Source organism: Leucoraja erinacea, chromosome 34 (genome assembly GCF_028641065.1).
Source record: "Leucoraja erinacea ecotype New England chromosome 34, Leri_hhj_1, whole genome shotgun sequence".
Classification (NCBI taxonomy): domain Eukaryota; kingdom Metazoa; phylum Chordata; class Chondrichthyes; order Rajiformes; family Rajidae; genus Leucoraja; species Leucoraja erinaceus.
This window is the reverse complement of record NC_073410.1, coordinates 621,984-694,072: the sequence shown is the minus strand read 5'-3', so window position 1 is coordinate 694,072 and position 72,089 is coordinate 621,984. Positions and strand designations below refer to the sequence as shown.

General features: G+C 47.0%; 2 protein-coding genes across 4 annotated transcripts; both read left to right on the top strand.

Annotated features, from left to right (window-relative positions):
- Window positions 1–28,205: 28,205 nt before the first annotated feature.
- On the top strand, window positions 28,206–43,125 carry caly (calcyon neuron-specific vesicular protein). The gene is made up of 5 exons (XM_055661599.1): window positions 28,206–28,422; window positions 34,448–34,600; window positions 35,545–35,664; window positions 36,534–36,647; window positions 39,947–43,125. The coding sequence occupies exons 2-5, from the start codon at window positions 34,472–34,474 to the stop codon at window positions 40,148–40,150; spliced, it is 567 nt and encodes a 188-aa protein (XP_055517574.1). The 5' UTR covers window positions 28,206–28,422; window positions 34,448–34,471; the 3' UTR covers window positions 40,151–43,125.
- Window positions 43,126–53,023: 9,898 nt separating this feature from the next.
- On the top strand, window positions 53,024–71,444 carry LOC129712869 (uncharacterized). 3 transcript variants are annotated; one of them, XM_055661597.1, is made up of 3 exons: window positions 53,024–53,414; window positions 70,525–70,613; window positions 70,879–71,444. In XM_055661597.1, exons 1-3 carry the CDS (start codon window positions 53,232–53,234, stop codon window positions 71,225–71,227), a joined length of 621 nt encoding a protein of 206 aa, XP_055517572.1. In that variant the 5' UTR covers window positions 53,024–53,231; the 3' UTR covers window positions 71,228–71,444. The 3 variants fall into 3 exon arrangements, 1 of the variants encoding a protein (XP_055517572.1); XR_008726149.1 differs by lacking the exon at window positions 53,024–53,414 and adding an exon at window positions 67,320–69,785; XR_008726148.1 differs by lacking the exon at window positions 53,024–53,414 and adding an exon at window positions 67,330–69,925 and having other exon boundaries at window positions 70,220–70,613.
- The last annotated feature ends 645 nt before the right edge of the window (window positions 71,445–72,089 follow it).

The following is a 72,089-nucleotide window of genomic DNA, read 5'->3' as shown; positions in this document are numbered from 1 at the left end:
CGTATATTAGCATTATTCTGCACACTGGAGATAATTTACAATTTACAGAAGCCAACTAACCTACCAACCTGTCTGTATTTGGAGTGTGGGGGGAAACTGGATCTCTGGAGAAGACCCACGCAGTCACAGAGAGAAGGTACAGATAAGCACATTGTCAGGAACAAGCCTGGGTCTCTGGAGCTGTCAGGCAGCAACACTGCCGCTGTGCCACCATGCTGCCCCATGGCTCTAGATTTCTCTGAGTAAAAGCTGTGTATTCCCACTCATGGTCTTATACATGTCTATAAGATCACCCCTCTGCCTAACCTATTCACCCTCACCTTACAGCTCAGACCCTCAAGATCTGGCAACTTCCTCCTTCCAGCTTAATGGCATCTTTCATAGCAGGTTGAGCAGAACTGAACACAATACTCTGTGCAACCTCACTAATGTTTTGCACAGCCATAACATCACGTTCCAACTTCTGTACTCAATTCCCTGACTGATGAAGGCCTTCATTTCATCTTCACAAATTTGCAGAACAAACTGATGTAAATCTGCGGCTTGATTTAACCGCAAGAGAAATTCATTTCTATTCGAAGCAAATTTAAAATCCTACTTGTTGTGAAAAGAGTTGCGGTTTCTCCATGGGGCAGATGAAGCATAATTCTACACCATCAACCTTTGTCGGTGTCCGCTCAGCAGCCATCAGGTGGTTCAGCGCTGTTCACAGTTTGAATTGGCTTTGTTTGATATGTATTGTGTTAATCAGATCACGTTGTAATTACATCCCGACATCACGCTGCCATTTGAGCCAATGCTCCGTGCGATCCGAGAAAGAATGGGAGTGGAGGATCCAGGTCGCTCCTCTGCCCAAGGCACGACATGGTACAATGATGAACAGCAAGGTGGAGATGACTCATGCAACAACACATTTGTATTTCACCAGAGACCTGGAATCACAAGATGCTGGTTTACAAAAAATGGCATAAAGTTAGAAAGGGTACAGGGAAGATTTACGAGGATGTTGCCAGGACTAGAAGGTCTGAGCTACAGGGAGAGGTTGATTAGGCTGGGTCTCTATTCCTTGGAGCACTGGAGGATGAAAGGTGATCTTATAGAAGTGTATAAGATTGTGAGAGGAATAGATCGGGTAGATGCACAAAGTCTCTTGCCCTGAGTAGGCGATTCGAGGACCAGAGGACATAGGTTTAAGGTGAAGTGGAAAAAGATTTAATGGGAATCGAAGGGATATGACCAAACGCAGGCAGGTGGGACTAGTGTAGCTGCAACATGTTGGCTGGTGTAGGCAAGTTGGGCCGAAGGGCCTGTTTCCACTCTGTATCACTGTGTGACTCTAAGTACTGGAGTAACTCAGTGGATCAGGGCAGCATCTGTGGAGAACATGGATAGGTGACGTTTCACAGAGTGCTGGAGTAACTCAGCGGGTCAGGCAGCATCTGTGGAGAACATGGATAGGTGACGTTTCACAGAGTGCTGGAGTAACTCAGTGGATCAGGCAGCATCTGTGGAGAACATGGATAGGTGACGTTTCACAGAGTGCTGGAGTAACTCAGTGGATCAGGCAGCATCTGTGGAGAACATGGATAGGTGACGTTTCACAGAGTGCTGGAGTAACTCAGTGGATCAGGCAGCATCTGTGGAGAACATGGATAGGTGACGTTTCACAGAGTGCTGGAGTAACTCAGCGGGTCAGGCAGCATCTCTGGAGAACATGGATAGGTGACGTTTCAGACATTTTATATTGTGAAATGGGCAGAAAGAGCTGAATATTGTTCATCTATTTTATTATTTTGGTAAAGGAAATTTCTCAGGATCATTGTTTAGAAATTGTATTGTTTTCATAGTCGCTCAGCGTGGAAACAGGCCCTTCGGCCCAACTTGCCCGCACTAACCATGGACTAGATTTTCTTGTCCTAATGGACAATGATGGTAAAATGTGTAATGGGCAAATCCAGATCAATATTAATAATCTGTAGTTCATGGCGACTGCAATGTAGCGAGAGGAAGCATCCTTGCAAGTAACTCGGTGCAGTCTATGCATTGAGAACCAAAAGCTTTCCAATCCCCGTACCATTGTTGGTCTATTGTGTTGGGGTGTGACGGGCTGTGTATTGTGTAGACATTGTGTTGTTCGCAGAGAGAGGATGCTTTGTCATGAGTCACACAGTTGGTGATGTAGCAGCCTTCCTGTGTTGGAGCTTCACTTACTGCCGTGCAGAGCCAATGTTGGGCTCTCCTCCAGTGTTTTCCAGGGATGAAGAGACTGCCAATTTGTTTCATATCGGAAGCTCTTTTCGGCAAGAGATAGAGGAAATGTTTGTTCCATCACTCTGGGTTGGATTTATTCCCAGATCGCAGGGCCTTTTACAATTTCGTTATTTGAATGGGGGGAAAAAAATGCAAGTTGTATATTATCAGCAGTTTCTTGTTTCTGCATCTCCAGAGATAATCGGCAATGAGAGGTGCTGGCCTTCTGAGCCTCATTTTGTCATTTCCAGCAGAAAATATAAGGTGGAGATAGGATGAAATAGTTTAAGGTAGATAAAAACTCAGCGGGTGAGGCAGCATCTATGGAGCGAAGGAATAGGCGACGTTTCGGGTCGAGACCCTTCATCAGACAGAAATACAGTCTAATCATTATTCTGATGGAGGCAAAATATAGAAGAACTGTTTGCTTGTCTAAATCTCTAATTACAGAAAGGACAACTTGCTCAGTAAATCTAAAACGACACAAGACTGTTCTCTATGGGGTTTCCGACGCAGACTGAATCTATAATTCAAGACACCGCATTAAACGAGAAAATGAATTAGGCATGGAACATGATAAACAAATTAGGATGATTTAAAAACCATATTGCTTCAGTTATAAGAATTAAATTTGGAAACTTATCGCGTGTGCTTATTTTGCTAAACAGTTATAAGGGACGGCAAATGGCCCTTCGGCCCAACTTAGTTTGTGAGTCATACTACAAGCTGCGGTTTCTCAGAATGAGCTCAGGAATTTAGAATCTTCTCCCGGTTGGGATTTGGCACAATGTTTCCCAGGTTGGTGGTGCACTAGTATCATGCATATGTGAAGGTACACAAAAAAGCTTGAGAAACTCAGCAGGTGCAGCAGCATCTATGGAGCGAAGGAAATAGGCAACATTTCGGGCCGAAACCCTTCTTCAGACACATGCATATGTGAGCTGACTGACATCACTGTATCCTATGTGGTTGTGGGTGATAACGGAGTCCATTTGTTCTCATTGGGTCCATTCATTGCATTGCTCCCACTATCTGGAAAGTGAAAGGGCATTTGTGCAAGATAGTTATGTAAGTGTACCTTACATACTGTAACCTAGTCTGCTTCCATCAGTGAGTTGTCCAAGGTGGAATATGTCACTCTGCGGGCCAGTTCCCATACTCTATCTCTAAACTGATAAATTAAAATCTGTGAAACAGAAGAATTTTGATTTTAACAACTAAACGAAGGTGATGCAGTTTTAGAAAATATGCAGTCTATTTTGTCACAAGGAAACTGGTTCCAGTAGAGTCATAGAGTGATCGAGTCTTACAGCATGGAAACTGGCCCTTCAGCCCATCTTGCCCACTCCAGCCAACGTGTCCCACATGCCTGCGTTTGGCCCATATCCCTCTAAGCCTGTGCTATACATGGACCTGTCTAAATATTTCTTAAACGTTGCGATTGTACCTGCCTCAACTACCTCCTCTGGCAGCTCGTTCCACACACCCACCGCCCTTTGTGTGAAAAAGTCACCCCTCGGGTTCCTATTAAATCTTTTCCCGTTCACCTTAAACCTGGGTCCTGTAATTCTCAATTCCCCTACTCTGGGCAAGAGACTCTGTGTGTCTACTCGATCTATTCCTCTCATGATTTTGCACAGTAGTGGAGTAGTACCAGTGGTAAGCTGCTGACAGGATGCGGTTCTTACTGAAGATAGACCAGCACATAATTCCACATACAGACTATGTCTATGAGGGATGGAAGAGTTGAAACCAACACCAATGGGTCTGTGTTTCTTAAACCTTCCATCATTTCAATGTAACAAATATAAAGAGTTAGTCTGCAGTCAGCTTTGGTTATCCACTTCTTGTCAAAACGAGTCATATTAGAGTTTGTGATATTCGTCCTTTCAAACTGATTCCCTTGTTACCCTGGATGTGCTGATTCAGTGTGAGCGTCATTGCCCCTTCAGGTAAATAATTCACTCTCTATAACACGTTAGAATCACACATTACCCCTGGCTGTATGGAGCAGTGATGCTTGGGATCTAGCTGCTAAACATGAGATAGGAATTAAAACAAGACACAACATGCTGGAATAACTCAGGGACATGGAGGCAAACAGTGTGGAAACAGGCTCTTCAATGCAACTTGTCCACTATGAATGTGCCTCTCCTCCCACGGCCCTCCTGCAGGTTCACCGTGTAAATCAGCCTTTGCATTATCGATCCAACTCCCTCGTCACTTATTATTCAATCATCCCTTCCCCAGCAGGATTGGTTGCCTCAAGGCCTGTCACACATTCCCTTTGACCATTGACCCTTGTCTAATGGTGACCAAGGCAGTCTGAAGAAGGATCTCGACCCAAAACATCACCCAGTCCTTCTCTCCAGAGCTGCTGCCTGTCCTGCTGAGTTACTCCAGCTTTTTCTGTCTCTCTTCAGTTCCTTCCTACACATTCCTGCCTCCGGAAGTTGCCCCCCCCTCCCCTCCCCTTGTTACTTTGTTAAACACCATCCTGGTTTAAGTGCCAATTCCAAACCTTTGGTATCTCGATTCTCCACCCTGGACCATCTTGGTCAATTCCATTGGTGGAAGCTGGGATATTCCCCCTAAAAAGTGGTGCTCAGATTTGTACAGTGTACCTGTATACCCAAACTGTCGTCTATATAAGTTTATCTTCTCAATTCAAGGGATATCATTAACCTTGGTTATATTTGAAACACACCTGTACAGGTACACGGACAGGAAAGGTATGGAGGGATACGGGCCAAATATAGGTAACTGGGACTAGATTAGTCATCTAGGCATCTAGGTTGTCATTGAATAGTTGGGCCGAAGGGCCTGTCTCCCTGCTGTATAACTACTTTATAACAATATTCTTTGGTTCACAAAAAAGCTGGAGATCTGCCTCTGGTTGCGAAACAATGTTCTTTGGTTGTTTGTTTTGACAGATTTAGATTGTTTTCTCACTTTATGAATTGTGAGTGTTGCTCCCTGCTTTAACAGTGATATCATTCACTTCCTGCTGCCCAAGTCAACCACTCACTCACTCACTGCCAGGCATGTTCCCAGCTCACAGCTCGTGCCCACCTCTGTACTGCTTCCTGCATCGCTGAATGTTGAAACCATGCACTACATATCCACATCATTAGTGGGGAATGTAGGGAAGTCGCTGTGGTGGATGTTCATATTAAACATTTATTTGGGTGTCTTGTTATTGGTATGACTGTACGGTAAATCAAATCCCTCGTATGTTGCAAAACATACTTGGCTAATAAAGTCTGATTCTGATTCTGATTCTGATTCTGATTCTGATTCTGATTCTGATTTCAGACAAGGAGCACTCCAAATACCAACAGCCAAGACACCCCACGGTCAATTTCTCATTTAGTTTAGTTTAGTTTAGAGATACAGCGCGGAAACAGGCCCTTCGGCCCACCGAGTCCGCACCGACCAGCGATCCCCGCACATTAACACTATCCTACACACACACCAGGGAAAATTTACACATACACTAAGCCAATTCTCCTACAAACCTGAAAGTCTTTACAGTGTGGGAGAAAACCGAAGATCTCTGAGAAAACCCACGCAGATCACGGTGAGAACGCACAAACTCCGCACAGACAGCACCTGTAGTCAGGATCGAACCCAGGTCTCTGGCGCTGTGAGGCAAAATTCTACCGCTGCACCACCGTGCTTTCAAGACCCTGTACCCGACTCACATTTGCTACATTTCCATAGCCAGTACTTCACGGACAGACAAGAACTTTGGGACTCCTGAAACTCTGAACGTCACTGCACAAATGTAAGTCTCATTTTTCTTCTTTTAAAAGCCAACAGCACAAAGAAGGCTTACTTCTGGAAACCCCATCAAACTGTGATGCTATTGAAATTAATTCCAAAGGCTCTGTTGGAAATTCCAGTCATGTTCATTTTATACAATCACTGCCTGGCTTTTGGAGAAAGGGTAGCACAGAACTTCCTGACCTCTGGAACATGCTAAATGGCCCACCGCACAAACCAGTGCTATAATCATCAGAGTTGGGTGAAAATATGCAGATGCTGAACAGAACGGACTATTTATTTGCTTTAACAGGAACAGTTGTGATTCTGTTTGACAGACAATGCAACAAATGAAATGTCAAAGTCTTACAGTGTGGAAACAGGCCCTTCGGCCCAATTTGTCCATGCTGACCAAGATGTGACATCTAAGTTTGTCCCATTTGTCTGTGTTTGCTCATATCCCTCTACACCATTCCTATCCATGTATCTGTTCAATTGTCTATTAAATACTGTTATAGTTTCTGCCTCAACGACCTCCTCTAGCAGCACGTTCCATAGGCCCACCATGTTATCCCACTTTCTCTGATAGACCATAGAACAGTACAGCAAAGGTACAGGCCCTTCAGCCCACAAGGTCCATGCTAACTAAACACGATGCCAAGATTAACTAATCTCCTCCACTTGTGATTCATATCTTTGCACATCCATGTGTGTATCTGAAACACCGTCAATGTTTTCACCTGAGAGAAAGGTTCTGACTGTCCACTCTATATACATCTCTCATCGTTTTATATACTTCTCCCAAGTCTCCTCTCAGCCTCCGGCATTCCAGAAAAAACCCAATCCAAGTTTGTCCAACCTCTCCATGTAATTACCACCCTCATATCTAGGGAGTTTTCTAGTAAACCTTTTCTGCATTGTCTCCAAAGCCCCCACAACCTTCCTGTAACGCAGTGACCAGGTGACCACAGGTGCACACAATACTCTTATAAAACTGCACCAAAGTCCTGTAACGATGTTTGATTATTTCTCCCAGGAAATCCAACCAACGTGGCTGCCCAGTTGCTGACTGACCCCTTCACTGCTGGTAATTAAAGGGAACTATGCATTGAACATGTTCTGGAATGTTCAGTGGGTGATTGCAACAGTACAGCAGCATCAATGAATTATAACAAGCTGATTCTCAATTTAACCACTAGAAAGATGACTCTGGAATTCTTGTAAAATTCTTGGTGTTAAACCATCACCTTGTGATTGAACCATCCTATAACCAACTAGAGAGCAGTCCTGACCTCCCATCTACCTCATTGGAGACCCTCGGACTATCTTTAATCTGAATATTACTGGACTATCTTGCATTAACCATTATTTCCATTATCCTGTCTCTGAATTCTGTGGATGGCTCGATTGTAATCATGTATGGATGGACTGACTGGTTAGCATGCTACAAAAGCTTTTCACTGTACCTCGGTACACGTGACAATAAACTAAACTAAACCTCCACTAGGTATCCGACTCATGTTAAAGAGCTGGATACTCTTTAACATGTGGGTCTTTTAAAGAAGATGTTAGGCTGAAATAAAATACCGAGTCAGGAAATGGCAGAGAAGTGAAAAGCATTTTCCATGTCAGTCCCCATAACTCAAACCTTGGAAATGTTCTGGACTTAGTCATCCGCAGTCTGTGGAGGTCAGTAAATCACAGGGTTATGAAAACGTTCAAGTGTGAAATGTTAAAACGACACCTGTTTAAAATATTATGCACCCTGATGGTTGACAAAAAGCCAAGGAGTTCTGGTGAAACTTGGTTTTATTACTCCTATAAATAAAGATTCGCTGAGATCTGCAAGTGTCATCACAGGTGAACAGAGCTGTGGATGTTACCCTGTGATCATGCACTCTCCACTAGTTTAGAGATACAGCGCGGAAACAGGCCCTTACGTCCACCAAGAACGTGCCAATCAGCAATCCCCGCACATTAACACTACCCTACATACACTAGGGACAATTTACAAATATACCAAGCCCAGTTAACCTACAAACCTGCACGTCTTTGGAGTGTGGGAGGAAACCCAGGCTCCCGGGCAAAACCCACGCTGTCACGGGGAGAACGTACAAACTTTGTCTGGATCGCTGGTTGGCACGGACTCGGTGGGCCAAAGGGCCTGTTTCCATGCTGTACCTCTAAACAACTAAACTAAACTATCTGGGAAAGAAGTATATTTTGAAAAAATAGAAAGAATATAGTCGTAAGTAGGCAAAAGTGGTAGAAATTAAAATTACAAATAATATTAGTGTGTACGGGAAGGGTGTGTGTAGTGAGTGAGATTGTAATTGTCTGAGATTGAAATTATGGTGTGATATAGAACATAAAACATTGGAGATTAGTACAGGACAGGACATGACCTTCGGCCCACATGCTTGTGCTGGACAAAATGTAAAGTGATCTCCTCTCCCTGTATGTGACCCACTTCCCCACTTCCCTCCAGCATATTCATGTACCTATGCAAGAGCCTGTTAAACCTCTGTTATATCTGCTTCCACCACCACCCCTGGCAATGCGTTCCAAACACCCACCATCCTCTGTGTAAAAGTACTTGCCCCACAAGTCTGTAAATGTTGCTCCTCTCACCTTAAAGCTGTGCCCTCTAGTCTTTGATATGGAGACTGATTGGGAATTATGGTTTGGGGAAGTGAAAGGGAATCCCAATAGTAGATGTGGTGGAATGGGATTAATGAAGGAAGAGGTTCTTATTAAAGACAAAACCAATGCCCCCCAGTCTATGTAGTTCAGTACATTGGAGGTTTAGTTTGTTTTAATACAACAACAGAAAGGAAGCTTACTACTGTGAAGTTTACAACATTTCCATTTGCTTTAGATTGTCTGGCTGCTGCAAACATTATACCAAGCCCATGGCTGGAGACCTACGTTTGAGAGAGTTAAAAGCTTCACAAACTAAGATCCATCACGAGGTCTTGTTTAAAAATATGCGTCTCATTTCACTTCCCCGTGCCATTGTGTGACTTTAGATCCCTCCCATCGCTCCCGGAATCAAACAGATTGCAATCAGCTATCTCTAAGCTCACTTGATCCATCTCTGAAATCATGGAACATACTAGATATTATAACCAACCAATACCAAGTGCCAGATTACACACAGGTCATTTATGAAAGGGAAATGCTGGCAAATAGCATGAGATACAGACCCATGTTGAGACCAATGCTGCCATACCCACACCCGCTTCTCATCGACATTGCAATGAAATGAGAGAGATACGGCTGGGTTTCAGACTGGTAATTAGTGTTGAGCATATAATTAAGGCCAGGGAAAGCAAGACTGCGGCCATGAATTACATCTTTGTTCACTCATTTCCCCTCTTTCTCCTTTGAGGAATGGCATAGCTTTGTTGTGGGTGTTGGCTATTTGCTCAATCTGGTTTTAATCATTCAATTTTGAGAACAACATTCACCCCCTATTAATTTCCCTCAGCACACAACCGGATAACAGAGATGCAATGGCAAGGTCATATTTCAAAGCTAGGTTACACAACACACACGTTTAATTCAGCAAAACATTGTTGCCCAGGGTAGCATCACCTAGATGGTGCAGGCCACCAAACCCAGGTGGGTATAAAGTGGAACCACAGGTCCAGCTGGATTTTAGACTAATACCTGGCTTTTATTTTACTGGATGCTCTTATAACATTCCCCTCAACATTAAAATGTATATTGCCCAAGGCTGGCTGGAAGGGCCGAATGGCCTACTCCTGCACCTATTGTCTATTGCCTATTGGCTTGTGGGGAATAACAGGAAACATTCCCCGCCCGGGCTATGAGCTTGGTCACTGTTTCCCAACATTATGTGGCTTTTACTGTTCAAAGTCACCATGAAAAGTTGGCCCAACTTCACCAGCCAAATTCCAGTGGATAATAGTCAGTCTCCACACTGCAGCCTCTTCAACCAAAGTCACACCCACACTGTAAAGCCCAAATTTGTCACATAAAATGGGGCGGGAGATTGCAACCTTCACGTGGTCCACCCTGTTTCGACGAATGCAATCAACCTGGCGTGCACAATCAAATAAGATCAAATAGAACGAGTTGTCCTACAACTTTAGGCTGTGCACGCCTTACACAAGAAGGAGAGTCACACAAAACTCTGCAGACACCAGAATCTTGATTAAACAAACACACACATCTCCTTGGTGGGTCAAGGTGGTGGGAGCGGTGGAGGAGCGCTGCTGCTGCTTTCAGAGACTTGGACCGCTTTTCAGCTCCTTTGGCGTTGGAATGTCGCCAGCCGGGGAGACTCTCTACATGGGCTGTATGGCTCCGTTTGGACCTCTAGTCCAAATGAAGAGGATCTACTTTTCAGAGACTTGGAAGTTTGGCGTTGGAATGTGGAGACTCTCTACATGCTGTTCCAGAAGAGGATTTATTGTACTCATGTACAGTGGGATTGGACTGGACAGCACACAGAACAAGCTGCTCACTGTATCTCTGTACACGTGACAACAAATAAACTAGACTAACTCATTAAATCCATTGCTTGTATTTGTTATTAAATAGTAATACAGTTTGACGCATTGTATTTTAACAAATGATAATGTACTGAATGCAAAAATGTCCCCACAGGCAACTGATGCTTTTAAGGAAACATTGGATGTTATTCTTCCTAATTGTGACAACCATGTCCTATTATTACTGTGGTATTAATTGCCGCAATAAGAAATAAGAGAAAATTCAAGAAACAAATTGTAGACTTTGGAATAATTGAAAGGGTTTCATTAAACAGAATGTTTTTGTGAAAGAAGGGACACGTGTACATTACATTCAAGCACAAAGGTTGTAGTTCAACATAATCATTGTCATTTTGTCACTTGGAAAGAGGAATGTAGCAATAATTTCAGGTGCTATCACACAGATCATTTTATATATATTTACTGTATCTTTTAAACTCATAACAGTTGTTTCAACCATGAAGTCTACAAGAAATCTAGTCATTTTTTATCTTTTAATTGGCTAAAGATGCTGGTAATAACAGAAATTGTCATCAATCATTCTACAGTAATATGATGCTAAGGACAGAACAACTGAATATTCTACTAGTAATCCCCCATCAGGGAATGTAATGAGCCATGTTGAACCTGCTTAACAAAGGAAGAGAGAGAGAGCTCAGCGGGAGGGAATGAACAGCTGATGTTTCGGGTATTGATAGAGTAGGGTGAGAGAAAGGGGTGGACAAAGCCTGGCAAGTGATAGGTGTATAGGTGTATACAGGTGAGAGACAGGGGTGACAAAGCCTGGCAGGTGTATGCAGGTGTATGCAGGTGTATGCAGGAGTATACTGGTGTATGCAGGTGTATGCAGGTGTATGCAGGTGTATGCAGGTGTATACTGGTGTATGCAGGTGCATACTGGTGTATACATGTGTATGCAGGTGTATGCATTTGTATACTGGTGTATACATGTGTACAGGTGAGGCGGGGGGGTGGCAGATGGATGCAGTAAGTGGCATGAGGTGGAAAGGATGCAGTAAGTGACAAAAGCATGAGGTGGAAAGGAATCAAAGGGTTGTCAGATAAGGAGGAAGAGGAGTGAAATGTAATGCTGGAGGAGAGATATGGATGGACTAGCCTTCAGAAAGATGACAGGAGATGTCAATGAAATACAGAATATTTTGACGGACCTTGGCAGCCGGCTGTGGAAGATGGGAAATTGCCGTTCTCACCCCACAGCATCGTTCCAAGCCCAATACATTGTCATGCAAAGGCCGTCACTGTGACCTGGTTGATAATATCTGCAAGTTCGATTGTGACATGGCTGTAATAAATCAGAATTAACTCCAATACCAAAGCAGTGATATTTTCACAGACTATTTCCTCCTGCTCTGTAATTAAGCTTCAGAGTAACGAATTATCAAATAATTGTCACTTCTTTCTCTACAGATCATACCGCTCACTGTTGAGCTCATTTAACATTTAGACTAAAGGTTTCGAACCTTCTACATTCGCCGGCCGAAACTGATCAAACGAGGACTTACAGCCCTTGTTTAAAGACAGCATGAAGATGGGTCTCGACCTGAAACGTCACCTATTCCTTCTCTCCATAGATGCTGCCTCACCCCTTGAGTTTCTCCGGCATTTTTATCTACCAATGATAAATTAATTAATAATCTGTCAACATTATTTGCGTTTTCAGAAGATTTTATTGTGGCCTTGTAATTTATCATTCAAAAAAATCAGAGCATTTTATAAAAATCAAATTACATAATTGAAAACAAAATTAAGGCAAGAAATAAAAATGTTTGACGGTCTCACAGCCCTTTGTTGCTGTAGGTTGGGGCTCAGCGATTTAGACGGTTTTCTCCATGTGTGCTGCCCAGGTGTAACGAACCTTCAGCTTGGCTTGTTGTGGCCGGTTGGACCATTACATCCCGTGATGGATCATATCCCGATCTTCCTCAGGCTCGTTCATTACCTCCTCCACTAAAACGACTCTGCCTGCCCTGGCTTGATGGCGGGGAAAGCTTGGAATGCCGTGATGGATCATATCCCGGTCTTCCTCTGGCTCATTCAGTGGCTCAGGAGGTACGACCATCTTCAAGCCACGTCCCTGCTGTGCTCTAATGACACGGTCAAGACTTGAGTCTTCATCTGGCGAGCTCATCCTCGGCAGGTGAGGAATATTGGAAGAACCATGATGGATCATATCCCGGTCTTCCTCCAGCTCATTCACCAGCTCATCCTGAACTGGCACCTGCTCTGAGTGGAATGTCTGGAGGTTTAGATCAAAATAACCTGCATTAGTACGGGTATCATAGGTTACAGGGAGTATGCTGCACTGGTGTATGCTGCACTGGTGTATGCTGCACTGGTGTATGCTGCACTGGTGTATGCTGCACTGGTGTATGCTGCACTGGTGTATGCTGCACTGGTGTATGCTGCACTGGTGTATGCTGCACTGGTGTATGCTGCACTGGTGTATGCTGCACTGGTGTATGCTGCACTGGTGTATGCTGCACTGGTGTATGCTGCACTGGTGTATGCTGCACTGGTGTATGCTGCACTGGTGTTTGCACTGGTGTATGCTGCACTGGTGTATGCTGCACTGGTGTATGCACTGGTGTATGCTGCACTGGTGTATGCTGCACTGGTGTATGCTGCACTGGTGTATAATGCACTGGTGTATGCTGCACTGGTGTATGCTGCACTGGTGTATGCTGCACTGGTGTATGCTGCACTGGTGTATGCTGCACTGGTGTATGCTGCACTGGTGTATGCTGCACTGGTGTATGCTGCACTGGTGTATGCTGCACTGGTGTATAATGCACTGGTGTATACTGTTGTATGCACTGTTCTATGCTGCACTGGTGTATGCTGCACTGTTCTATGTTCTATCATTCAACATCGATCTGGTTCTCCAACCATCTGACACATGACATGTTAAACTTGTGTTAGTATTCGAAGGACCACAAGGCAATGTGAATTACACTGATATTTTATAGAACAGGTTGCTCTATAGACAATAGTTGCAGGAGTAGATCATTCAGCCCTTCGAGCCAGCACCGCCATTCAATGTGATCATGGCTGATCATGGCTCTATTCTGAGCGAGTGTTTACAAATCACTATTGTGGTTGGTTGGAGGTTCCTTCATTCATGAAAGGCATGGGATCAACTGTCATTAATATTTAGTGCAAATAAAATCCCTTGGGGTTTGCACATGACTGCTATCATCTTCATGGATTCAAACAGGGAAACATTGACTATAGAAGCATGAATACCTTGCCATTTGTTATAAAATATTTATCTTTATTAGCTGAGTAATGCTGGTAGACTGTTGCTGGGTCACACTAGCTACACTTTGGACTTGAAGATTCTGCCAGGAGATAACATAAAGTTCACAGTCTAAGTTTCACTGTTGAGAAACTGATTTTCATGATGGCATTACTGTACACGGATCTCAGCTGGATATCAGAATCAGGAATGATACTTGTGAGGGCTTTATAACAGGATGAAGTAGAATATGAAGTTCATATTTTTGGTTTGATGTTTAATTTATATTGGATATTGACTTTGGTCATAATTCATGGTCAGACATTCCTGGACTGGTTGATCTGACTCTGACTTCACCCACTGCTGCTGTCAGGAGGCTGATTCATGTACAAGCCATCAATTAAATACAAAGATCCCAGGACTAAACAACCCTTGTGGCCGTGACCAGAGTCAGTGATGAAGCTCAGCTTCACCGACAATACAACTGCACCAGTGGTCAGTTAACAAGGAACAGTGAGGAACATGGGGTGTTGTTGGCTGTTGTGTGTATTGGGGGGGGCTTTGATCACCCCGACTGTGGATGGCTTGACTGCCCCGACCACGGGAGAACAAGAGGAAGAAGATGGTACTTTATTGCCTTCCATCACAGTGAGGAATGTGGAATCCACTGTGATAGATGGTCATGTGGTTGTGTGTCTTGTTGCTTTTCACTTAGTATGGCTGTATGGTAACTCAACTTTCATTGTACCTTAACTGGTACATGCAACAATAAACTGGCCTTGAAACCATGAAACTTCAGCAGTCCTCAATAACACACATTTATCCGACGTCACTCACTATCCACTCATCCAGCCCCTTGCCCCTCCTTCGTACATTCATTTCCCAATGCTTCCCTACGCTCCTTGTCCCCACCCTTTCTAACCGCCCCATGTCCCCTTCAACCCATTTACCTTCCTCCAGCTTCAGATTCCACTCCTTTTTTCTCCACATCTGACACCTTCCTCTCTCCTTTTCATCTCTAGCCTTTGCCACCTAATCCACCGTTCTGCAATCACAGCACCCCCCCCCCCCCCCCCCCCTTACCTGTATCCACCAGTCACTTGCTCCATCCCTCTTCTTTCTTCCAGCTTTCTCCCCACTACTTCATCAGTCTGAAGATGGGTCCCGACCTGAAATGTCATCTGTCTATTCCATTCACAGATGCTGCCTGACCCGTTAGATTCTTTCAGCACTTTGTGTTTTGCTAGTGACAATTCATCTCTTGACATGTAACTATGGTCATGGTCTTTACATTTATTTGGCATGTTCCAGAACTGAATTTCATTTCTTGGAAATAAATAACTATTGCAATCCCACAACCATGACCATTCCTGGATTTATTGTGATGTAATGGGTACATCTCACCTTCATTGCTAATGCAGGAAGAAGGATGCCACCAATCTCCAGGCTTGGTCTATGTGGTCTATGTGGGCACTGCCCCTGTATGGCCTGGAGCAGATAGGCATTTCCTATTGTATTTTTGCCAGGATTTATGTCACTAAACCTTGGTCATCCATGCCCCATCCACATCAGTGTCACACCAACATTTTGTATGTGGCTTCCATTTGAGGGGATTCCATTATCAGGGAAATTCTCTTCAGGAATCTGCTTCCCCCGTTTCCTCAACATAATGTTGCTCACCTGTGGACAGGAGCCGGCAGCTTGGAGAAGAAACATCAGCCCAACCACAGGAATAAATATCCTAAAATACAACAGGAGCAGAAATTAAATTGATCAATTGTTGAACTTTTCCCTTGTCACAGTAGTGATAGACATGGTAACACAAGATGGAAAGAGGCCCTTCAGTCCAGCTCATTCATGCTGACCAAGATGCTTCATCTAAGCTCGTCACATTTGCCTGCATTTGGCCCATATCCCTCTAAACCTTCCCTATCCCCTTACATGTCAACATTTATTTTGAGTTTTGCTATAGTACCTTCCTCAACATCCTCCTCTGGCAGCTCGTTCCATATACCACCCTCTGGTGAAAAAGTTGCCCCTCAGGTTCCTAATAAATCTTAACCTTCTCACCTTAAACTTATGCCCACTAGTTCTACATTCCTCAATCCTAGGAAAAAGACTGCATTCACCCCATCCATTTCCTTCATGATTTTTACACCTCTATAAATTCATCCCTCAGCCTCCTGTGGTCCATGGAATAATGTTTGAGCCCATCCAACCTCTCCCTATAGCTCAGGCCCTCGAGTCCTGGCAATATCCTCATGTATATTCTCTGCACTCTTTCAACATTAATTGCATCTTTCCTACAGCAGGGGACAAAAACTGAACAGAATACTCCAAGATAGAGCCAAAAAGCTGGAGTAACTCAGCGGGTCAGAGATGGTCTCTGGAGAGAAGGAATAGGTGACATTTGGGGTCGAGACTTCTTCAGTCTCCAAGTGCAGCCTCGCCAATGCTGAGTACAACTGTAACATGGTGGCACGGGGCAGGTTTCATACACAGAGGGTAGTGGGTGCCTGGAACATGCTGCCAGGGGTGGTGGTGGAGGCAGATATGATAGTGGCATTTCAGAGGCTTTTCAGACACGCTCATGCGCAATCAACACGCCACCTCTGCTTTTTTCTTGCAAAAATAAACCTGCAAGTGCTTCTGCCACTGAGCCAGCCTGCAGCTGTATCTCCTGCTGCGGTGAATCAGTGCAACACACGGCAGGAAATTTTAGTCAAATTCATATCGAGTTAGAAAGTTTCCGTCCCTGAGTGGAGCGGAGGGTAAGACGGAGAGATCTCGATGCCCAGCTACACAGTTGTACTGTAATGGAATGTTCTGTTGCCTCCAGTCTGCGTGGGCAGTTTAAAGCTGGGTGTAAAACATTCAACACAAGCATCAACTGCATTCACAAGTTTAGCAATTTTCACAATATTCCAACACAGCGCAAGGGAACCAGTGACTTCATTTTGCCCGGAGTGACTGCGGAGAGACTGAGTCACCGTGCTTTGTGCTGCTTAGTGCTGGCCACTTGTATATCATGGGCTGTCAGCTACCTGCTGGGAGACAGACACAGCAGAGAGGGAATATCGGGCTTGCTGCCAAGATGCAACCTCCTCTGTCTCAGCTGCTCTGCAATCCGTCCACCTCCCTCGCTCCCAGGGAAACCACTCTGTAAATGTGGCAGAGAATTGTGTGTCAGTCTCCCGGTGATGTGACTGTGTTACTGTCAGGATTAAAGGTCATTATGTCTTGCCTTAATGTCAGCACCACTTCTGGGGCAGGAGCTTGTACTGAACATGTGGGATCACATTGACATCCGCAGCATAGTCCTTAAACAAGCTGCATCAGGGCAACAATGTCAAATATTGTTCCTGTCCTCAGACGAATGATGGATTGTTGCTGACTAACCAACGCTGGATGAAACTGGCCTGTAATTACAAGCTGAATGGAGCTGTGAGACACAGAGAGACTCTGTGCCAGCATGGTGTGTGATCTGCAATGCGAATTACAGCCATAGCTCGGTGCAGACTGAAGACTCAAAGGTAATTCAAACACCTTCTTCACCAGCTTCGAGCTGGAGATCAGCTTCAGTACCAGGAATGAAGGGAACCATTTATAGATCAGTTTCAGTTTAGATTATTGTCACAGCAGGGGTACCGAAATACAGTGAAAAGCTTTTGTTGCATGCTAACCAGTCAGCAGAAAGACAATACATGATTACAATCGAGCCATTCACAGTGTACAGATACATGATAAGGGAATAACGTTTAGTGCAATGTAAAGCCAGTAAAGTCCGATCAAAGATAGTCTGAGGGTCGCCAATGAGGTAGATAGTAGTTCTGGAGAAAAGGAATAGGTGATGTTTCGGGTTGAGATTCTTCTTCAGACGTGGCTGACCGATGGTGGGTGTGGATTCGGACCATGCCCTCTCAATAGTCATCTAACAAAGTTATTGTGGACCATGAAACACTCATAGATTGGCGACTGATTGGCAGGTTGCCACGTCATGTGTGATCATACACAGTATTAATATTGATGTAAAAATGGGAATGGGTGGAAAGGCCATTTACTGTGTGTGTGTGTGTGTGTGTGTGTGTGTGTGTGTGTGTGTGTGTGTGTGTGTGTGTGTGTGTGTGTGTGTGTGTGTGTGTGTGTGTGTGTGTGGTGTGTGTGTGTGTGTGTGTGTGTGTGTGTGTGTGTGTGTGTGTGTGTGTGTGTGTGTGTGTGTGTGTGTGTGTGTGTGTGTGTGTGTGTGTGTGTGTGTGTGTGAGGTGTGTGTGTGTGTGTGTGTGTGTGTGTGTGTGGGCAGCAGGTGTTGCTGGCTCATTGTTTCGGTGTTAGGGGTCATGTTCCCCCTGAGGGTCAGTAGGGAGTGAGTGAGGGGAGCCTCGGGCACACACAGGAGAGGTCAGGAATGACATCTAGTGTGGAGCGGACCGACCTGATCAGAGCTCAGTCATAGGACAAGCATGTTCTCCAGAGATGCTGCCTGACTCACTGAGTTATTCCAGTACTTTGTGTCATTTTATAGTCCAGCATCTGCAGTTCCTTGTGTCTACATTCACAGTTATAGATCACTGATGGAGCCTGGGACCCACTCCCACCCCCCCCCCCCCCCCCCCCCCCCCCCCCCCCTCCCCCCCCCCCCCCCCCACTTCCTGAAATGGTCGTCCAGTTAAATCCATTTATTTCTGTCTGAAGAAGGGTTTCGGCCCGAAACGTTGCCTATTTCCTTCGCTCCATAGATGCTGCTGCACCCGCTGAGTTTCTCCAGCTTTTTTGCCTACCTTCGATTCTCCAGCATCTGCAGTTCCTTCTTAAATCCATTTCTTTGTTCTGCTCGCCTGAATATGCCTCCTCTGGTTTTCTACTCGTTGCATTTAAAACACATCTCCTGAACTCACTCTTGGCCTCGTGCCTGGTGTTTTCGTTCTATGTGCCCTGCTTACTGAGCTGACACCCAGACACTGCTGCCTGCATCTTCCACACACTCTTCACAAGACTGGAATTGGGAAAGGAGACACAATGTCTAACCAGTGATTTATGAAGAGTTGCCACAACCTGGCTGCCTTTGTGCTTTATTTAGCCTGACCAGTCCTTGAACAGCTTCATCAACCCGAAACGTCACCTACATCATCGACCCGAAACGTCACCTATCCATGTTCTCCACAGATGCTGCCTGACCCACTGAGTTACTCCAGCACTCTGTGAAACGTCACCTATCCATGTTCTCCACAGATGCACAACACTGCTCCACCTCTGCTACATTACTGCAACAGTCCCTCTGTAATCTGTGTGTTGCTTTAGGACATATCTTTCCTACACCGGCAAGCGTTATGACTTCTGTCAGTTTTTGTTTAGCAGTGTCAGTGCTGGCACAAAGTGAGCAAAATATTACAGACAAGAAGCATATTTGACACTGACAGCCATTAGTGCCGGAGGGATCAGGCGCAGAAACTCCTACAACATGACTGCAGTCCAGAGATGAACTCATCCTTGGCTATTTGTCACCATGTGAGACACACAGCAAGAACTCAGGCATCTGTGCCTTCGGTGGCCAACATACAGAGCTAGTAATTGGTGTTATGGGAGGGGGTGAGCATCCAGAGTTGGGGAGCTTGGGGAATGTGTCTCTGACCTTCACAAACCCTCTCCCTTCAACATGTAACTCCTGGCACTGCTGTGTCCACAGCTGGAACAGTGGCCATCTACCACGGGACGGTGATGAACAGCTCACTGCAACATTATTAATGCAAACACAGGCTGCAATGCCACCCCGGACATCTTGCGGTGAACAGTCGCTCTGTAGACTTGTGACTTGGTCCACTACACCAAACCCAGCCAAACCTTCAAATCAAAAGCTCTCTAAATAATCTGACAATGAAACACCCTTGACACCAGCCAGGTTTATGTTGAACAGTGAAGAAGGGTCTCGATCCAAAACATAGAAACATAGAAACATAGAAATTAGGTGCAGGAGTAGGCCATTCGGCCCTTCGAGCCTGCACCGCCATTCAATATGATCATGGCTGATCATCCAACTCAGTATACCGTACCTGCCTTCTCTCTATACCCCCTGATCCCCTTGGCCACAAGGGCCACATCTAACTCCCTCTTAAATATAGCCAATGAACTGGCCTCAACTACCCTCTGTGGCAGAGAGTTCCAGAGATTCACCACTCTCTGTGTGAAAAAAAGTTCTTCTCATCTCAGTTTTAAAGGATGTCCCCTTTATCCACACCCAGCTGTGAACCCTGGCATCTGGACTTCCCCGGTGGGAACAATCTTCCTGCATCTAGCCTGTCCAAATTAAGAATTTTGTAAGTTTCTATAAGATCCCCTCTCAATCTTCTAAATTGGGGAGAGTATAAAACCAAGTCTATCCAGTCTTTCTCCCTTAAGACAGTCCTGACATCCCAGGAATCAGTCTGGTGAACCGTCTCTGCATTCCCTCTATGGCAAGAATGTCCTTCCTCAGATTTGGAGAACCAAAACTGTACGCAATAGTCCAGCTGTGGTCTCACCAAGACCCTGTACAACTGCAGTAGAACCTCTCTGCTCCTATACTCAAATCCTTTTGCAATGAAAGCTAACATACCATTCGCTTTCTTTACTGCCTGCTGCACCTGCATGCCTACCTTCAATGAATGGTGTACCATGACACCCAGGTCTCGCTGCATCTCCCCCTTTCCAAATCGGCCACCATTTAGATAATAGTCTGCTTTCCTGTTTTTGCCACCAAAATGGAAAACCTCACATTTATCCACATTATACTGCAATTTCAAACGTCACCCATATCTTTGTGCGTAAGTCTGTCACTGTGTGTGTGTGTCCCTGTGTGCCCCATCATGTCTGTGCTACCACCCCCCTATCCTAAATGGTGACTCCTTATCTGAATCAATGTCCCTCCATTCTACATTTCAAAACTAGGAGATAAAATGAACACCAACTTTAAGCTGCCTGTCCGGCTGAGTTACTCCAGCATTTTGTGTCCACCTTCAGTGTAAACCAGTATCTGCTGTTCCTTCCTACACATTTTGGTTGTAACCGCATTACATGTAACTTATGCCCAACACAGTATAAAATGGAGCAAGATAATAAGAATGTAATTCTCACTTTACCTCTGCATTGTCGAACAGGTGGGTTCCCTTGGATCTCAAATGGCTGTACCTGAGCACGCACCTGAGCATGCACCTGAGGACGCACCTGAGCACGCACCTGAGCACGCACCTGAGGACTTTTATTGCATTAGACCTTTCGAACAATGGCCAAAGTACAAAGATATACATGTTCATGGAACAACAGTGAACGTGTGGAAACTGCTGTGTGTCACTACCATGTCAGGGGTACAGAGTACAAGCCCCAAGAGGCAATGATTCATTTGTGTGGGCTAATGCTGGCCTTAGTCATAAAACAACCAGGTTACGTGGGCAAAGGCTGGACTTTAGCCATAAGTAGGATAGATTCACCAGGGTGTAAACTAGGACGATGAACTATTGAACTATAAGATGAAGAAGGGTTTCGGCCCGAAACGTTGCCTATCTCCTTCGCTCCATAGATGCTGCTGCACCTGTAAGTTTCTCCAGCATTTGTGTGTACCTTCGATTTTCCAGCATCTGCAGTTCCTTCTTAAACAAGATGAACTATTGTATTGGAAACCCTTCAAGTTTAAATGTGAAAGGAAAGATACAGGTAGTGTGTAGGAAGGAATTGCAGATGCTGGTTTAAACCGAAGATGACACACTGGACAACCTGAGGAGCACCTTCAGCAACAGACTGGTTCCACCAAGATGCAGCACAGAACGCCACGGGAGATCCTTCTTCCCTGTGGCTATCAAACTGTACAACTCCCCCCCTTCTGCACGGGGGAGACTTTAATTTCATGTTTCATGCATTTTGTGTTTTTATGACAGTTGGCCAATCAATTTCCATCCTCTAACAAATAAAGTTGTATCGTATTGAATCGTAAAATGCTGGAATGGGTGATGTTTAGGGTCGATACCCTTCTTTAGACAGTCTGAAGAAGGGTCTCAACCCTAAATGTTACCCATTCCTATCCAGAGGTGCTGCCTGTCCCGCTGAGTTACTCCAGCATTTTGTGTCCATCTTCAAAGAACAAAACAAGGTGATTTAATGAGAGCATTAAAATGTTGAGGAGTTATTGATCACACATGTCACTGAGGCTGAGGAGAGAGACTGAGAGAGACACAGGGAACTACAAACGTAAGTCAGTTCATTGCAAGGGACTTCATTGGTAAAGTCAGTTTGATGTCAGGGATGATTGTGGGTTTGGAGAATTTATTTCCACTCAGTTGTCGTGGCAACAGAAGCAACGCAGGTACTGCTCACCAAAGGCCACGCACAGCGTTTAGAGGATGTGAGCGGATAGAATCAAGCAGGTACCTGTTTATTTATTGTCACGTGTACCGAGGTATGGTGAAAAGCTTCTGCTGCGTGCTATCCAGTCAACCGAAAGACTACAGATGATTACAATCGAGCCGTCCACATTGTACATGATAAAGGGAATAACATAAGTAACATCTAATGAACTGAGATCCCAAGGTTACATGTTCCTGATAGACACATGGGCCTGCAGATGGTGATCTGTATCTAGCAGCCAGGACCACCGAGGTGTCCATGTCCACAACCTTAAGGGCCTGTCCCACTTGGCGATTTTTTTGGCGACTGTCAGCATCATCGACGGACGTATCAGGTCACCGTTAAAGTTGCGGCGTGACGAGGCGTGACGAGGCGTGACGAGGCGTGACGAGGCGTGATGAGGCGTGATGAGGCGTGGTGAAGTATCGACGCACGGTGTGTCCTCAAGTATCGCAACATTTTTTTGTCGCCGCTCAATTTTGAAATATTCAAGATCTTTCGGCAACCCTGATATGTCAGTGAAAGACACCGGCAGTCGCCGAAAAAATCACACAGTGGGACAGGCCCTTTAACTGAAGATTGATTAGATAACAAAGTCCATCAGGTCTCACCCTTTCATAGTTCCTAAAGAGTCTGGTCTCCTGACTCCAGCCTCACTCCCAAGCAACCCATTCCAGCTGGTCCTCAGCCTCTGTAACAAAACACTTCCTGATGTCTGACAACATTACTTTTAATCCCATTTTTAATAAAATCATACATGACTTTCCAGAATGATCTGCAGCTGTGAGTCCTTCTGTTTGGCAGCAGGAAGATGCAAGCTGAAAAAACAACAACAAACCCTGAGCCAAAACCACCCCCCCCCTCATCCTCCCCCCCCCCACCCCTACTGCCCCCTCCCCCCCCTACTGCCCCCTCCCCCCCTCCTCCCCCTCCCTTCCACACCACTCCTCTGTACCCCCCCGAACCACGCCCGGCCCCTCCCCCTCCCTTCCACACCACTACTCTGTACCCCACCGGAACTCACGCCCATTGCTCCCCTCCCCCTCCCCTCCCATCCTCTGGCTTCACAATTCCCCACTCCTCTATCATCTAACAACTCTTGCCTTTTCATTTCTGGCCCTTGTCCAGCCATCACCCTACACCCTCCTCCCCCCCCCCATCCCCCCACCCCGACCCGCCCCCCCCCCATCTTTCTATATCCACACAATCACTTGCCAAAGACTTTATCCCGCTGCCTTCCTTAGTTACTCCAGCTTTCTCCACCCTATCCCAACTACAATCAGTCTGAAGAAGGGTCCTGACCTGAAATGTCACTTATCCATGTTGACCGGAGATGCTGCCTGACCCGCTGGAGTTACTCCAGCACTCTGTGAAACGTCACCTATCCATGTTCTCCACAGATGCTGCCTGACCCGCTGAGTTACTCCAGCACTCTGTGAAACGTCATCTATCCATGTTCTCCACAGATGCTGCCTGACCCGCTGAGTTACTCCAGCCCTCTGTGTCCTTTATTTACAGGCAAACCACAACTGTGCAAAGCTAGATTTACTTCAGTGGACAGATATATTCCTGCTACAATGGGGGCAAAAGTTGTGCATTTACATCCCTCTGATGGACTGAAAGCTGACCTTGCAGTTTATCTGGAGTAGATAAGTCTCCAGGAAGACATTGCTGTTGACATGGTGACCGTGAATATAAAGAGTCGGGAGACACACATCTGCTGAATTACAATATGCATCCTGCCAGCTTCAGCTGCAAGCATTCACTGTGCTTATGAAGAAATAAAATTAAACTGAAGGAGATAACACGATCAATTTGTCAGTTTATATCACAACTCATGTGTAACCCAGACAATTATTCTCCTACTAGATTCATTTTAAGACTTAAATATAAATTCTCACAAAATTGGAACGTCTTGGAAGATGATGGAGTGTTTGAATACTTGCGGGCTTTGCATTGTGAAGCTGGCTGGCTGCTTCTGTCACACAAACCCTCACATTCTGTTTCTCAGAATGTTTCAGTGACATATTAAACAATTGAAAAACTTGTACAAACTCTTTGAAATTGTGAAAAAAAACAAAACAAACGCTCTTGGACACTTTAGAGTTTAGAGATAGGACGTGGAAACAGGCCCTTCAGCCCACCGAGTCTGCACCGATCAGCGACCACCCCATACACTAGCACTATCTTACACACTAGGGACAATTTACAATTTTTACCAAAACTAATTAACAAACCTGTATGTCTTTTGAATGTGGGAGGAAACCAGAGCACCAGGAGAAACCCCACGTGGTCACACGGAGAATGTACAAACTCTGCACAGACAGCACCTGTAGTTAGGATCGAACCCAGGTCTCTGGCGCTGTAAGTCAGCACTACCACTATGCTACTGGGCCGCCCACTTTAGTATCTAATAAAGTTACATCTTTAGGTCATTAGAGAGATATTAGAGTTGGGTCTTGCCATTAACTGTATACTCTCTCCTTGCATTCAACCTCCCAAAGTGCAACACCTCACACCTGCTCAGATTAAACCCCATCTGCCATTTCTTTGCCCATTTCTGCAGCTGATCTGTATCTTCTGACAGCCTTCCTCACTGTCTGCAACTCCTCCTATTTTGGTGTAATCAACAAACTAACTCACCAACCCAACTACATTTACATCTAAGTCATTTATATATATATATCACAAACAGCAGAGGTTCCCACACGGATTCCTATGAAAGTCCACTGGTCACAGACCTCCATCCAGAATATCTACCTTGCACCATAAACCCTCTGTCTGCTCTGACTAAGCCAGTTCCCAATCCATATGACCGGGTCATCATGAACCGCATACATCTTAATCTTCTGGATCATTCTACGATGAGGGAGTTATTTAAAACGTTACTAAAATCCATATTTACATCATTCACCATCCTACCTTTATCAACCTCCACTGTTCCTGATCCTGGCCCCACTTCTTGCTGTGATTCCAGCAGATGCAGTCTGCCATGCCACTGTCTGAAGAAGGGTCTCGACCCGAAACGTCACCCATTCCTTCTCTCCAGAGACGCTGCCTGTCCCGCTGAGTTACTCCAACATATCGTGTCTATGAGGGTTACGTTGAAAGATAATGGTATGACATGACTTAATTTGTGTCATTTAACTGTCTGCTTGCAATCATAGAGAGAGGAAAGTTATTAATTTGCCAAAGGGCACGATGATTAGACCTCAGCCTTTCTGGAACTGAAGTATTAATAGGATATCTGTGTGCAGCAATTTTTCTGACAGTACTTTATCAAGGCATGAGGCATTACAAGACTATGATAAAAATTAAAATGTCAATTTATTTATGATATTTCAAGACCTGCTTCAATCATATGCATATGATCCAAATCTTTATTTAGCTCTCTGCTTGCGATGTTAATTAAAATAGGTTCCTGTGAGAATTGTTCCGGCAGCTTGATGATCTTACAGATTTGTTGCATTGTTTTGGACTTTAGTTAGACTGCATGTGGAATGTTGGGTACAATGTAGGTTGCCCCATGATGAAGTGGCTTTGGAGAGAAGAGAATTATCCCAGGGATGGATGGGTTAACATATGATGAGCGTTAGACAACACTGGGCCTGTACTCGCTGGAGTTTAGAAGGATGAGGGGGAACTTCATTGAAATTTACTGATAGTGAAAGGCCTGGATAGAGTGGATGTTTTGTTTAGTTTAGAGATACAACATGGAAACAGGCCCTTTGGCCCATCGAGTTGGCACTGACCAGTGAACCCCGCACATCAGTGCTATACTACACACATTTATACCAAGCCAATTAACCGGTATGTCTTTGGAGTGTGGGAGGAAACCAAAGATCTCGGAGAAATCGGGGTGAACGTACAAACTCCGTACAGACAGCACCCGTAGTCGGGATCGAACCCAGGTCCCTGGCGCTGAAAAGCAGTAGTTCTGCCCGCTGTGCCACCGTGCCACATTGTGGAGAGGATGTTTCCACTAGTGGGGGAGAGATGCCATGCGGGAGGGGTAAAGATAAAAGATATTCAGCCATTACATTCACCGCATCAACACTAACACATGAAGCAATCTCCTTGTTTTGGCTCATAGGTGGCAATGACTCATTTGTAATTAATCACACCTGAGAATTGAAGAGAACTTCCAATAAACAATTATTAAAAGTCGTTTGATACTGCAGAGAAAATCAATGCAAGGAAATGTGCATGACTGCCCACAACCTCACCGTCATGAGCTGAGAGTGTGCGGGGTTTGACAATTGTGAGACTATGTTCTTCACCTTTATCAGTTCAGATCTCTCCGAAACGCTGCTGTCATTTAATTAATTAATTGTCACATAGTTTCCACCCGTGGGAGAGTCTAGGACCAGAGGGTACAGCCTCAGAATAAAAGGACGTACCTTTAGAAAGGAGATGAGAAGGAATCTTGTTCTTTAGTCAGAGGGTGGTGAATCTGTGGATTCATTGCCACAGACTGGGGAGGCCAAGTCAATGGATATTTTTAAGGCGGAGATTGACAGATTCTTGATTAGTAAGGCAAGTTACTAAGTTACCAAGGGCACTATAGGGTGAAGGCAGGTTGAGAGGGAGAGATAGATCAGCCATGATTAAATGGTGTAGTAGACGATGGGCCAAATGGTCTAACTCTGCTCCTGGAACTTATGCATTTCTGAGCGTGAGGTGCAGAGACTGCTAATTATAAGCACCAGGATGAGACTGGAATCTGCATCTCCAATGGCCCCAGCCCATTCCACTTAAAAACCCATTTCACTGACGTAGAACAAAGTGATTGGCCTTGGCCTTCGCTGGTGTCAGAAGAGAAGAACCAGCTGAGTGGTCCACAGATCCACCTTCAATTATCCAACAGTTGTGTGGTGGGATTTCATCATCATTTGTCTTCATCAGAATGCCTTTATGTTCCTGTACCTTATTTACGTGAAATATGGCCTACAAATTAAACGTACGGGTAGTTCCGAGTGGGTGGGACCAATGGATAGGAGCTAGTACAGGGACTGGGGCCGAAGGGTAAACGGAAGTATGTGCAATGGGGCTGAAAGGTGGGGGTGGTACAAATAGTGGGTCAAAGGGTGGGGGTAATATCAAGAGTGGAACTGAAGGGAGATAGTACATACAGTGGGGCCGAAGGGTGGGGATAGTACCCACAGTGGGGCCGAAGGGTGGGGATAGTACACACAGTGGGGCCGAAGGGTGGGGATAGTACACACAGTGGGGCCGAAGGGTGGGGATAGTACCCACAGTGGGGCCGAAGGGTGGGGATAGTACACACAGGAGTGAACCATATAACCAAGATAATGTCGATCACACCAGCTCGGATTAAGAATGGCCACGGACGCTACTGAACAACAGCATGCTGGGCTTGGCTTGTCCTGTATATATATATTATTGTGAATAGACTTTATATTTGGATATTTTTTTTTAAACTGGGGTAGCGAGAAACTGCAGATGTAGGAATGTGGAGCAAAACACAAAGTGCTGGAGGAACTCCGCGTCTGAAGAGGGATCCTGACCATTGTCTCCACAGACGCTGCCTGACCCACAGCTTCCCCACAGGGTGGGTGTGGGGGATGGGGGGGGGGGGCTCTGTCTGTGTAGCGGGGGGGGTCGGTGAGCGGGGAGGGGGGTCGGTGAGCGGGGGGGAGGGGGGGTGAGTGAGCGGGGCTGCGGGCTCTGTCTGGTGTCTGTGTGTAGCGGGCGGGGGGGGGGGGCTCGCTGAGTGAGTGTAGGGGGGGGGGGGGGGGGGGGGGGGGAGGGGGGGGGGGGGGGGGGGGGGGGGGGGGGGGGGGGGAGGGGGGGGGGGGGGGGGGGGGGGGGAGGGGGGGGGGGGGGGGGGGGGGGTGGGGGGGGGGGGGGGGGGGGGGTGGGGGGGGTGAGGGGGGGGAGGGGGTGGTGGGGGGAGGGGGGGGGGGGGTGAGCGGGGACTGTCTGTGTGTAGCGGGGGGGGGGGGGGTGAGCGGGAGTGAGTGAGGAGGGGGGGGGGTCGGTGAGTGAGCGGGGAGGGGGCTTCTGCATTGTGCTGGCGCCGCGCTGTAAACCGGCGCAGTCCATCCCTTCTCTCCCTCCCTCTGATCCGCCCACGGGCACTCGCACCCCCACAGCCGGCGGAGCAGCGGCGCTGACGGGCATCTCCCTCCCTCCCTCCCTCCATCCATCCCCGTCTCTCATTCAGTCTCCGCTCCACCGTCAACCGAGCGGTCGCCAGCTCGTCCTCGCCGCAGCCGCCGCAACCTCGCCCGGTGTGTGGTGAGTAGCCGGTGATGCCGCCGGTGTGGGGCAGGGGGGGGGACATGAGGGGGTGCGGGGGAGAGGAGGGGGGGGGGGGAATTATCGCCACGGTTTGTCTCAATGACACGACTGGTGGAGCGGCTCCGGTGCGCGGTCGGTAACCGGGGTGGGTGGGGATGTGGTGGGTGAGGATGGTGTGCGTGGGGGGGAGGGGGGTGGAGGTGAGGGTGAGTGAGGGAGGGGTGAGGGTGAGGGTGAGGGTGAGGGTGAGGGGTGGCCACTGTCTCCCCCCGGGGCGGGTGTGGGGACAATAAGGGAAGGATTGCGGCGGGGGCGCGGAGACGCGTTACTAACCCCCCCCGCCCCCGCAATGAGACGTGTTCCGTGGATCAGACTGGAGACGGAGACGGAGACGCCCATTGTCCGCGGGGCTGGGGATGGATGGATGGATTAACGGGGGTCAGGCGCCGTGGGCGGGGTCCTGTCCCTGGGTCGCGGATACTCTGAGCTACACTGGCCTCTGGAGGTGGTGGAGAGGGGATATAATTGGGGTGGGGGTTGGATGATAAGGGAGATGTGTTGTCCCGGGAGGTGCGTTGACGCTCCGTGATCAATAACATCCTATCATTAAGTTGTCTACTTGAACTCCGTCTCATCATTGTTCATACTCCAGCCCACAACAGTGGTGTCATCTGTAAACTTGTAGCTGGAGTTGGAGCAGGGTTTGTCCGTGCAGTTATGAGCGTACAGTTGTATCGTGGGGGGACTGAGAATGCCTGACACCATGGTTGTAGAATTATCATGGAGGAGCCGCCTCTATAAATGCCTCGTAAACGCCCCTGTCATATCTACATCCACCACCACCGTTGGCAGCTCCCCCTCAGCTTGATCATCTTTGCGCCTCGCTGCTCCTGTAAGCCCCCTAGTACAGAGTGTACCTGTCTGATTGAGCTTCTGCTCCAGTGTGTGTTTGTTCTGCTGACTTGTATACGATGCCAGGTGATGGCCCGTTGCGTTCATTGCCGCGGTTACGCGATGGCTGGAGGCTTCTTGGTCCAGAACCCAGCGGGCTCAACATCTACAGATACTGCCTGCGACACTTCTCAATGCCCAGCCTGCAGTACAAACCAGGAACTGCAGATGCTGCCTTCCCAAGGAAAGACACAGAGTGCTGGAGTAACTCAGTGGGCCAGGCAGCATCTCTAGCGAACATGGATAAGTGATGGTTCGGGTCGAGTGCATGGTTCAATGGGCAACCTGTGAAAGGTAAACTGTGCACCTTGTACCAACTGGGCACCCTGTCTGAAAACAGCCCCCATCCTTGAACATCATCTGCCCATTCCCTCTGCAGATGCTGCCTGACCCACTGAGTTCCTCCAGCACTTTGTTTCTTGCTCAGGATTCCTGCACCTGCAGTCTCTTGTAATGTTGTTGATAGCACTGAAGGTTGGGCCTGCAGTGAAGGAATCTAACACTGCAATGTTTCTGATGGATGCACTGTTCTGCCATATTGGGATGCAACAGATGGAGACTCAGTCCTAATATATCTGAACTTGAAATGCTACGATATTATATTATCATAAGTAATATTCCAAAAATGTGCTGGAGGAAATCAGCGGGTCAAGCAGCGGTGCTGGCTCGAAGGGCCGAGTGGCCTCCTCCAGCACCTATTTTCTATGTGGAGGGAATGGACAGATGATGTTTTGGGTGGGGGTCCTTCTTCAGACTGATAGGAGTAGAGGAGAGAAAGCTGTAAACGAGATGTGGGTGGGTGGGGGTTGGGGGTAAAGGACAATGCCTGACCCACAGAGATCATAAGGACTAGGAGTAGATTTAGAATTAGGCCATTCAGCCCATCAAATGTACTCCACCATTCATTCAATCATGGCTGATCTATCTCTCCCTCCTAACACCATTCTCCTGCCTTCTCCCCATAACCTCTGACACCCGTACTAATCAAGAATCAAGATCCTCCAGTACTTTTTTTTTGCTCCAGATTTCGGCATCCGCAGCCTCTTGTGTCTCCGAGCAATGTTCCGAGATGCTTAACAATCGATCAATGGAAGAAAAGGTCAAGGCATTGGGTCTGGGGACTGCAGGCTCACTCATGCTGTCATGAAGAGGGCAAGGATTTTAAAATGCAAGCATTGCCTGATTGGGAGTTAACGGGGCTGGGTAACAAAATACACGGTTGAGTTGAAGGTCCATCGCTGCTTACAGTGTATTGCAGAGAATTCCAACTTTGTGCAAAACCACAGAGTGTACAGAAATGATATTGGAGTTCACTGCTGTTACTGGCAAAGAAAAGACCACTCGAAAGTTCAGAGATACCTTCTGAGGTCAGCGTTATAAATGCCCGGATTATTATGATAATGACTTCAAGGGCTTGCAATGTGAAATTTGGGGATGGATATCATTGTAGTGATTGAAAATTAATTAGATGCAGAATAACAAAAGGGGTGAGTATGATATAACCCCCTGTGGAGAAGGTCACTTATTCTCTCCAGCATATTTGGAAGAACTTGTTTCTCATTAGTGTCTCCAGCCTGCATAAATTGGTGAGACAATATTCACCCTTTTGTTGCCTGAAGCTGATGCTTCATAGCCATAAACTGCTGTTGTCAGATCAAACAGAAACTAATTAGATGAATGCAAAAGGCAGTGGAATTTTAAGAATCTCCTGGCGTGGGGATTTGTCAAGGCTCCGCTGTGATTGACTCCAGGCTCTGCGTACTCAATGCTTTGCATGCAAGATTTTCAACCTAGTGCCTTTTTTTTTCCAACGTCCTCCTCTGATACAAGCCTCCTTGTACATCAAACAAACATCAGAACTGCTTTCATGCTGAGCGGTAGAGAAACCGAGGAAATTGTTGCAAAGTGGGGTATTCTGAGCGCTCCACCGACAGCCAGCCTTTCCTGATTCTGATTAGGAGCGTGAGTAGGTTGATGCAAACGCTGCAGCCAGGGCTGAGGAACCATGTCGAGCAGGTCTGGAAGCAAAACACGATGACTCCATCACTGTGCAGCAAAATTACCTCGGCTAAAGCAACATCTAATTACATTTTGATTCGGTGCATTTATTTAAAATATATTTCCATTCCATTGTCTGATATTTAAAAAAAAAGAATGTGTTATTAGGTGTTTCGAAGCACGTTCAAATAACTTGCAAATGTAAAACATAAACAGCACAGGAAGAGGCCCTTCAGCCCACAATGCCTGTGCCAAACTCAACTAATCTTTCTGCCTGCAATTGATCCACATCCCTCATGCATGTGTATATCTATAAGCCTCCATTGTATATGCTTTCACCATCTTCCCTGGCAGTGCGTTCTCCATAGATTCAGCACCCTCTGTGTGTAAAAAAAAAAAAACTTGCCCTGAATATCTAACTTAAACTATGCACTTCTCACCTTAAAGCCCTGCCCATTAGTCTTTTGGTGGTCAGCACCTGTGATGGACCTTCGATGGTGTGGGGGTCAGTACCTGTGATGGACGTTCGATGGGGGGGTGGTCAGTACCTGTGATGGACCAGGCTGTGTCCACCACACTGTGTAGTCTCCTTCATTCCTGGGCGTTTGAGTTGGTGAAGCAGAACGATGCGATCGGTCAGTATGTGCTCTACCTTACACCTGTGGAAGTTAGAGAGACTATTTGTCGACCATTTGTCTATCTGAATCTCCTCACTAATTGTCCAACCTCCCCACCAGCAACAATGTGATCCGGAGCATGGAGCTGGTTCAGTTCATGTTCCACCAACGTGGCAGTGTTGGGAGCAGGGTTGTGTACAGGACACTGGCAGAGTAACCATGTGAATGGCTCCATGCATCTCCCGCCCAGTCTATCTGCCAACCTGGCATTGCCTTACATTGGGGAAGTGCCACAACTATCCTGCCCCATTTCACAACCCACTATGAAGACAATAATAGTGCAAGACATCTTCAGAATGAAGATAATGTGGAATTTATTTCACCAGAGGTAGTGAATCGATGTTATTTATGGCCACAGACAGCTGTGGAGGCCAAGTCAATGGGTATTTTAAAGTATTGACTGATAGATACATGATTAGTATGGGTGTCATAGTTTACAGTGAGAGGGAGAGATAGTTCCGTCTGAATGGCCTCATTCTGTTCCATACGGTCTGGCTCTGATAGGAATGGTTTAGAGGGATATGAGCCAAATGCAGGCAAATAGGACTACCTTGGTTGGCAGGAATATGTTGAGCTGAAGAAGGGTCTCGACCCGAAATGTCACCTATTCCTTCTCTCCAGAGATGCTGCCTGTCCCGCTGAGTTACTCCAGCTGAGTTACTCCAGCTTTTTGTCCATATTGTTAGTCTGAAGGACATGTTTCCTGGCTGAATGACAGACTCTATTTCCCTCCAAGGATGCTGTCTGACATGCTGAGTTTCAGAGACCAAAGAGGTTTCTAGTTAGAAAAGCTGCATGTGCGCAAGTATATAAAACCGTAGGCGTCCTGATATTTCACTCCAGTATCTCTTTGTGACATCATTTTATTTTCTTGTTTCCCCAGATTAAATTGACCTAGATAATGTGTGAAGGTTAAGATGAGTTGTTTGTGATTATGTGAAGTTTTCTGACATTTGCTGCACATACATTTCATGCTGGTGATATTAAAACTCAGATCAGATGTGGCCTAGTTAGATTATACTCCAACAGTCAGGACACAGCTGGAAACAAGGCAACAGGGCATTGAATATATAGAATAAGAACTGCCGTTCATAAAGCAGATGCTGAAATCTGGAGCAGGCAGCAAATTGCTGGAGTAACGCAGCAGGTCCAGAACCAGGGGCCACAGTTTAAGAATATTTAAGCCATTTAGAACGGAGACGAGGAAACACCTTTTCTCACAGAGAGTTGTGAGTCTGTGAAATTCTCTGCCTCAGAGGGCGGTGGAGGCCGGTTCTCTGGATGCTTTCAAGATGGAGCGAGATAGGGCTCTTAAAAATAGGGGTGGGGGGGTATTGTGCATTAGCCCCTCCCCACCCAAGGACCAGCAAGGGTACCATTGGGGTCATGAGTCTCAGTAACTGATCCAGACCTTCCTGATTCCTAAGGCCAGAGCTGGCAGGACACACAACCATGGCAGGGACAGCTTTGCCATGTTTATCTTATTATCTTGTCTCAGAGACGGAGGCCATTCGGCCCACCAGGTCTGTGCTCGTCCATCAGACCTGGGTACATGTGACAGTAATAATCCTACAGCAGTAAGCCCTTCTCTCATAAGCTGCAACTATGTCACCCACCCACCCTAGAGGAGTGAGCAGCAGCTTTCTATTCCTCTCCCCTACAATCTGACAAGAAGGGTCCAGACTAAAAATGTTGCCTATCCATGTTCTCCAGAGATGCTGCCTGACCCACGGAGTTGCTCCAGCACTTTGTTAATTTTGTGTAGCTCTACAAGTCTATTCTACTTATCTTGCTGTTTGGTAGCACGCTCAGTTCTATCTTCAGTTAACGGTGGTTACTATGGCTGATGTAACAGTGAAGTGTCAAGTGACTAATCTCCTTGACATTGTAGTATTTGTTCTGTAATGGGATGAATGAATTGTGGGCTAAACACATATGGATCTACTTTCATCAGACATGACCAGAGGAGCGGGCTGGATATAAACAGAGCGGTCAATACTAGAACCAGCAAGTTACACAACTATTTAGTCAGTAAGGAACGTCTCCCAACAAAATACGAAAGTGATTGATTGAAAGATGCAGCATGTTAACAGGCCCTTCGGCCCACCGTGTCCATGCTAGCCATCGATCACCAGTTCACACTAGTTCTATGTTATCCCACTTTCTCATCTTTGGAGAGAAGGAATGAGTGAGGTTTCAGGTCAGAAGAAGGGCCTCGCCCTAAAAGGTCACCCATTCCTTGTCTACAGAGATGTTGCCTGTCCCGCTGAGTTACTCCAGGAGGGTCTGGCTTCACTCGCAGTGGAGTGTGTGACTGTTTACCTGGGGCCATGTTAACATGCACGCAGTTCCTTGTTCAGAGTGAGTTCCTGACAAACCCCTCCCCTCTTTTGCAGGTGGTGCTAATTGTCAGCTTCATCATGGTGAAGGCCGGGTACAGCTTCTCCGACAAGCCACTGAAGGAGCAGGGAGTGGACGATGGCTTTGATAATATCCCCCTGATCACTCCGCTGGATGTCAACCAGCTACAGCAGCCCCTTCCTGAGAAGGTATGTGGACATCCAGTCAGTACACATGCCCCCACACGGGCCCCATGTACACAGGCCCCCTGCATGCCCCATGTACACATGCCCCCATGTACACTGGCCTCCCTGTACACTGCCCCCCCTGTACACTGCCCCCCCCTGTACACTGCCCCCCCTGTACACTGGCCCCCTGTACACAGGCCCCATGTACACATGCCCCCCTGTACATGCCCCCTGTACACAGGCTATGTACACTGGCCCCCCTGTACACAGGCCCCATGTACACATGCCCCCATGTACATGCCCCCCCCATGTACACTGCCCCCCCTGTACACTGGCCTCCCTGTACACACTGGCCTCCCTGTACACTGGCCTCCTGTACACAGGCCCCATGTACACTAGCCCCATGTACACTAGCCCCATGTACACTAGCCCCATGTACACTAGGCCCCATGTACACATGCCCCCATGTACACATGCCCCCATGTACAATGGCCCCCCTGTACACAGGCCCCATGTACACAAGTCCCCATGTACACTGGCCTCCCTGTACACTGGCCTCCCTGTACACTGGCCCCCCTGTACCAGACCCCCTGTACACTGCCCCCCCCGTTTGGTCCCCCCCCCCGTTTTGCCCAACTTGACCACACTGACCAACATGCCCCATCCACACCAGTCCCATTTTGCCGGCATTGGGCCCATATCCCCCTAAACCTTTCCCATCCATGTACCTGTCCAAGTGTCTGTTAAATGTTGTTATAGTCCCTTCCTCAACTACATTCTCTGGCAGTTCGTTTCAAATACTCAATCACCTCTGTGTGTGAAAAGGTTTTGCCTCTGGTTCCTGTTAAATCTTTCACGTTTCCTTAAACATATGTCCTCTGGTTCTTGATTCCTCCACCCTGTGTGTATGAATCCTACTGCTCTCTGGTGCTGGCCGGAACTGACCTGTGCACCGTCCACTGCAGGTGGTGGTGAAGACTCGGACCGAGTATCAGATCCAGCAGAAGAAGAAGGGGAAGTTGCACCTGCCCGGCATCAAGAAGCTCAACATCAACTTCTACGCCGAGTTCTCTGACAAAGTGAAGGTAATCTCCACCACCCGCCGCATGTCCAAACCTTCTGCCCCTTCAGCCCCCGCTCTGGCCACTGGACCATTAGGTGACCACCTCATGGGCAGTACTGGATATTCCCCCTAGTGGGAGAGTCTAGGACTAGAGGGCAAAGTCTCAGAATGAAAGGATGCACTTCAAAACAAGATGTGATGGCATTTCTTTAGTCAGACGGTGGTGAACCTGTGGATTTCATTGCCACAGACGGCTGTGGAGGCCAAGTCAGTGGGTATTTTTAAAGCGGAGATTGACAGATTATTGATTAGTAAGGATGTCAGGGGTTATGGGGAGAAGGCAGGAGAATGGGGTTGAGAGAGAAAGTGGAGCAGACTCGATGGGCTGAATAGAAACATAGAAACATAGAAATTAGGTGCAGGAGTAGGCCATTCGTCCCTTCGAGCCTGCACCGCCATTCAATATGATCATGGCTGATCATCCAACTCAGTATCCAGTACCTGCCTTCTCTCCATACCCCCTGATCCCTTTAGCCACAAAGGCCACATCTAACTCCCTCTTAAATATAGCCAATGAACTGTGGCCTCAACTACCTTCTGTGGCAGAGAATTCCACAGATTCACCACTCTCTGTGTAAAAAATGATTTTCTCATCTCGGTCCTAAAATACTTCCCCCTTATCCTTAAACTGTGACCCCTAGTTCTGGACTTCCCCAACAACGGGAATAATCTTCCTGCATCTAGCCTGTCCAACCCCTTAAGAATTTTGTAAGTTTCTATAAGATCCCCTCTCAATCTCCTAAATTCTAGAGAGTACAAACCAAGTCTAGGAGCAGAATGGCCTCACTCTACTCCTATGTCTCATGTTGTTATTTGCTTTGGTTTGTGCAGCTGACAGGGCTGATCCTCATCACCATGGCCTTCCTTGCCTGCCTCTTGATGCTAGTCATGTACAAGGCCTTCTGGTACGACCAGCTAAGCTGCCCTGAAGGATTTGTATTTAAGGTAAGCCGACATCAGTATTTTACCATACTGATTAGAGACATTGATTTGTTGAGAGATACAGCATTGAAACAACCTCTTTGGCCCACCGAGTCCACACCAGCCATCGGTCAGTCACCCCTTCACATTGGTTCACAGGCAGGACTTTGGTGAATCCACATCAGCAGTACTGGATACAATTTGGAGATTTTCCCTCCTGGTTTAAACATTGAAGAAGAAGGGTTTTGGCCCGAAACGTTGCCTATCTCCTTCGCTCCATAGATGCTGCTGCACCCGCTGAGTTTCTCCAGTATTTTTGTGTACCTTAAACATTGATTTCTTGTGTTGGGGGGGAGTTCAGGGAAGGTTCACTAAGTTAATTGTATATTATTGCCAGCATTTTATCGTGCTCGTTGGGTGGAATTCTCGTTCAAATGTAAACGGCTCTGAGGGAGATAGGCAGGTGGGTTGGAAGGAACTGCAGATGCTGGTTTACACTGAAGATGGACACAAAATGCTGGAGTAACTCAGTGGGACAGGCAGCTTAAAGTATGATATGTCATTGGAGATATGCTTATCTCCTAGTTGTGAAATGTAGAATGAACGGACATGATTCAGATAAGGAGTCACCATTTGGGATGGGGGGGGGGGGGGAGGGGGGGTGATGGGCCACACAGACACACACACACAGTGACAGACTTACGCACAAAGATATGGATAGGATAGAAACTATGGTATTTCCCCCAATAGCATATACTCTAATTGTGTCCACTAATCTCCTGTGTGGGACCTTATCAAATGCTTTCTGAAAGTCCAGGTGCATGCACTACATCCACTGGCTCTCCCTTGTCCATTTTACTTGTTACATTCTCAAAAAATTCCAGAAGACTCGTAAAGCAAGATTTCCCCTTCGTAAATCCATGCTGACTTGGACTGATCCTGTTACTGCTATCCAAATGTGTGGCTATTGCATCTTTAATGATTGACTCCAGCATCATCCCCACTATCGATGTCAGGCTAACTGGTCTATATTAATAATAATAATAATAATAATATCTTTTATTGTCATTGCACGTCAGTGCAACGAGATTTAGTTGCAGCTTCCAACCGATGAAAAAGAGAAGTAGAATAAATAAATAAGCTGTGTGTCGTGACCATCTGAGGGAGACAGTCCAGGGGGGGGTGGGGGGGCTCAGCAGGGCCGGTTCAGAGCCGCTATAGCTCTGGGGATAAAGCTGTTTCTGAGTCTGGAGGTTCGTGCGTAGAAGGCCTTGTAACGTCTGCCGGAGGGAAGTAGTTCGAACAGACCGTTACAGGGGTGTGATGAGTCTTTATGGATGCTGACGGCCTTCCTGAGGCACCTAGTTGGCTGGAAATTGGCAACAAAATGTAGGTTTGAGTGCATCATTCTTGGACAATGTGGCAGGGGTGAGTGTAGCAACGTGCTGTGCCCTGTTGAGAAGTGGCTTGAAAATTCACGATTCACCATGGCAACCGTTTGTGACAGAATGCATTGTCAGTCTCTGCAAGCTCCTTCTCTCTGCTATGGAAATTTATCCATCAATTATTCAGGGCGGAAACGCTGTTGGTGTCAATGCAAACACTGTGGTTTCTTGCACAACTGTTGTGTGACTAATAAGCCGGTGTGCAGTAGGATTTCTTGCACTTGTTTGAAGAGCAGAGCTCACTGATAGCAAAGCAGCATTGAAATCCCTTATAGACACAGAGTGCTGGAGTAACGCAGTGGGTCAGGCAGCATCTGTGGAGAACATGGATAGGTGACGTTTTCACAGAGTGCTGGAGTAACTCAGCGGGTCAGGCAGCATCTGTGGAGAACATGGATAGGTGACGTTTCACAGAGTGCTGGATTTCTCAGTGGGTCAGGATCTTCGAGAACATGGATAGGTGACGTTTCACAGAGTGCTGGAGTAACCTGGGTCAGGCAGCATCTATAGCTAAGGAAATAGGCAATGTTCGGGCCGAAACCCGTAAGGGTTTCGGCCCGAAACGTTGCCTATTTCCAGAAGGATTTCGGCCCGAAAAGTTGCCGATTTCCTTTGCTCCATAGATGCTGCTGCACCATAACTCAGCGGATCAGGCAGTATCTGTGGAGAACATGGATAGGTGACGTTTCACAGAGTGCTGGAGTAACTCAGTAGGTCAGGCAGCATCTGTGGAGAACATGGATAGGTGACGTTTCACAAAGTGCTGGAGTAACTCAGCGGGAAAACCCATCGTTTGCATTGTTGCACCATGTGAATGCCCCAGTCGGGCCAGCAGAGATTTGATGGGCCAAATGGCCACCTATGAAGATAAGAAATAAGGGAGACATATCTCCAATTACATATCTCAGCAGCAATCTACTCCGGACTTTGTGTAGGTAACACGATGTACTATGGTTTGCATTATTAAGGTGTGCTTCACCTGGAATAACTGATCATTTGAGTTTAGCAGCATGAAAATAAACCCTTTGGCCCACTGAGCCCACTCTCAGCATTAATCACCTGTTCACACTAGTTCTATGTTATCCCACTTTCTCATCCACTTCCTTCACTGCGGCCAATTACCCTACAAACCTGCGCTTCTTTAGAACATGGGAGGAAGTCAGAACACCTGGAGTAAACTCACCTGGTCACGGGCAAACTCCACACCGACAGCACCTGCAGTCAGGATTGAACCAGGGTTTCTGGCGCTGTGAGGCAGGAGCTCTCCAACTGCACCACTGTGCCACACCACTGAATATTTGTACTTGTTGCATTTTTGCCTGTAAAGCTGTATTGTTCTCCAGCCTGTGTATATGTGTGTGTATATGTGTGTATATGTGTGTGTGTGTGTGTGTGTGTATATGTGTGTGTGTGTGTGTGTGTGTGTGTGTATGTGTGTGTGTATGTGTATGTGTGTGTATGTGTGTGTGTGTGTGTGTGTGTGTGTGTGTGTATATGTGTGTGTATATGTGTGTGTGTGTGTGTGTGTGTGTATGTGTGTGTATATATGTGTGTGTATATGTGGTGTATATGTGTGTGTGTGTGTATATGTGTGTGTATATATGTGTGTGTATATATGTGTGTGTGTATATGCGTGTGTATATGTGTGTATATGATAATTCAACATGTTTGACTCTTGATATGTGGCATTTGTCTCAGTTGTACGTGTGTCAATGTAGTGAGCAAGGTTTTCACACCTTGACCTGAGCAGCAGCTTGTGGTAACATCTGCAGGGCACATCCCTTACCCAGGACATGTGTGGTCTGTTGTGGGGGATCTATCGGTCGGTGCCCCCTCTCACTGGGCCCTGCAGTCACATTTGTCTTGTTTCTCCCACAGCACAAGCACTGCAGTCCGGCAGCACTGGAGATGTATTACTCACAACAGGAGACTGGACCAAGGGGAAGCCTCCACACCGTCATTAGCCACTTAAGCCAGGCCAAGAGAACCATCCCCAATCTGTCCTCACCATGGCTACCAGTGCTTCCTGCCTTGAAAGCACCAGCGAGATCAAAGGACCAGCTGGACGCCCCTCATCATTAGAGGAGTCGAGAGGGAGAACACCTTAATCTCTTCTTATTTATTGAAGTACTCCAGTATTATATAAATCTCCTTGCCAGGAGCCAGGCTTTCTATTGGGGATGTGTGTGAGTGTTTGTGTGAATGCCTGAATCTGTGAGTGTGTCTGTGCAATAATATAGGTGTATGCCTGCACACGCATTGTGTGTGTGGTCATTTGTTTCTGTCTGTGCAATAGTGTGCATGAGAGAGTGTTCATCTTTGTGTGTGTGTGTGTGTGTGTGTCTGTCTGTGTGTAGTTTTGTTTACCCGAGTCTGGGGTATCGGAGAGACACACAGAGATGGGGAGAGACCACAATCAAATCATACAATATAATTAACTTGGTTAGTTTGCCCAGTTAATGTTGGGGTCAAAGTGAAGGTTAATGTGGCCAGTCATGTATAATCCAACCCGACTGAGCAGAACTGAACTGTAAATGCATTTTCATCCAAATCAGCTTCAGGGACCAGGTTTAAGGGCCTGTGGAATACATTGTACAATCCTGCAATGTAACGAGGCCACAGTTGGTCCATTCTAACTTCGGCCCGAAACGTTGCCTATTTCCTTCGCTCTATAGATGCTGCTGCACCCGCTGAGTTTCTCCAGCATTTTTGTGTACCTTTGGTCCATTCTAACTCCTGCTAGCTACTACAATGCTCGCCAGTATTTCTGTGATGGTGTTGTGATTATTTCCATTGTTGCACCAGACTCCAGTTCCCAAATGCGATTGGCTTCTTCCTTCTCCCCAACCCAACAGCAGAGTTCTTGTTCTCTCTTCAGAGTCCCGCAGTTAGAGCAGGAAGGGGTGCCTGAATTAAAGGGCATGATCATCAGGGTTACAGCTGAGGAATGATGAGGTGATTCACAGATGCAGCCTCACATTAACAGGCAAACATGTAGATTTCTTGCAGCTCTGCACTGGTGATGGAACCAAATGTTGGTCAGAGCCATGGGTCAGTCTGGCAACAAGGAGGATGTAACTCGCTTGGACAACGGCGTGGATGGCAGATGGATGGAATCCCCACAAATACTGGGTGACGAGTATGTGAACAATGACGATTTAAATGCATAATGTTATTTGCTTATTTACCCCCCCCCCCTTCTAGTTTCCCACCAGCATACTATTGCTCTTGTACTTGTAACATGCATTGCTCCTGTACCTACACTGTAGCCTGGTGCCAGGATCGCCGAGAGTCACCATGTCCGGCATTGCCATGCTTATCACCGTTAAAACTGTCTTGATTTACAGTAATAATGAAATGTGATTTGTTCTCTGTGGTTTACGAACAATTTTGGTCTTCAGTAATTGTAATTAATGTTATGTCCAGTTTCCTGCAGTCACAATGTTTGATTTACACATCCTTGTGACCAGGTTCATATCAGGGTGTCAGAGCAGAGGCAAATAGAGAGGCAATCTCTCCACCCTGAGGGCAGTGTTTATCTGGATCGATCTGCCAGAGGAAGCTATGGAAGAACAGAATAATACAACTTGTAAACAACATTTGGATAGATGTGTGAATAGGAGAGGTTTATGGGCCAAACGCAGGCAAACTAGCCCAGTATGCCAGCATGGTCAGCATGGACAATGTGGGCCGAAGGGCCTGTTTCCATGCTGTACAACTCTGGCTATGTTGACAAACCCACCAGTAGATCCACAGGAGAAGGGACTGGGCAATGGAGAGACTGAATGGGGCATGTTATCTGCCAGTAGGGGAAAGTAAAGGTCATATTCTGTCCGGCTTGTCCAGTATAGTGGTGAGGGAACAGCAGTATCCAATGCACTTGACAGTTTTTCACAGCAAAGGGTCCATCAGTCTGAAGAAAGGTCCCATCCCAATACATCATCTATTCCTTCACGCGAGACACCACGCCTGTCCCACTGAGTTACTCTAGCACGTTGTGTGTTTTTTGTTTTTCTCAGAGTCCTGAGCAATAGGGCAGACAGTTCAGCCCTGCCACTGACCACTGACCACTGACCACTGACCACTGCCTTCCCATTGCAAAATGAGTAGATTCTACAGAGTTGGGTAGATGCACAAAGCTCCTTCAAGCTGCCCGGAACAGTGATACTTGGGGTTCAGCAGCAGACTGGGCAATGCAGGTCCCCCCCCCCACCGCCTTGTCTCTGGAGGCTGATGAGGACACAGAACACAAATCTGCTCCAAGCTTCCACCTTGCATTGTAGATTACCACAGTTGAGGATTAGGTATCACCTGCTCAGATGTGTCAAGAATGACACAAAAAAAGCTGGAGTAACTCAACCGGCCAGGCAGCACATCGGGAAAAAGGGAATAGGTGATGTTTCAGATTGAGTTGAGACCCTTCCTCAGACTTCTCCAGAGATGTTGCTGGGATAGTCCAGCATTTTGTATCCATCTTCAGTGTAAACCTGAATCTGAAGTTTCTTCCTGCACACAGATGTGAGGAGTCAGTCTCACTGGACAGATGTGTGGATGGGATCACACTGGGCTGATGTGGGGGATGGGATCATACTGGGCAGATGTGCAGATAGGATCACTAGACAGATGTGCTGCAGGGTGCCTGGAACATGATGCAGTTTGCAGCAGATGTGTGGCGCTGGTCTGCATGTCGGTGTGACCTGCTGTGCCACTAATGCGATCCCCTCTTCCTGTCACATTCACTTGTGAGAAGCAGCACAGGAGCTGACAGGTTTTTAATTAAGTTGCTGCAGGTCGCCTTTGTTTGTCTAAAAATCTAATGAGACGTTGCTTCTAATAAGTGTAGTGAATGTTGTAATGCTGTTGTGATGTCTCAGTCAGCAATCGTCTTAGCACCAGTCAATGTTCACGGTGTGACTCTGTTAAGTTAGCTTGTATGTATTTATAGATCTTGTGAGTTGGGCATTGCAGCCTGACTTTGGAGTGTTTTAAGTGCCAAATGGAGATTATGATTACCTGCTTTGAAACCTATAAAATAAATGGACTGATTTCTCTTCAGATACGAGTTCCTTGGTCTCTGAATATTAATGACCTGCTCCTCCAGAGACTTTAGTGTCTGTGGTAAGGTGTAACCAAAGTCACTGCCCCAACATTGCAGCCAAAGGGCTGAGAATGTCAGGTCTCCCCTTGCAACTCACCGATAGAGCTGTGGGAAGCTGCACACACCACTAAAGGACAAAGGACACTTTACTTTGGGGTGAAAAGTAATTGTTTTAGAGAAACAGTGCGGAAATAGGCGCTTTGGCCCACCAAGTCTGTGCCAGCCAGCAATTAATCTGTTCACACTAGTTCTATCCTACACATCAGGGCCAATTTATAATTTTACCAAAGTCAGTTATCCTATGTACTTGTACATCTTTCAAGAGAACTGGAGCACCCAGAGAAAATGACGAACGTACAAACTCCGTACAGACAGCACCCGGGTCTCTGGTGCTGTAGCTGGGCCGTCCCAATGTTTATAGGGGTGTAATGGATAGGGTGAAGTTACAAAATAACTCCTCATTGTCATGGGTTTCATTATTGACGTGTAGGGAAATAAATTAAAATCTTGTTCTGCTTGCTATCCAGTCAAATCATGTTGTACATGTGAGAGAATTGAATATAGAAGTTGGGAGGTCATGTTACAGTTGTACAAGACGTTGGTGAGGCCACATTTAGGGCAATGTATTCAGTTTTAGTCACCCTGTTATAGGAAATATGTTGTTAGCTGGAAATGGTGGAGAAACGATTTACAAGGATGTTGCCAGGACTTAAGGCATGTGCTATAGGGAGAGGTTGAGCAGGCTAGGGCTCTATTCCATGAAGCACAGGAGGATAAGGGGTGATCTTATAGAGGTGTATAAAATCAGGAGAGAAATCGATAGGGTAAATGCAATCTTTTACGAGAGATGGGGAATGAAGAATGAGAGGACATTAGGCTTACGTGGGGAGGGGGGGGCAAAGGGGGGGGGGGGGGGGGGGGTATATGGAACCAACTGCCAGAGGAGGTAGTTCAGGCAGGTACTTTCACAACAGTTAAGAAACATTTAGACAGGTACATGGATAGGAGAGGTTTGGAGGAAAGAGACACAAAGTTGGAGTAACTCAGTCAGTCTGGAGAAAAGGAATAGATGACGTTTCGGGTAAAGCATCTGTAGTCAGGAAGGAACCTGGATCTCTGGCGCTGTAAGGCACAACTCTACCACTGTGTCACCAACAGTTGACCAAGTGAAAGATATCAGAGATTGGAATTATAATGTTATATTGCAGCAGGATCCAGAGAGAGAGAGAGGTGGGGAGATGGGGAGATGGGACTGCTCCCTTGCATACAGAGTATCAGTCACCAATCTGTCTGATGAGAGCTGGTCTGCGGTTTGTTGAGCAATTTTGAGTTCCTGGTGCAACCTTCTCTGAGCAGCTGATTGAGAAGCTGTAACACCACTGCACTGGTTGTGAGGCAGCAACTAAGTCTGTTCTGGGATTTTAATGAGGTTTTTCCTCCCCTCTATCAGCATGCCATCAAAGTAAATGAAACTGATTTCCTGTGTAATCAGTAGCTAAAAGGTGTTTCGAAACTTGCAAGGACTTCAAAAGACTTCCTGTGCTGCTGTCTTACGGGAAAAATGTGCAATTTTTAAATTGAGATTTCCTTTCATATTTAGAGTTTTACAAACTATTTCTGACTGTGATGGAGTCGGGAGGTGAAAGTGCCCATTAACTTTGATCTGGGGAGTGCTGGAAAGTTCAGCAAATGTTCTTACTCAACTCCCTGCAAAGCCCAGACCACAAACTACAGCCACAGGCAAGGACAAGTTCTGCTTTCCCATAAATCAGGTGCTTCTTGTCATTATTATGGGCTGACAAGCTGTTTATGGTTTTGCAACTGTGTTAACAGGAATCCAGTGGCACTTCTCACAAGATCTGGCTATCTAGTGGTATCAGATCCAACGCAGCAACATCGGGAAGCTGCTCAGTGCCTCGGCCTCCACTCAGTGCTGGGCTCTCTTCCCCATTAGGCATTAGGCCACTCGGCCCATCGAGTCTGCTCCGTCATTCTATCGGCTGATTTCAATCACTGCTGTGGCAAATAGATGTTCTTCTCAAGAACAAGAATTATCTGCTGAAATCGACATTCCCTTTTGTTTGGAAGGTTGCAGGCTGAGGGGTGACTGAGGTTTACAAAATCACACGGAGCACGGATAAAGTGAACCTTCACAGTCTTTAACTTGTAATATATTAATTTAACTCTTAGTCTAAACAAACGTTCTAATTCATTCACAGTATCCTTTAGCTAAGTGTGATTAGTAAACATGTCCACGTTAGAGATGCCGCTGTTACTGTCTCAGGAACTGTACACTTCACACCCACACAAGCATATGTGGTATTGTGCACAATTTTGGTTTCCTAATTTGAGGTAGGACATTCTTGCTATTGAGGGAATGCAGCGTAAGTTCAACAGGTTAATTCCCGGGATGGCGGGACTGGCATATGATGAAATAATGGGTCGACTGGGCTTGTTTTCACTGGAATGTCAATGCTATGAGGATTCAGGGTGACTTGGACAGGTTGCGTGAGTGGGCAGATGCAGTTTAATGTGGATAAATATGAGGTTATCCACTTTGGTGGCAAGAACAGGAAGGCAGATTATTATCTGAATGGTGTCAAGTTAGGAAAAGGAACTACAACAAGATCTGGGGGTCCTTGTTCATCAGTCACTGAAAGTAAGCATGCAGGTACAGCAGGCAGAGAAGAAAGTGAATGGCATGTTGGCCTTCATAACAAATTTAACAAACAGACTGGTCATTCCTTCTTCTCCCTGCTGCTGTGAGGCGAAAGGTACAGAAATCTACACCACCAGACGGAGCTACAACCCCTTCTCACTCTGCACTTTTGTTGTAGATTGACCGGTTGTGTTACTCCAGTACTTTGTGTCTTGTTTTGTAAACCGGCATCTGCGGTTCTTTGGGGATAAACCAATATTGCTGGTGTTATACGCAGTAGTACCAACATCTCCCTTTTCCCCTGAACTCATGTTGCCCCCTGCGAGAGTGGACCTTCCCTTATGCGAGGGGTCACCCTCGGGAGTTGGCCCCTCACCCCCTCAACGTCCCTAAATCCCTCAGCATCATCTGTCCCGCAGTTCCTCGGTGCCCCTCATTCCCTCAGTGTCCTCATTCCCTCAATGTCCCCTCAATGGTCGCTCATCCCCTCAATGTCCCCTCAATGTCCCCTCAATGTCCCCTCATCCCCTCAATGTCCCCTCAATGTCCCTCATCCCCTCAATGTCCCCTCAATGGTCGCTCATCCCCCCAATGTCCCCTCCACGTCCCCTCAACGTCCCCTCATCCCCTCGCTGTCCCCTCAATGGCCCTCATCCCCTCAATGTCCCCTCAATGGTCAATGCTCATCCCCTCAATGTCCCCTCAATGGTCGCTCATCCCCTCAATGTCCCTATCCCCTCAATCCCTCAATGTCCCTCATCCCCTCAATGTCCCTCATCCCTCAATGTCCCTCATCCCCTCAATGTCCCCTCCCCTCAATGTCCCTCATCCCCTCAATGTCCCCTCATCCCCTCAATGTCCCTCATCCCCTCAATGTCCCTCATCCCCTCAATGTCCCCTCAATGGTCGCTCATCCCCTCAATGTCCCTCATCCCCTCAACGTGCCTCATCCCCTCAATATCCCCTCAATGTCCCTCATCCCCTCAATGTCCCTCATCCCCTCAATGTCCCTCATTCACTCAAGTGCCCCTCGGTCCCTCAACATCGGTCAGTGTCCGGTGCTCCCTCAATGGCCCTCAGTCTGACCAACTGACCCTCAGTGTCCTTCATTCCCTCAGTGACCAATGGTCCCTCAAAATCTTCCTTAAATGTCCCCTCATCTCCCTCATTCCCCTCAGTGTCCGGCTTGGCGCCAGTGTGTGTGTGTGGGGAGGGGGGGGTCACGCGGGCTCGTGGCCGGAGCGAGCGGACAATCGCTGTGTCCGCACGAGCTGTCCTTGGCGCGCTGAAGTTCGGCGCTGACGGACAGCGGTGTCCGCCAATCGGATGGACTGCCCACCCCATGGGCCAATGCCGTGGCCGGAACAAGCTCCAATGGTCAGCGAGGGGGGCGGGACATGGCGGTGCCTATAAAAGGCGGCGCTGTCCAGGCAGCGTCCGCAGTGGCCGGAGAAGAACCTCGACGCGCGCTCCCACCGCGAGTGGACAACGGCGGCCCCCGCCCGCCAGGAATCATTCAAGACACAACCCATCGCTCTGGTCATCCCACTGGTCAACGAGGCTTCACCGGTCGGACCGGGTCTGCGTTCCGGACACGACCAACGGTCAAGGCCAAAGACATCGACCCTCTCCCCCAATAAAATATCCCCTCAGGGGTCACTCCTTCCTTCCCACCCTCCCTGTCCAGAGGAGCGAGGGGTGAGTATGAAGGGGGTGAGGGCGGGGAGTCTCTTTCTTGTGTCATTCTGCTCCATTGATGGTGTTCGCGGTTACACAAACTCACCGGCGCTAAGTCCCCGCAAGTCCAGCTCCGCGCAAACATCTACAGGTCAAGTTGGCTCCGAGTAGATCCAGCGCCCCTGGACGAGCAGCCTTGAAGACGGTGGCGTGGGAGGGAGACCGCGACCGAGATGTGCTCCCAGACCGAGATCTTGTCGGAGATCGGCGAGCTTCAATCTCCTCGGCCAGAAGAAAAAGAGCTGGAGGAACTCAGCGGGTCAGGCAGCATCTGTGGAGGGAATGGACAGACGCCGTTTTGGGTCGTGGCCCTTCAAGACTCCATTCTAGTCTCCATTTAACAGGTCAGTTTCCGAGACAGCAGGTGCCATAGTTTGATGGTCACCATGGATGGAATGACACATCGTTGAAGATCCCAAAGGCCAATCTTGCTCCACGTTCTCTGTGACCTTCCACACCTGGCGCTGGAGAAGCTGTTGAGGAACAACTTGGTGGGACTTCTTGTCGCCCTGGATCTCCTCCAGATGGTGTGAAGGGGAAAACATGAAACATCTGCCGACTGATGTGGTCGCCAGCTGTTTGCGAGGAACTTTCCCTCCAAAGACTTGCAGGAAAATGCCACTGGGGCAGATGATGAGTCCGAGCTGGGATGAGTTTGACAAATTTCTTAAATGCCGTGGATTCTTATGTGCAACCCCAAGAGGGATTGGATAACACACAACAAAAGCCTTTCACTGTACCTCAGTACACATGACAATATAAATCAAAATAAATTAAACTAAACTAAAACATAAAATGAACGTCAAGAACTTGAGCACCGTTCGTGTTAAACCATCGGATTTAAAGCCACATCGTTGTGGACCGCACCGGAATTTCTCACTAAAGTCCCTAAAAAAGCCACAAGCCACCCGCCCGTGCTCTCACTTGTATTTGGGATTTATTTGTCAACATTTCCCAATACACTGATGATCAGCCATGATCATATTGAATGGCGGTGCAGGCTCGAAGGGCCGAATGGCCTACTCCTGCACCTAATTTCTATGTTAATACAACTAGCAGTGATTTATTGCACATGAGAATCCACAGCGTTTAAATTTGTCAAACTCATCTGGCTCTGACTCATCATTTGACCCAGTGACATTTTCCTGCACGTCTTCGGAGAGAAAGTTCCTCGTAAACAGCTGGCGACCACATCAGTCGGCAGATGTTTCATGTTTTCCCCTTGACACCGTCTGGAGGAGAACCGGGGCCACAAGAAATCCCACCAACTTGTTCCTCAACAGCTTCTCCAGTGACAGATGTGGACGGTCACGCAGAACATGGAGCAAGATTGGCCTTTGGGATCTTCAACCATGTGTTATTCCAGTCCATGGTGAACATCAACCTCTGCTATCTGCTGTGGTCATTAACTGACCTGGTGAATGGAGACTAGAATGGAGACCTGAAGGGCCGTGATTCAAAACATCATCTGTCCATTCCCTCCACATATGCCGCCTGACCTGCTGAGTTCCTCCAGCTGTATTTCTTCTGACCAATGAGATTGAGCCTTGCAAATCAGTTCTGGAGCCACAGGAAGTTGTTCCTCAACAACTGCTCCACATGTGGAAGTTTGCTTCAAACTTGGAGAAAGATTGGCCTTCTTGCAAAAGCTTTAGATTCTGTCCACAGACGTGGCTCTAGCAGGTATTGGAGACGGGTGGATGTCCACCACGTCATCTAAACCTCACTCAGTCCTTCCACAAGAACATGCACCCACCGTGCAATGTGATGGCGCTACTTCGGACAGTTTCCCCATGAGTAGTGGAGTGAATTGGGTATAAAGACAGAGTTAAAGGGAAAGCAAGTCCAGGAAAAGTTACAAAAGATTCCCGAATTAATGGGAAGGAAAGTTCGAGAAGGGATAAGAGAGTAAGGTCAGGGGCAATAGTGAGGGGAGTTGAATACCGAAGTTAAAGTGTTCTATATTAATGCGCAAAATATAAGAAATAAAGTGGACGAGCTTGAGGCTCAGTTAGAAATGAGCAAGTATGATGTTGTGGGAACTACAGAGACATGGCTGCAAGAGGACCAGGGCTGGGAACTGAATATTCAAGGGTATACGTCCTATCAAAAAGACAGACAGGTGGGCAGAGGGGGTGGGGTAGCTCTGTTGGTGAGGAATTAAATTCAGTCCCATGTCGTAAAGTTAGTACTACAGTTGTTATGGGAGATTTCACCATGCAGGTAGACTGTGAAAATCAGGTTGGTACTGGACCACAAGAAAGATTCTTAGAGCAGCTTGAACTGGAGCCTACCAGGGAGAAGGCAATTCTGGATTTAGTGTTGTGTAATGAACCAGATTTGACAAGGGAACTCAAGGTAAAGGAGCCATTAGGAGGTAGTGACCATAATATGGCCATGTTTAATCTACAATTTGAGAGGGAGAAGGGTAAATCAGAGGTGTCAGTGATACAGTTGAACAAAGGGGACTATGGGGCCATGAGGGAGGAGCTGGCCAAAGTTGACTGGAAAGATACACTAGCAGGGATGACAGTGGAACAACAATGGCAGGTATTTCTGGGAATAATACAGAAGGTACAGGATCAGTTCATTCCAAAGAGGAAGAAAGATTCCAAAGGGAGTAAGGGGCGACCGTGGCTGACAAGGGAAGTCAGGGACAGTATAAAAATAAAATAGTAGTATAACATAGCAAAGGTGAGCAGGAAACCAGAGGATTGGGTAACGTTTAAAGAGCAACAGAAGATAACTAAAAAGGCAATACGGGGAGAAAAGATGGGGTATGAAGGTAAGCTAGCCAAGAATATAAAGGAGGATAGTAAAAGCTTCTTCAGGTATGTGAAGAGGAAAAAAATAGTTGAGACCAAAGTTGGACCCTTGAAGACTGAAAAGGGTGAATTTATTATGGGGAACAAGGAAATGGCAGATGAGTTGAACAGGTACTTTGGATCCGTCTTCACTAAGGAAGACACAAACAATCTTCCTGATGTACTAGTGGCCAGAGGATCTGGGGTGACTGAGGAACTGAAGGAAATCCACATTAGGCAAGAAATAGTGCTGGGTAGACTGATGGGACTGAAGGCTGATAAATCCCCAGGGCCTGATGGTCTGCATCCCAGGGTACTTAAGGGAGTGGCTCTAGAAATTGTGGATGCATTGGTGATAATTTTCCAATGTTCTATAGACTCAGGATCAGTTCCTGTGGATTGGAGGGTAGCTAATGTTATCCCACTTTTTATGAAAGACGGGAGAGAGAAAACAGAATTATAGACCAGTTAGCCTGACATCGGTGGTGGGGAAGATGCTGGAGTCAATTATAAAAGATGAAATAGCGGCACATTTGGATAGCAGTAACAGGGCCTTTCCCACTTTGTGATTATTTTGGCGACTGCGAGCGTCAGAGACTGACGCCCGTAAAACCGTCAAGTTGTACGACGTACACGCTGACGTATGTTGTCCTGCGGGTGACGTCCGGTTAGGGACAGGGGCCACAGATGGGCTGTAGAATATTCCTCCTTCAATGCATGGATTTTAAACATTAATATATTAAAATTAATACAATATAATCAATTGTGCAAATGAAAAGATGTCTGAGTCGTTCAGTTTTATTTACAGATGTATTGGTCCGCTTCTAGATCCAATCAATGTCTCTAATCTTTCACAGGGATGGATTCAGTCTGTAAACTGAACTCCCCTCTCCATTCCACCCCCCTCTTTCCCCTCCCACTCCCTCCCTCTTTCTCTCCTACCCTTCTCCCCTCTCCCCCCCTTCTTCCCTTCCCCCCTCTTCCTTCCTTCTCCCCGCTCCACTCTCTCCCCTTTCTCCACTCCCCCCCCCTCCCCTCAAATCCCCTTCTCCTCATCTCCCTCCCTTCTCCCATTCTCCAGCCCCCATCCCCCACAGTTTCCTCGATGCCCCCCATTTGTGGACCCAGCCTGTGACCAGCTAAACCCTGCACACTATCCCACACACGCTAGGGACAATTTATACAAACCCTAACCCCAGCCATAACTCTAACTCTAACCCTAACACTAACCCCAGCCCTAACTCTAACTCTAACCATAACCCTAACACTAACCTCAGCCCTAACGCTAACTAACCCTAACTCTAGGTTAATAGGCTTGGTATGTATAAATTGTCCCAAGCGTGTGTGGGACAGTGTGCGGGGATCACTGGTCGGTGCAGACTCGATGGTCTGAAAGGCACTGTATCTCTGAACTAAATGTGATACAAGGGCCCCAGTGGTTGGACTCAAACCCCCAATATTCTGCCTGCTCATGGGAACTAAACTGTTGGTCACGAGTTGTCCCAGAGGACAGACCTCTCTTCCAATGGTCTCTCCAAACCCCCAGAGGCAGCGGGCTTTCCCTGTGAAAAGTTAGAGGCGGTGATTGGATCTGGAAGCGGACCAATACATCTGTAAATAAAACTGAACGATTCAGACATCTTATCATTTGCACAATTGATTTAATTGTATCTATTTTAATATATTAATGTTTAAAATCCATGCATTGACGGAGGAATATTTTACAGCCCACCTGTGGTCCCTCACCCTACCCTAAGCAGCGTCACCCACAGGACAGCATACGTCAGTCAGCGTGTGACAGGGCACACAACGTGGTGAGACACACAGATGTCGCCCCTTGATTTTGAACATTCCAAAACCCAGGGGCAACAGGGAGACACGGCAGCACTACATGTGTCATCACGTGTCACACCAAGTCACGAAACGACAACTTGTTTTCAGGTTGTCGCCCAAGTGGGACTGGCCCTTAACAGGATCGGTCCGAGTCAGCATGGATTTACAAAGCGGAAATCATGCTTAACTAATCTTCTGGAATTGTTGAGGATGTAACTAGGAAAATGGACAAGGGAGAGCCAGTGGATGTAGTGCACCTGGACTTTCAGAAATAATTCAATATGGTCCCACATAGGAGATTAGGGGGCAAAATTATGACACATGCTTTTGAGGTAGAGTGCTGACATGGATAGAGAAGTGGTTGCCAGACAGGAAACAAAGAGTAGGGATTAACGGGTCCCTTTCAGAATGGCAGGTAGTGACTAGTGGGGTACCGCAAGGCTTGGTGCTGGGATGGCAGCTATTTACAATATATATATTAATGATTTAGGTGAAGGGATTACGTAACATTAGCAAATTTGCAGATGACAAAGCTGGGTGGCAGTGTGAACTGTGAGGAGGATGCTATGTGACTTGGATAGGTTTGTGTGAATGGGCAGATGCATTGTGGATAAACGTGAGGTTATCCACTTTGGTAGCAAAAACAGGAAGGCAGATTATTATCTGAATGGTGTCAAGTTGGGAAAGGGGAAGTACAATGGGATCTGTGGGTTCTTGTTCAATAAGAGGGGATCTTATTGAAACATATAAGATTATTAAGGATTTGGACACTCTAGATAAAGGAAACATATTCCCCAGTGTTGGGGGAGTCCAGAACCAGGGGCCACAGTTTAAGAATAAGGGGTAAGCCATTTAGAACGGAGATGGGGAAACACGTTTTCACACAGAGAGTTGTGAGTGTGGAATTCTCTGCCTCGGAGGCCGGTTCTCTGGATACTTTCAAGAGAGAGCTAGATAGGGCTTTTAAAGATAGCGGAGTCAAGGCATATGGGGAGAAGGCAGGAACGGGGTACTGATTGTGGATGATCAGCCATGATCACATTGAATGGCGGTGCTGGCTCAAAGGGTCGAATGGCCTCCTCCTGCACCTATTGTCTATTGAAGCAAGGTTGTGTCCCATGCTTTGACTTCACGACTGACACAGAAGGAGCGAATCTTCACACCAGAAGCGACAGGAACCCCTTCGTTCTAGCAACGCTGAAAGCCAAGACCAAGGTAAGAACTTATGCTTATAAATGTCCAATTGTTCTTTATTTACCGAGCTAAAATGAAATTTATTTCTGTATACAGTTTAATATATGTATCACCATAAATAATCACTTTGACACATTTTATATAAGCTTCTCGGATACGGTACAAGTGTATAACTAGTAGATTGAGATAGTGGACAGAGAGGCCAGGGTTGGTGCTTTTATTCAATTCTCAGTTTGTAAATGCAGGATTCTTGTGTTGGGGGGTGTGGGGGGGGGAGTGTGTGGGGGAGGGGGTGCGTGTGGGGGAGGGGGTGCGTGTGGGGGGGGGGGGTGTGTGGGGGAGGGGGGGTGTGTGGGGGGGGGGGGGGTGTATTTCTTGCTGTAGATTAACAAGCCTGTAATTGCAACAACACAAAAATGCATGAATGTACATTCCAGTAAATTTATACTCCCCATACTACTGTAAACATGTCCAATGCAACCAAAGACACAGTTCATAGATGTGGTTTGTGTCGGGCAGTATTCAAGAGCCTGATGGTTGCTGGGAATAAGCTGTTCCTGAACCTGGAGGTCACGTTTTTTGGGCTTCTCAACAAATTAATGGGAGCGTAGAGCAACGACACACAGATAACTAATAAAATAAATATCCAGGAAATTAATAATTGAATGCTAGTGTAAAAAACAGACGCGGTCCATAATATCTCATTGTTGTGGTTCATGTTGTGCAGTGTTCGAGAGGCTTGTAATTGCTGGGAAGAAGCTGCTCTTGAACATGGAGGTCAGTTTCCCTGCTTCTGTGGGGTTTTCTATGGTAGGGCGGTGTGGGTCTTTGATATTAGCTGCCTTCTGCAGGTAGCATCTCCTGTAGATCCCTTTGATGGTGAAGAGATCATCACCTGTGACGGACTGAGCAGTTTCTGCGTAACACACGGGTAGCACCAACATTGTCACACTGTACAAGAACAAGGCAGTGCACAGCTACTGTTCTGTTTCATTATTTCATGGTCATATGTACAGGCAACAGAACCTTTAAATGATTTATTGCTGAAGATTAACAAACATGTAATTGCATCAACACAAAAACGCATTCATCAAAATGTCAGTAAATTAATCGTCTTGATACCAAAATAAAAACTTAAGACTCAGTCTGTAGTTCTTCATTGTTCATAGTTGTTGTTAGTGTTGGGCAATGTTTAAGAGCCTGATGGTTGCTGGGAAGAAGCTGTTCCTGAACCTGGAGGTTGTGTGTTTTAAGCTACAGTACCTTGTTGCAGGACTGAAATATTGAGTGTGGTCAGGGTGGTGTGGATCATTGACATTAGCTACCTTTTGGATGCAGCATCTCCTGTAGATCCCTTTGATGGTCGGGGAGATCATTACCTGTGATGGACAGAGCAGTTTCTACCACTCTCTATTCTTCTTCATTCCTGGGAGTTTGTGTTGCTGAGCCAGACTGCAGTGCAACCAGTCAGTGTGCTCCCCCCATACAACTGTACAAGTTCAATAGAGTATTCATCAACGTGTCGAATCTCCTCAATCTTCTGAACAAGTAGAAGTGATGATGAGTCTTGTATGTGATTGCATTGATGTGCTGGAGCCAGGACAGATCTTCAGAGACATGGACAACAAGGAACTTGCAACACAACAATCTCCACCACTGCCACATGAATGAAGACAAGTTTGTGGATCATCGACTTTCCCCTCCTGAGGTCATCGACCATCTGCCATGTTTACTGTGATTGACCAGAGGACAATATCTGACGAGACGGCCATGGACCAGGGCTGGCACACAGAAGCTTCATCACACCTGACTCTGCTGTGTTGCTGAGGAAGATCTGGTGTCGCTGGGAATGTGGAGCTGATCCTCTGTAAACTGCCCTCAGTGGAAGGCGCCCGTGATGGAAGATGTGTCTCCATTTATAGAGCAGTTTCGGCTGTCAGCGAAGTTGGTCACATGGATTGGAAAATCTGATCCCAAAGGCCAATCTTGCTCCACGGTTCTCTGTGACCTCCACACCTGGCGCTGGAGAAGCTGTTGATGAACAACCTGGTGGCCACTGGGGCAGATGATGAGGTCAGAGCTGGGATTCAGAGCTGGCGAGACTGTTTTGACAAATTTCTTAAATGCCCGTGGATTCTTATGTGCAACTGGATAAATGCAGGGCACAATGTGGATTCTTATGTGACACGTTACTGTACCCCAAGAGGGATTGGATAACACAACACAAGCCTTTCACTGTACCTCAGTACACATGACAATATAAATCAAAATAAATTAAACTAAACTAAAACACAAAATGAACGTCAGGAACTTGAGCGCGGTTCTTGTTAAACCATCGGATTTAAAGCCACATCGTTGTGGACCACATCGGAATTTCTAACTAAAGTCCCTAAAAAAGCCACAAGCCACCCGCCCAAGCTCTCACTTGTATTTGGGATTTATTCGTCAACATTTCCTAATACACTGATGATCAGCCATGATCATATTGAATGGCGGTGCAGGCTCGAAGGGCCGAATGGCCTACTCCTGCACCTAATTTCTATGTTAATACAACTAGCAGTGATTTGTTGCACATGAGAATCCACAGCATTTAAATTTGTCAAACTCATCTGGCTCTGACTCATCATTTGACCCAGTGACATTTTCCTGCACGTCTTCGGAGAGAAAGTTCCTCGTAAACAGCTGGCGACCACATCAGTCGGCAGATGTTTCATGTTTTCCCCTTGACACCGTCTGGAGGAGAACCGGGGCCACAAGAAATCCCACCAACTTGTCCCTCAACAGCTTCTCCAGTGGCAGATGTGGACGGTCACGCAGAACATGGAGCAAGATTGGCCTTTGGGATCTTCAACCATGTGTTATTCCAGTCCATGGTGAACATCAACCTCTGCTATATGCTGTGGTCATTAACTGACCTGGTGAATGGAGACTAGAATGGAGACCTGAAGGGCCGTGATTCAAAACATCATCTGTCCATTCCCTCCACATATGCTGCCTGACCTGCTGAGTTCCTCCAGCTGTATTTCTTCTGACCAATGAGATTGAGCCTTGCAGATCTGTTCTGGAGCCACAGGAAGTTGTTCCTCAACAACTGCTCCACACATGGAAGTTTGCTTCAAACTTGAAGAAAGATTGGCCTTCTTGCAAAAGCTTTAGATTCTGTCCACAGACGTGGCTCTAGCAGGTATTGGAGACGGGTGGATGTCCACCACGTCATCTAAACCTCACTCAGTCCTTCCACAAGAACATGCATCCACAGTGCAATGTGATGGCGCTACTTCGGACAGTTTCCCCATGAGTAGTGGAGTGAACTGGGTATAAAGACAAGAGTTAAAGGGAAAGCAAGTCCAGGAAAAGTTACAAAAGACTCCCGAAATAATGGGAAGGAAAGTTCGAGAAGGGATAAGAGAGTAAGGTCAGGGGCAATAGTGAGGGGAGGTGAATACCGAAGTTAAAGTGTTCTATATTAATGCGCAAAATATAAGAAATAAAGTGGACGAGCTTGAGGCTCAGTTAGAAATGAGCAAGTATGATGTTGTGGGAACTACAGAGACATGGCTGCAAGAGGACCAGGGCTGGGAACTGAATATTGAAGGGTATACGTCCTATCAAAAAGACAGACAGGTGGGCAGAGGGGGTGGGGTAGCTCTGTTGGTGAGGAATTAAATTCAGTCCCTTGCAAGTGGTGACATAGAATCAGGGGATGTAGAGTCAGTATGGATTGAACTGAGGAATTGTAAGGGTAAAAATCCCTAATAGGACATCTACAGGCCCCCAAATAGTAGCCTGGATATAGGGTGCAAGTTGAATCAAGTGTTGACTTTGGCATGTCGTAAAGTTAGTACTATGGTTGTTATGGGAGATTTCACCATGCAGATGGACTGGGAAAATCAGGTTGGTACTGGACCCCAGGAAAGGGAGTTTGTGGAGTGCCTCCGTGATGGATTCTTAGAGCAGCTTGTACTGGAGCCTACCAGGGAGAAGGTAATTCTGGATTTAGTGTTGTGTAATGAACCGGATTTGATAAGGGACCTCAAGGAAAATGAGCCATTAGGAGGTAGTGACCATAATATGGTCATGTTTAATATACAATTGGAGAGGGAGAAGGGTAAATCGGAGGTGTCAGTGATACAGTTGAACGAAGGGGACTATGGAGCCATGAGGGAGGAGCTGGCCAAAGTTGACTGGAAAGATACACTAGCTGGGATGACAGTGAAACAACAATGGCAGGTATTTCTGGGAATAATACAGAAGGTGCAGGAGCAGTTCATTCCAAATAGAAAGATTCCAAAGGGAGTAAGGGGCGACCGTGGCTGACAAGGGACGTCAGGGACAGTATAAAAATAAAAGAGAAGTATAACGTAGCAAAGATGAGCAGGAAGCCAGAGGATTGGGTAACGTTTAAAGAGCAACAGAAGATAACTAAAAAGGCAATATGGGGAGAAACGATGAGGTACGAAGGTAAGCTAGTCAGGAATATAACGGAGGATAGTAAAAGATTCAGGTATGTGAAGAGGAAAAAAATAGTTGAGACCAAAGTTGGACCCTTGAAGACTGAAAAGGGTGAATTTGTTATGGGGAACAAGGAAATGGCAGATGAGTTGAACAGGTACTTTGGATCTGTCTTCACTAAGGAGACACAAACAATCTTCCTGATGTACTAGTGGCCAGAGGATCTGGGGTGACTGAGGAACTGAAGGAAATCCACATTAGGCAAGAAATGGTGCTGGGTAGACTGATGGGACTGAAGGCTGATAAATCCCCAGGGCCTGATGGTCTGCATCCCAGGGTACTTAAGGAAGTGGCTCTAGAAATTGTGGAGGCATTGGTGATAATTTTCCAATGTTCTATAGACTCAGGATCAGTTCCTGTGGATTGGAGGGTAGCTAATGTTATCCCACTTTTTATGAAAGACGGGAGGGAGAAAACAATTATAGACCAGTTAGCCTGACATGGGTGGTGGGGAAGATGCTGGAGTCAATTATAAAAGATGAAATAGCGGCACATTTGGATAGTAGTAACAGGGCCTGTCCCACTGTGTGATTATTTTGGCGACTGCGAGCGTCAGAGACTGACGCCCGTAAAACCGTCAAGTTGTACGACGTACACGCTGTCGTATGTTGTCCTGCGGGTGACGTCCGGTTAGGGACAGGGGCCACAGATGGGCTGTAAAATATTCCTCCTTCAATGCATGGATTTTAAACATTAATATATTAAAATTAATACAATAGAATCAATTGTGCAAATGAAAAGATGTCTGAGTCGTACAGTTTTATTTACAGATGTATTGGTCCGCTTCCAGATCCAATCACTGTCTCTAATCTTTCACAGGGATGGTTCAGTCTGTGAACTGAACTCCCCTCTCCATTCCACCCCCCTCTTTCCCCTCCCACTCCCTCCCTCCTTCTCTCCTACCCTTCTCCCTTCTCCCCCCTTCTTCCCTTCCCCCTTCTTCCCTTCCCCCTCTTCCTCCCTTCTCCCCTTTCTCCACTCCCCCCCCCCCCCTCAAATCCCCTTCTCCCCATCTCCCTCCTTTCTCCCATTCTCCAGCCCCCATCCTCCACAGTTTCCTCGATGCCCCCCATTTGTGGACCCAGCCTGCAACCAGCTAAACCCTGCACACTATCCCACACACGCTAGGGACAATTTATACAAACCCTAACCCCAGCCATAACTCTAACCCTAACACTAACCCCAGCCATAACTCTAACTCTAACCATAACCCTAACACTAACAGCCATAACTCTAACTCTAACCATAACCCTAACACTAACCTCAGCCCTAACGCTAACTCTAACTCTAGGTTAATAGGCTTGGTATGTATAAATTGTCCCAAGCATGTGTGGGACAGTGTGCAGGGATCACTGGTCGGTGTGGACTCGATGGGCCGAAGGGCACTGGATCTCTGAACTAAATGTGATTCAGGGGCCCCAGTGGTTGGACTTAAACCCCCAATGTTCTGCCTGCTCATGGGAACTAAACTGTTGGTCACGAGTTGTCCCAGAGGACAGATCTCTCTTCCAATGGTCTCTCCAAACCTCCAGAGGCAGCGGGCTTTCCCTGTGAAAGGTTAGAGGCGGTGATTGGATCTGGAAGCGGACCAATACATCTGTAAATAAAACTGAACGATTCAGACATCTTATCATTTGCACAATTGATTTCATTGTATCAATTTTAATATATTAATGTTTAAAATCCATGCATTGACGGAAGAATATTCTACAGCCCATCTGTGGTCCCTCACCCTACCCTAAGCAGCGTCACCCACAGGACAGCGTACGTCAGTCAGCGTGTGACAGGGCACGCAATGTGGTGAGACACACAGATGTCGCCCCTTGATTTTGAACATTCCAAAACCCAGGGGCAACAGGGAGACACGGCATCACTACATGTGTCATCACGTGTCACACCAAGTCACGAAACGACAACTTGTTTTCAGGTTGTCGCCCAAGTGGGACTGGCCCTTAACAGGATCGGTCCAAGTCAGCATGGATTTTCAAAGGGGAAATCATGCTTAACTAATCTTCTGGAATTGGTGAGGATGTAACTAGGAAAATGGACAAGGGAGAGCCAGTGGATGTAGTGCACCTGGACTTTCAGAAATAATTCAATACGGTCCCACATAGGAGATTAGGGGGCAAAATTATGACACATGCTTTTGAGGTAGAGTGCTGACATGGATAGAGAAGTGGTTGGTGGACAGGAAACAAAGAGTAGGGATTAACGGGTCCCTTTCAGAATGGCAGGCAGTGACTAGTGGGGTACTGCAAGGCTTGGTGCTGGGACGGCAGCTATTTACAATATATATATTAATGATTTAGGTGAAGGGATTACGTAACATTAGCAAGTTTGCAGATGACAAAGCTGGGTGGCAGTGTGAACTGTGAGGAGGATGTTATGTGACTTGGATAGGTTGGGTGAATGGGCAGATGCATTGTGGATAAATGTGAGGTTATCCACTTTGGTAGCAAAAACAGGAAGGCAGATTATTATCTGAATGGTGTCAAGTTGGGAAAGGGGAAGTACAATGGGATCTGTGGGTTCTTGTTCAATAAGAGGGGATCTTATTGAAACATATAAGATTATTAAGGATTTGGACACTCTAGAGACAGGAAACATATTCCCCAGTGGTGGGGGAGTCCAGAACCAGGGGCCACAGTTTAAGAATAAGGGGTAAGCCATTTAGAACGGAGATGGGGAAACACGTTTTCACACAGAGAGTTGTGAGTGTGGAATTCTCTGCCTCGGAGGCCGGTTCTCTGGATACTTTCAAGAGAGAGCTAGATAGGGCTTTTAAAGATAGCGGAGTCAAGGCATATGGGGAGAAGGCAGGAACGGGGTACTGATTGTGGATGATCAGCCATGATCACATTGAATGGCGGTGCTGGCTCAAAGGCTCGAATGGCCTCCTCCTGCACCCATTGTCTATTGAAGCAAGGTTGTGTCCCAGCTCCCATGGTTTGACTTCACGACTGACACAGAAGGAGCGAATCTTCACACCAGAAGCGATTGGAACCTCTTCATTCTAGCAACGCTGAAAGGCAAGACCAAGGTAAGAACTTATGCTTATAAATGTCCAATTGTTCTTTATTTGTCATATTTACCGAGCTAAAGTGAAATTCATTTCTGTATACAGTTTAATATATGTATCACCATAAATAATCACTTTGACACATTTTATATAAGCTTCTCGGATACGGTACAAGTGTATAACTAGTAGATTGAGATAGTGGACACAGAGGCCAGGTTTGGTGCCTTTATTCAATTCTCAGTTTGTAAATGCAGGATTCTTGTGTTGGCGGGGGTGTGTGGGGGGGGGGGGGGGAGGGGTGGGGGGATAGGGGGGGGGGGAGGGAGTGTGGGGGGGGAGTAGGTGGGGGGGGGGGGGGGGGTGTATTTCTTGCTGTAGATTAACAAGCCTGTAATTGCAACAACACAGAAATGCATGAATTTACATTCCAGTAAATTTATACTCCCCATACTACTGTAAACATGTCCAATGCAACCAAAGACACAGTCCATCGTTCTTCACAGTTCATAGATGTGGTTTGTGTCGGGCAGTGTTCAAGAGCCTGATGGTTGCTGGGAACAAGCTGTTCCTGAACCTGGAGGTCACGTTTTTTGGGCTTCTCAACAAATTATTGGGAGCGTAGAGCAACGACACACAGATAACTAATAAAATAAATATCCAGGAAATTAATAATTGAATGCTAGTGTAAAAAACAGACGCGGTCCATAATATCTCATTGTTGTGGTTCATGTTGTGCAGTGTTTGAGAGGCTTGTAATTGCTGGGAAGAAGCTGCTCTTGAACATGGAGGTCAGTTTCCCTGCTTCTGTGGGGTTTTCTATGGTAGGGCGGTGTGGGTTTTTGATATTAGCTGCCTTCTGCAGGTAGCATCTCCTGTAGATCCCTTTGATGGTGAAGAGATCATCACCTGTGACGGACTGAGCAGTTTCTGCGTAACGCACGGGTAGCACCAACATCGTCACACTGTACAAGAACAAGGGAGTGCACCAGCTACTGTTCTGTTTCATTATTTCATGGTCATATGTACAGGCAACAGAACCTTTAAATGATTTATTGCTGAAGATTAACAAACATGTAATTGCAACAACACAAAAACGCATTCATCAAAATGTCAGTAAATTAATCGTCTTGATACCAAAATAAAAACTTAAGACTCAGTCTGTAGTTCTTCATTGTTCATAGTTGTTGTTAGTGTTGGGCAATGCTTAAGAGCCTGATGGTTGCTAGGAAGAAGCTGTTCCTGAACCTGGAGGTTGTGTGTTTTAAGCTACAGTACCTTGTTGCAGGACTGAAATATTGAGTGTGGTCAGGGTGGTGTGGATCATTGACATTAGCTACCTTTTGGATGCAGCATCTCCTGTAGATCCCTTTGATGGTGGGGAGATCATTACCTGTGATGGACAGAGCAGTTTCTACCACTCTGTATTCTTCTTCATTCCTGGGAGTTTGTGTTGCTGAACCAGACTGCAGTGCAACCAGCCAGTGTGCTCTCTCCCATACAACTGTACAAGTTCAATAGAGTATTCATCAACATGTCAAATCTCCTCAATCTTCTGAACAAGTAGAGGTGATGATGAGTCTTGTATGTGATGGCATTGATGTGCTGGAGCCAGGACAGATCTTCAGAGACATGGACAACAAGGAACTTGCAACACAACATTCTCCACCACTGCCACATGAATGAAGACAAGTTTGTGGATCATCGGCTTTCCCCTCCTGAGGTCATCGACCATCTGCCATGTTTACTGTGATTGACCAGAGGACAATATCTGACGAGACGGCCATGGACCAGGGCTGGCACACAGAAGCTTCATCACACCTGACCCTGCTGTGTTGCTGAGGAAGATCTGGTGTCACTGGGAATGTGGAGCTGATCCTCTGTAAACTGCCCTCAGTGGAAGACCATGATGGAAATGTGTTTATAGAGCTCGGCTGTCAGCGAAGTTGGAACAGAAATCTGCTGGAGCAACTCAGTGGGTCAGGCAGCATCTGTGGAGGGAATGGACAGACGATGATTGGATCAAGAGTTCATTCTTGTCTCCATTTACCAGGTTGGATTATGATGACAGGAAATGGCCGAGATTGATGATCACCGTGGACTGGAATGACAGATGATTGAAGATCCTGAAGACCCAATCTTGCTCCACGTTCTCTGCGACCTTCCACACCAGGAGCTGGAGAAGTTATTGAGGAACAACTTGATGGGATTTCTGGTGGCCATGGATCTCCTCCAGATTGTTTGAAAGGACAAACATGACAGATGTCTGAGTGCCGGCTGTTGGCCGAGGCTGCATCTCCGAGAGAACACTACATCTGCGGAGGGAATGGACAGATGACATTTGGATCGGGATCCTTCAAGACTCCATTCTTGTCTCCATTTACCAGGTCACTTTCTGACGACAGGAAATGGGACGGTTTGATGATTACAGTGGACTTGAATGACTGAACCTTGAAGATCCCAAAGGCCAATCTTACTCAACGTTCTACGCGACCTTCCACACCTGGCATTGTTGAGGAACAACTTGGTGGGACATCTTGTCACCCCGGATCTCCTCCAGACAGTGTGAAGGGGAAAGGATGAAACATCTGCTGACTGATGTGGTCGTCAGCTGTTTGCGAGGAACTTTCTCTCAGAAGAATTGCAGGAAAATGCCACTGGGGCAGATGATGAGTCAGAGCTGGACGAGTTTGACAAATTTCTTAAACGGCGTGGATTCTCCCGTGCAACCTCAACAGGGATTGGACAGCACGCAACAAAGGCGATGTCAGGAACCCGAGTGCCGTTCGTGGAAAACCATCGGATATGAAGCCACATCGGTGGGGACCGCACCGGAATTTCTCACTCCGTCCAACAAAGGCCCTTTTAAGAGCCACTTCTAGAAAGAGCTACAACCTCTTCCCCACCTGCGCTCTCGTCTGCATTTGAGATTTCATCGTCAACATTTACCAGTACAACTAGCACGCGGGAATCCACGCCTTTTAAGAAATTTGTCAAACACATCTGTCAAACATCTGCCCCAGTAGCATTTTCCTGCAAGTCTTCAGAGGGAAAGTTCCTCACAAACAGCTGGTGACCACATCAGTCGGCAGATGTTTCATGCTTTCCACTTCATACCTTCTGGAGGAGATCCAGGGCCACAAGAGGTCCCACCAAGATGTTCCTCAATAGGTTCTTCAGCGCCAGGTGTGGAAGGTCACGGAGAACATGGGGTAAGATTGGCCTTTGCGATCTCCAATGTTCTGCCATTCAAGTCCACGGTGAGTCATTGACCTCCGCCACGTTCCTGAGATTGACCAGAGGACAAGATCTGAAGAGACGGCCACGGACCAGGGGTAACACGCAGAAGTTTCATCACACCTGACCCTGCTGTGTTGCTGAGGGAACCTCCCGGTGAGCGCTGTTCAGCCGTGCTGGAGCCGACCTGGCAGTCGACACAGAGCCGGTCAAGACCAGACTTGGCCGGAGGGGGCCACGAATAAGGACGAGCCTGGCGGCCAAAGTGTCTGCGGAGAACGAGGGTCAAAGACCGGCCCTCGGTGGGTGCCCGGAGGTTGGTCGAGGACCTGCCACCAAGAAGGAAGAGGGACCATCGGGACCACATTGGTCACTCATCACCCCAACAGAAGAAGGATATCAGGGGCTAATGGACATGTCTCAAGCTCGCAACAAAGACCGACTGACCATCATCAGAGAGAGGGTGGTGTCCCTCAACACACACGTGTAACACCAACATCATCACACTGCACAAGGACAAGGGAGATCTCAGCGAGTGCACCAACTACAGGGACATCTCACTTCTGAGTGTTACAGGAAAGGCCTTTGCCAGAGTGATCCTACAAAGACTACACAGACTCGCTGACCTGAGGCACAAGGCGGTTTCCATGGCGATAGATCCACAATGGACATGATCTTCTCCCTGCGTCAAATCCAAGAAAAATGTGAAGAGCAGCAAACCCCAATGTTCATCGCCTTTGTGGATGTTACAAAAGCTTTTGGTTCTGCAGCAGACACGGCCTCTACCAGCTACTGGAGATGATTAGATGTCCACCACGTCTTCTAAACCTCACTTGGTCCTTCCATGAGAACATGCATCTACAGTGGAATTTGATGAAGCTACATCAGACAGTGGAGTGAAGCAAGACTCTGTCCCAACTCCCATGGTGTTCAGCATCTTCCTATCTCCACTTCTGCCCTTTGCCTTCCCAACAGGCACGGAAGATGTGTATCTTCAAACCAGAAGTGATGCGATGCTCTTCAATGTGGCAATGTTGAAAGCCAAGATGGAAGGTGAGAACTGTGCTTATATGGGAACTCCAGCCTGCTGATGATGCTACACTCAGTTCCCCAAAAGAAGAAGGACTTCAGGGGCTGATGGACAGACTGTCACATGCTTGCACCAAAGACCGACCAGCAATCAGCGTTAAGATGCCTGTTGTCATGGGTCAGGGCTCTCCACTCGCCTCTGAAATCACCATAAACACCACTCGGGCTGGAAAATGTTTTAAATTTACCAACCTAGGATCTACGGTGACTGACAAGCCACTCTCTGGATGAGGAAACCAATTCACGTACAGTAAACCACCTTCCTCTACAGCACCCACCTTCAGGAGACTAAGCAAGTGGATATGGAAGAACAGGAAACTCACAATGAAGACCAAGGTAACTTTCTACAACATGTGAGTGTTGAACACGTTACTGTACAGCAGTGAAGCTTGGGCAACTTACCTCCATCAAGAACGGTAAATGAATGGGAGAGGACCAAGAGAGGACCCGGCTGTGGGCAGCCTAGGACGGGCCCGCGGTGGGTGTCGGAGGTCAGACGAGGAGTGAAGTGGAGAACAAAATGGGACCTGCGTTGGAACCAGGACAGATCTTCAGAGATATGAACGCCCAGGAACTTGAAGCAGGATCTTGGAACATAACTTTCTCCACCACTGTCCCATCAATGAAGTCAAGTTTGTGGATCTGCGGCTTTCTCCTGAGGTCAACAAATAGCTCTGTGATCCTGCGGACATTGAGAACAACACGTCTGCACTGGCAGCATTCCCTCAGATTATCAATCTCTGACATCATTATCCATCATTTGTCCAACAACGGTGGTATCGTCGGTGGAATTTAAAGACAGCATTGGGATGGTCTGTGTGTACAGTCCTGGTGATAGAGCAGGGGACTGAGCACACAGCCTTGAGCTGGTCCTGTGTTGGTTATAGAGGAGGAGGTGTTGCCTGTTTGTGCTGATTGTGGTCTGCTGATGAGGAAATTGAAGATCCAGTTGTACAGGATTGAGCAGAGACAAAGGTTAAGGAGATGTGTGGGGACATCCAGGACAGATCTTCAGAGACATGGACACCCAGGAACTTGCAACATTAAGTTCTTCACCACTGTCCCATGAATGAAGACAAGTTTGTGGATCATCGGCTTTCTCCTCCTGAGGTCATCGACCATCTGCCATGTTTACTGTGATTGACCAGAGGACAATATCTGACGAGACGGCCATGGACCAGGCCTGGCACACAGAAGCTTCATCACACCTGACCCTGCTGTGTTGCTGAGGAAGATCTGGTGTCACTGGGAATGTGGAGCTGATCCTCTGTAAACTGCCCTCAGTGGAAGACCATGATGGAAATGTGTTTATAGAGCTCGGCTGTCAGCGAAGTTGGAGCAGAAATCTGCTGGAGGAACTCAGCGGGTCAGGCAGCATCTGTGGAGGGAATGGACAGACGCCGTTTTGGGTCGTGGCCCTTCAAGACTCCATTCTAGTCTCCATTTAACAGGTCAGTTTCCGAGACAGCAGGTGCCATAGTTTGATGGTCACCATGGATGGAATGACACATCGTTGAAGATCCCAAAGGCCAATCTTGCTCCACGTTCTCTGTGACCTTCCACACCTGGCGCTGGAGAAGCTGTTGAGGAACAACCTGGTGGGACTTCTTGTCGCCCTGGATCTCCTCCAGATGGTGTGAAGGGGGAAACATGAAACATCTGCCGACTGATGTGGTCGCCAGCTGTTTGCGAGGAACTTTCCCTCCAAAGACTTGCAGGAAAATGCCACTGGGGCAGATGATGAGTCAGAGCTGGGCGAGTTTGACAAATTTCTTAAATGCCGTGGATTCTTATGTGCAACCCCAAGAGGGATTGGATAACACAACAAAAGCCTTTCACTGTACCTCAGTACACATGACAATATAAATCAAAATAAATTAAACTAAACTAAACTAAAACAAACGTCAGGAACTTGAGCACCGTTCGTGTTAAACCATCGGATTTAAAGCCACATCGTTGTGGACTGCACCGTAATTTCTCACTAAAGTCCCTAAAAAAGCCACAAGCCACCCGCCCGCGCTCTCACTTGTATTTGGGATTTATTCGTCAACATTTCCCAATACACTGATGATCAGCGATGATCATATTGAATGGCGGTGCAGGCTCGAAGGGCCGAATGGCCTACTCCTGCACCTAATTTCTATGTTAATACAACTAGCAGTGATTTGTTGCACATGAGAATCCACAGCGTTTAGATTTGTCAAACTCATCTGGATCTGACTCATCATTTGACCCAGTGACATTTTCCTGCAAGTATTCGGAGAGAAAGTTCCTCGTAAACAGCTGGCGACCACATCAGTCGGCAGATGTTTCATGTTTTCCCCTTGACGCCGTCTGGAGGAGAACCGGGGCCACAAGAAATCCCACCAACTTGTTCCTCAACAGCTTCTCCAGTGACAGATGTGGACGGTCACGCAGAACATGGAGCAAGACAGATCTTCAGGGATATGAACGCCCAGGAACTTGAAGCAGGATCTTGGAACATAACTTTCTCCACCACTGTCCCATCAATGAAGTCAAGTATGTGGATCTGCGGCTTTCTCCTGAGGTCAACAAATAGTTCTGTGGTCCTGCGGACATTGAGAACAAAACGTCTGCACTGGCAGCATTCCCTCAGATTATCAATCTCTTGACTCGTCATTATCCATCATTTGTCCAACAATGGTGGTATCGTCGGTGGAATTTAAAGACGGGTTTGGGATGGTCTGGCTGTGCAGTCCTGGTCATAGAGCAGTGGACTGAGCTGGTCCTGTGTTGGTTATAGAGGAGGAGGTGTTGCCTGTTTGTGCTGATTGTGGTCTGCTGATGAGGAAATTGAAGATCCAGTTGTCCAGTTGTACAGGATTGAGCAGAGACATGGTTAAGGAGATGATCACTGTGGACTTGAATGACAGAAGATTGAAGCCACTCAAGACCGGACTCGGCCCGCAGTGGCCACGAACAAGGACAAACCCAGCAGCCGAAGTGACCGCTGAGACAAGGGTCAACTACGGGCCCTCGGTAGGTGCCGGAGGTCAGACTTGTCATGGAATGGCTCGCCGTGGAGAAGGAAGAGGAACCATCGGGATCATATTTGTCACTCATCACCCCAACAGAAGAAGGACTTCAGGGGCTGATGGACAGACTGTCTCATACTTGCAATGATTACCGACTGGCAATCAGTATTAAGACGAACTTTGTCATGGGTCAAGGCACTCCGCTCCCCTCTGTAATCATCCTAAACACCTGTCAGCTGGAAACTCATCCAATTCACCGACCAAGGATCAACGGTGACTGATAGCCACTCTCTGGACAAGGAAATCAATTCATCTACAGTAAACTACCTTTCTGTACAGTAACCACATTCTGGAGGATATCCAAGCAGACATGGAAGAACAGGAGTAACAATGTCCTATTGGCAACATTCCCTCAGATTATCAATCTCTCTCCTGTACTCTGACTCATCATCACCCATTATTTGTCCAACAACGGTGGTACCGTCGGTGAAATTTAAAGACAGCATTGGAATGGTCTGGCTGTGCAGTCCTGGCCATAGAGCAGTGGACTGAGCTCACGGCCTTGAGCTGGTCCTGTGCTGGTTATAGAGGAGGGGGTGTTGGCAGGTTGTGCTGAGTTGGTGGCCTTGCTTGAGACTGACTTTGAGTCCCACCACAGGGCCGTGGACTTACCATCGGAGCCTGAGATCCAGATTCAGATTCAAACGTAATTGTCATTGTGCAGTGTACAGTACAGAGACAACAAAATGCAGTTAGCATCTCCCTAGAAGAGCGACATAGAATATGAGCAATAAATAAATATATTTACGTGCATACAGTCATAGTAGTGCAATTATTTTTCTTCCTGGTGGACGGAGTGTCCGGGGGGGTGGGGTTGATTGGCAGTCACCGAGGTACAGTGTTGAGTAATGTAACAGCCGCAGGGAAGAAGCTGTTCCTGGACCTGCTGGTTCGGCAACGGAGAGACCTGTAGCGCCTCCCGGATGGTAGGAGGGTAAACAATCTGTGGTTGGGGTGAGAGCAGTCCTTGGCGATGCTGAGCGCCCTTTGCAGACAGCGCTTGCTTTGGACAGACTTCCTTGCCTGGGATCGACATTCCAACCACAGCCTGCGGATCTCAACATCAAGGAGCTCGCAATCTCGGGTGGAGATGTCGGGGAGGTCCAAAGTCGCAGGAGGTTCGAGCTGAGATCCCCCCGATGCAGGAGCTTGATCGCCCCGACGAGGTGGGCCCGACTGCCGGCTACGGGAGCCAAGATCGCCCCGTCAACAGAAGTCTCGAGGCCCCGACTGTGGGAGAACAAAGAAGGGAAGAGATTGAACTTTTTCCAGGGTGATCATCAGCCTCTGATTGACCTGAGATTGACCAAAGGACAAGATCTGAAGAAATGGCCATGGACCAAGGGAAACATGTAGAAGCTTCAATGCTCCTGACTCTTCTGTGTTCCTGAGGAGGATGTGGTGCTACTAGGAATAGGCTGAGCTGTTTCTCCGCTGAACGGCCTTTCCGTGCCTGGTATGGGACATCGCTCGGGACTTCAGGTAAGACCTTTACTTGGGTATCCTTCCTCTGCAATTCCCCATGAGATAGACCTTACAAACAGTTGTAGAACACTCACTGGCAGCATATTCCTGGCTCCCGATCTCTCACTGTCTGAAGCAGCTCCTGTGCCACCAACAATGTAGACAGCTGGTTACACAGAAAAGCTGGAGAAACTCAGCGGGTGCAGCAGTATCTATGGAGCGAAGGAAATAGGCAACGTTTCGGGCCGAAACCCTTCTTCAGACTGATCGGGGGTGGGGGTAGGTGGGGACCACAGATGGGGGACAGTTAGAGAGGAGGTTGTGAAACTGTCTCCGGAGAGAAGAGGAGAACTTCTTCAAGGTAGGCATATCTTGAAGAGATAGCGCAGTAGAGTGTACACAGTGTTTAAGAGGGAACTGCAGATGCTGGAGAATCGAAGGTTACACAGAAGGTAGACAGCTGTCCGTCTTCAAACTGCTCTGCCAGTGCAACTTGTCATATGTTCATTGGTCATAGGACCAAAATTAGTCCATTCAGCCCATCGAGTCTAATCCACCATTCAATCATGGCTGATCTATCTTTCCCTCTCATTCTCCTGTCTTCTCCCTGTAACCTTTGACCCCCTTACTAATCAAGAACCTGTTGATCTCCGCTTTAAAAATTCCCAATGACTTGGTCTCCACTGCCGTCTGTGGCAAATAATTCCACAGATTCACCACCCTCTGACTAAAGAAATTCCTTCTCATCTTTCTAAAGGTACGTCCTTTTATTCTGAGGCTATGGCTTCTGGTCCAAGACTCTCCGACTGGTGGAAACATCCTCTCCACGTCTACTCTTACTATTCGGTAAGTTTCAACGAGTTTACCCCCTCATCCTTCTAAACTCCAGCAAGTACAGGCCCAGCGCCACCAAATGCCATCATATCTTAACCCAATCATTCCCGAGATCATTCTCGTAAATGTTCTCTGGACCAACACATCCTTCCTGAGATTTGGTGAGCATTACATCTCTTTTATATATTTTAGAGTTACTCCAGCTTTTTGAGTTTATATTCCAGTTGTCTTGAAATGAATGCTAACATTGCATTTGCCTTGTTATTTGTATGTGCAGGGTCGCTCAGCATTTGGAGAAACAATGGGCCTTTGGGATCTTCAGCGTTGCCTGGCCCTTCAAGTCCATGGCTGAAGATCTACCTCCAACACTTTGCTACACAGTGTCAGAGGGGAAATCGAGCAGAAGCCCATTGAAGCCTCGTCACTACGGACTGCAACCGGTTCCAAAGAGAGAGATCAGATGTCACCAGATACCCACTGTAACCACTCTGGAAACTGCTCTTCCAGGATGCAGGACGTTACTCAGTACGTACCCTTCCAAAGGTTGTCTATGTAGACAGCAAGACTCAACCTGTTGGGGTCATGAGGTCCAGTGGGTCTATTGTCCAACCAAGGAGTTGTTCTGAAGTCCTGACCTCCCTTTCTTTGACAGCAGGCGACTCAAATCCCACCCACCCTTTCAAAGGTTGTTGTAAAAGCCACTAATAAAGAGCTTTCATTTTGTATATTGATCTTTTTATTTTGTGTCTCTGGAATTCTTGACTCTCAATAAATCTCACCAAAGCTAAGAAATCTGGTTATGGTGATGAGTTCACAGATACAAATGTGGTGACTTTATGCTGATGGAATTATACAAGATGCCATTGTTATCAAGAAGGAGGGGGTATTGGGCCCGTGAGAAGCAGTGAGGTGGAGAGGTGCCAGGGGCTGACGGGATCGATGGAATTGTGATGGGCCATTGGACACAGATGCATCCCACAGAACAGTCGGCTATGATCATATTGAATGGTGGTGCTGGCTTGAAGGGCCGAATAGAAACATAGAAATTAGGTGCTGGAGTAGGCCATTCGGCCCTTCGAGCCTGCACCGCCATTCAATATGATCATGGCTGATCATCCAACTCAGTATCCTGTACCTGCCTTCTCTCCATACCCCCTGATCCCCTTAGCCACAAGGGCCACATCTAACTCCCTCTTAAATATAGCCAATGAACTCGCCTCGACTACCCTCTGTGGCAGAGAGTTCCAGAGATTCACCACTCTGTGTGTGAAAAAAGTTCTTCTCATCTCGGTTTTAAAGGATTTCCCCCTTATCCTTAAGCTGTGACCCCTTGTCCTGGACTTCCCTAACATCAGGAACAATCTTCCTGCATCTAGCCTGTCCAACCCCTTAAGAATTTTGTAAGTTTCTATAAGATCCCCCCTCAATCTCCTAAATTCTAGAGAGTGGCCTGCTCCTGCATCTATCTATCTATCAGTCTATCTGACT

Bases quoted from the DNA above. Each gene is read 5' to 3' on its own strand.
- caly (XM_055661599.1), top strand. From the start codon at position 34,472: ATGGTGAAGGCCGGGTACAGCTTCTCCGACAAGCCACTGAAGGAGCAG. The intron at 34,601-35,544 runs GTATGTGGACAT...CGTCCACTGCAG, and splicing joins AGCAGCCCCTTCCTGAGAAG to GTGGTGGTGAAGACTCGGAC. The intron at 36,648-39,946 runs GTAAGCCGACAT...TTTCTCCCACAG, and splicing joins CTGAAGGATTTGTATTTAAG to CACAAGCACTGCAGTCCGGC.
- LOC129712869 (XM_055661597.1), top strand. From the start codon at position 53,232: ATGATCACATTGAATGGCGGTGCTGGCTCAAAGGGTCGAATGGCCTCC. The intron at 53,415-70,524 runs GTAAGAACTTAT...ATCTTTCTAAAG, and splicing joins CGCTGAAAGCCAAGACCAAG to GTACGTCCTTTTATTCTGAG. The intron at 70,614-70,878 runs GTAAGTTTCAAC...TTGTATGTGCAG, and splicing joins ACGTCTACTCTTACTATTCG to GGTCGCTCAGCATTTGGAGA.